The 72,089-nt window shown below is 43.4% G+C and overlaps 3 protein-coding genes, 2 long non-coding RNA genes and 1 other non-coding gene across 12 annotated transcripts; 5 read left to right on the forward strand and 1 right to left on the reverse strand.

Annotated features, from left to right (window-relative positions):
• The first annotated feature begins 24,503 nt into the window (after positions 1-24,503).
• LOC141042470 (uncharacterized) lies at positions 24,504-28,255 on the forward strand. Of its 6 annotated transcripts, XR_012205410.1 has the most exons (4): positions 24,536-25,119; positions 25,232-25,291; positions 25,708-26,767; positions 27,408-27,737. It is a non-coding gene; the product is annotated as an uncharacterized lncRNA (long non-coding RNA). The 6 variants fall into 6 exon arrangements; XR_012205407.1 differs by having other exon boundaries at positions 24,504-25,291; XR_012205408.1 differs by adding an exon at positions 28,127-28,252 and having other exon boundaries at positions 24,532-26,767; positions 27,408-27,646.
• Positions 28,256-30,631: 2,376 nt separating this feature from the next.
• On the forward strand, positions 30,632-31,977 carry LOC109751113 (acidic endochitinase). The gene is made up of 2 exons (XM_020310021.4): positions 30,632-31,222; positions 31,320-31,977. Exons 1-2 carry the CDS (start codon positions 30,732-30,734, stop codon positions 31,720-31,722), a joined length of 894 nt encoding a protein of 297 aa, XP_020165610.1. The 5' UTR covers positions 30,632-30,731; the 3' UTR covers positions 31,723-31,977.
• Positions 31,978-35,907: 3,930 nt separating this feature from the next.
• Positions 35,908-37,107, forward strand: LOC109751117 (acidic endochitinase). The gene has a single exon (XM_020310025.4). The coding sequence runs from the start codon at positions 36,073-36,075 to the stop codon at positions 36,991-36,993; it is 921 nt and encodes a 306-aa protein (XP_020165614.1). The 5' UTR covers positions 35,908-36,072; the 3' UTR covers positions 36,994-37,107.
• Positions 37,108-39,941: 2,834 nt separating this feature from the next.
• Positions 39,942-43,354, reverse strand: LOC109751119 (uncharacterized). 2 transcript variants are annotated; one of them, XR_002230038.4, is made up of 3 exons: positions 42,685-43,354; positions 41,008-41,066; positions 39,942-40,245 (listed from the first exon to the last, which is right to left on the reverse strand). It is a non-coding gene; the product is annotated as an uncharacterized lncRNA (long non-coding RNA). The 2 variants fall into 2 exon arrangements; XR_006672431.2 differs by having other exon boundaries at positions 39,942-41,066; positions 42,685-42,976; positions 43,062-43,350.
• Positions 43,355-43,474: 120 nt separating this feature from the next.
• LOC109751114 (ferredoxin, root R-B1) lies at positions 43,475-44,379 on the forward strand. Its single transcript, XM_020310022.3, has one exon. It carries the CDS (start codon positions 43,745-43,747, stop codon positions 44,207-44,209), a length of 465 nt encoding a protein of 154 aa, XP_020165611.1. The 5' UTR covers positions 43,475-43,744; the 3' UTR covers positions 44,210-44,379.
• Positions 44,380-44,459, forward strand: TRNAL-UAG (transfer RNA leucine (anticodon UAG)). Its single transcript has one exon. It is a non-coding gene; the product is annotated as a tRNA-Leu (tRNA).
• The last annotated feature ends 27,630 nt before the right edge of the window (positions 44,460-72,089 follow it).

The raw sequence follows: 72,089 nt of genomic DNA on the forward strand, positions 1-72,089 counted from the left end.
ACCATCTGTCAACGTGTGATGAAGAATCACTCCAAAGTTTCGATCTAGCGGAGAATAAAAGAAGAAATCGTTTGTAGGGTACGAAACGACCTCGAAGCTATTCTTTCTGATCGATCTATCCAAGAGTTCATACTAAAATAACACCAAATAATTTTAGATTCATAATACTCAATCTAACACAAAGAACCTCAAAGAGTGCCCCAAGATTTCTACCGGAGAAACAAAGACAAGAACGTGCATCAACCCCTATGCGTAGATTACCCCAATGTCACCTCGGGAATCCACGAGTTGAGTGACAAAACATACATCAAGTGAATCAATATGATACCCCATTGTCACCACGAGTATTCATTTGCAAGACATATGTCAAGTGCTCTCAACTCCATAAAAGTATTCAATCTAATAAAACGAAATCTCAAAGGGAAAACTCCATTCATCACAAGATAGAGAGGGGAAAACACCATATGATCCGACTATATTAACAAAGCCCGCGATACATCAAGATCGTGACATCTCAAGAACACGAGAGAGAGAGAGAGAGAGAGAGAGAGAGAGAGATTAAACACATAGTTACTGGTACGATCGAAGCAAAGGAAAGATCAAGCCGAAGAGGATACCTGGGGCCATCTAAGACGGCTGGAGATCACATTGGTGGGGATATAGGCCGATACGTCTCCAGCTTGTGTTTCAATCACGGGTAACGCCCTCAACCCCGAGGGTGGACTACTCCCTCCTCATCATGGTGGCCGCCGGGATGATGAAGATGGCAACCGGAGATGATCTTGATCCCCCTCCGACAGGGAGCCGGAACGGAGTCTAGATTGGTTTTTGTGGATACAGAGGCTTGCGACGGCGGAACTTCCGGGGTTACCCCGAGGGTTTTTGGAATATTTGGTGATTTATAGGGCAAAGAGGGGGTCCGGGAGGCCACCGAGGTGGGCACAATCCACCTAGGCACGCCTGCGCCCCCAGGCGCGCCCTGGTGGGTTGTGCCCCCTTCGGGGCACCCCCTAGATGCTTCTCTGGCCCACTGGATGTCTTCTGGTCCAAACAAAATCTCCAAAAAGTTTCGTTGCATTTGGACTCCGTTTGATATTGATTTTTTGCTATGTAAAAAACAAGCAAAAAACATCAACTGGCACTGGGCACTATGTCAATAGGTTAGTCCCAAAAAATGATAAAAGTTGCTACAAAATGATTGTAAAACATCCAAGAATGATAATATAACAGCATGAATACTTCATAAATTATAGATACGGTGGAGACGTATCAGCATCCCCAAGCTTAATTCCTACTCGTCCTCGAGTAGGTAAATGATAAAAGAAATAATTTATGAAGTGTGAATGCTAGCACAAGTGCATAAGTTTGATCCATGATAATTTCAATCACTTTCCCTAGCATCATAACAGCAACTCTTTCTCATAAAACTCATCATGACAAAGTAGCAACCAATTCACATGTTAAGGTTCAAACAATGAATTCTCTTGAAACTCAACAACCTATATTCTTAGTCACCAAACAATTGCAATTCAACTTATTCAAAAGAGTCTAAGTGAGAGCTTCACATACTCAACCATCATATAGTCTTCTATGATTGCTAGCACTCACCGCATACACATGAGCAAAATGTTTCAACTGAACACATAGAAAGATAGGGGCTTATAGTTTCGCCTCCCAACGTATTCACCTCAACGGTGATGTCAACAATAATAACTCATGCTACCCATATCCAACTAGATATATGTGCCTAGATCTTTCCTCACCACATGATGCTTGCCAAAAGAGAAAATAAAAAGGAATAGAGAGAAAAACTTTGACTCTTGCATGAAAGAAAATACATAAATGTAAAAGGTAGGCCCTTCGCAAAGGTAAGCAGAGGTTGCCATGCGCTTTTTGTTTGTATGCTCAATCCCTTAGTGCAAAAGAACGTCATGTTATATTGCCCCTTACGATGGCAACTTTTATTATGCAGTCTACCGCTCTTATTCTTTGCCATCACAAGTTCGTACAACGCTCAATTTTCTCTTACACTAAATGATCTAACACTTTTAGAAGCAATTTTTATTGCCTTATTGCACTGATGACAACTTACTTGAAGGATCTTACTCAATCCTTAGGTAGGTATGGTGGACTCTTGAAAATAAGATTTGGGTTTAAGGGTTTTTGGATGCACAAGTAGTATCTCTACTTGGTGCGGAATTTTTGGGTAGCAAAGATGGGGGGCAAGCACCACATGTTGAAGGATCTATGACAATATAACTTCTATGTGAATATGAACAAACATAAATCATTACGTTGTCTTCCTTGTCATCGTCAACAATTTTTGCATATAATATTTTGATGGGGGCTCAAAATCACAAAATATGTTCAACATAGTGTATTTGCATGTGAAATTTCTCTTCCTTATAGTAATCATTCAGGAATTGCTTGTATGACCAATATTGTGATTGTCAAGCTTCAAAAGATTTCACTTTGTAAACCCAATGTGAAGCTACCACTAGGAATGATATGAACATATAATTTCAACTTCATGATATACAATTCATTCAACAATTTACTCGTAGGATATAAGTGAAGCACAAGAGTAAATGACAAACTACTCCGAAAAAGATATAAGTGAAGATCAAGTGAGTAGTTATGTAAATGGGTAGCTATTTGAGGACTCTCTTTTATTTAAAACTCTCAGATCTAAGTATTTTATTAAAACAGCAAGCAAAACAAAACAAAATGACATTCCAAGAATAACACAACTCATGTGAAGAAGCAAAAACTTAGGCTCAGCCGATACTAACCGATAATTGTTGATGAAGAAAGGTGGGATGCCTATAGGGGCATCCCCAAGCTTAGATGCTTAAGACTTCTTGGAATATTAACTTGGGATGCCTTGAGCATCCCCAAGCTTGAGCTTTTGTGTCTCCTTAATTCCTCTCATATCATGGTTTCCCTAAATCTCAAAAACTTCATCCACACAAAACTCAACAAGAACTCGTGAGATAAGTCAGTATAAATCAATGCAAAACCTTATCATTCTCTACTGTAGAAAATCACTAAAATTATTATTTGACATTGCATACTAAATGCCTCTGCATATTTAATACTCCTGTCCCCAAATAGAATCATTAAATAAGCAAACATATGCAAACAATGCAACCATAACAGCAATCTGCCAAAACAGTACAGTCTGTAAAGAATGTGGGAGTATCAATACTTCTTTAACTCCAAAAATTATGAAATTTACCACACTGTGAAAATTTATCAGAGATTATTGTGCAAAAAGTTTCAACATTTTATCACATTCAGACTTTTCTCGGGAATTTTTGCAACAGCGATAAACTTTCTGTTTTGAAACAGCAACTCATATACTTGCAAAATAAGCATGGCAAAGGCTATCCTTGACATTTTTATTGAAAAGAAATATGCAAAACATTATTCTAAATAACATCAAGCAAATACAAACAAAATAAAATGATGCTCCAAGCAAAACTGATATCATGTGACGAATAAAAATATAGCCTCAAGTAAGGTTACCGATAATGTTGGAGACGAAAAAGGGGATGCCTTCCGGGGCATCCCCAAGCTTGGTTGCTTGGATCTTCCTTGGATATTAACTTGGGGTGCCTTGTGCATCCCCAATCTTAGGGTATTGTCACTCCTTATTCTCCTCATATCAATGTCTCACCCAAAACTTGAAAACTTCAATCACACAAAACTTAACGGAACTTCGTGTGATAGGTTAGTATGATAAAGAGGAAACCATTTACTTTGGTACTATCGAAGACAAGATTCATAATTGTTTCCACACAATGCCTACTGTAGCATATCATTTCCACAATTTATATTGAGCAATATAAGCCATAGAAACTAGGAAACAAGCAAACTATGCATTGAAAACAGAATCTGTCAAAAACAGAACAATCTGTAGTAATCTGCACTCCAGCCATACTTCTGCTACTCCAAAACTTCGGAAAAATTAGGAAAACATAGATAATTTGTATATCTATGACCTGTAAAAAATTCAGCTCAAAATCACATTCCAGTGAATTTTCAAAATTCCTGGACTGAGCGCAAAAGTTTCTATTTTTGCACAGAATCAAGTCAACTATCATCCACACTATCCCAAAGGCTTTACTTGGAACTTCATTAAAACAAAAGCAATAAAACATGATTACTACAATAGCATAATAATGTGAACACACAAAAACAGTAGGTAAAAGTGTTGTGTTGTCTCCCAGCAAGCGCTTTTCTTTAATGCCTTTTAGCTTGGCATGAAGATTTCAATGATGCTCGCATAAAAGATAAGAATTGAAACATAACAAGAGCATCATGAAACACATGGCAAGCACATTTAAGCCTAACCCACTTCCTATGCATAGTGATTTTGTCAGCAAATAATTTATGGGAGCAAGAATCAACTAGCGTAGGAAGGCAAAACAAACATAACTTCAAGATTTTCAACACATAGAGAGGAAACTTGATATTATTGCAATTCCTACAAGCATATGTTCCTCCATCATAGTAATTTTCAGTGGCATCATGAATGAATTCAACAATATAACTATCACATAAATCATTCTTTTCATGATCCACGAGCATAGAAATTTTATTACTCCCCACATAAGCAAATTTCTTCTCATCAATAGTGGTGGGAGCAAACTCAACAAAATAACTATCATGGGATTGAAAATTAAAATCATGATGACAAGTTTCATGGTAATAATTATTCTTTATAGCATACATGTCATCACCATAATCATCATAGGTAGCAACTTTGTTATCATAGTCAATTGAAGCCTCATCCAAAATGGTGGATTCATCACTAAATAAAGTCATGACCTCTCCAAATCCACTTTCATCATTATAATCATCATAAATAGGAGGCATGCAATCATTATAACAAATTTGCACATCAAATCTTGGGGGACTAAAAATATCATCTTCATCAAACATAGCATCCCCAAGCTTATGGCTTTGCATATCATTAGCATCATGGATATTTGAAGAATTCATACTAACAACATTGCAATCATGCTCATCATTTATGCCAACATCCTATTGAATTCTTCTTCTATCAATTGAGCACAATTTTCCTTTCCATTATTTTCACGAAATACATTATAAAGGTGAATAATATGAGACCACCTCAATTCCATTTTTGTAATTTTCTTTTTATAAACCAAACTAGTGATAAAACAAGAAACTAAAAGATTCAATTGCAACATCTAAAGATATACCTTCATGCACTCACCTCCCCGGCAATGGCGCCAGAAAAGAGCTTGATGTCTACTACGCAACTTTATTCTTGTAGACACGTGTTGGGCCTCCAAGCGCTGAGTTTTGTAGGACAGTAGCAATTTTCCCTCAAGTGGATGACCTAAGGTTTATCAATCCGTGGGAGGCGTAGGATGAAGGTGGTCTCTCTCAAACAACCCTGCAACCAAATAATAAAAAGTCTCTTGTGACCCCAACACACCCAATACAATGGTAATTTGTATAGGTGCACTAGTTCGGCGAAGAGATGGTGATACAAGTGTAATATGGATAGTAGATATTGATTTTTGTAATAAGAACAATAAAAAACAGCAAGGTAACAATTGATAAAACGGAGCGGAAACGGTATTGAGATGCTTGAAAATGAGGCCTAGGGTTCGTACTTTCGCTAGTGCAATCTCTCAACAATGCTAATATAATTGGATCATATAACCATCCCTCAACGTGTGATGAAGAATCACTCCAAAGTTCCTATCTAGCGGAGAACAAAAGAAGAAATTGTTTGTAGGGTACGAAACCACCTCGAAGCTATTCTTTCCGTTCGATCTATCCAAGAGTTCGTACTAAAATAACACCAAATAATTTCAGATTCATAATACTCAATCCAACACAAAGAACCTCAAAGAGTGCCCCAAGATTTCTACCGGAGAAAAAAAGACAAGAACGTGCATCAACCCCTATGTGTAGATTACTCCAATGTCACCTCGGAATCCGCGAGTTGAGTGCCAAAACATACATCAAGTGAATCAATATGATACCCCATTGTCACCACGAGTACTCATTTGCAAGACATATGTCAAGTGCTCTCAAATCCATAAAAGTATTGAATCCGATAAAACGAAATCTCAAAGGGAAACTTAATTCATCACAAGATAGAGAGGTGAAAACACCATATAATCCGACTATATTAACAAAGCCCGCGATCGTGACATCTCAAGAACACGAGAGAGAGAGAGAGAGAGATTAAACACATAGCTACTGGTACAAATCCTCATCCCCGAGGGTGGACTACTCCCTCATCATCATGGTGGTCGCCGGGATGATGAAGATGGCCACCGGAGATGATCTCCCCCTCCGGCAGGGTGCCGGAACGGGGTCTAGATTTGTTTTCGTGGATACAGAGGCTTGCGTCGGCGGAACTTCCTATCTAGGGTTACCCCAAGTTTTTAGAATATTTGGTGATTTATAGGGCAAAGAGGGGGTGCGGGAGGCCACTGAGGTGGGCACAACCCACCTGGGCGGGCCTGGGCCCCCAGGCCTGCCCTGGTGGGTTGTGCTCCCCTCGGGGCACCCCCAGGTGCTTCTCTGGCCCACTGGATGTCTTCTGGTCCAAAAAAATCTCCAAAAAGTTTCGTTGCATTTGGACTCCATTTGATATTGATTTCCGTGATGTAAAAAACAAGCAAAAACGGCAACTGGCACTGGGCACTATTGTAGGGTAACGCAGCAGAAAACAAAAAATTTCCGACCTACGCACCAGCCCAGGACCACTATGGAGACTGCATACATGGTTTGATCTTTTTCATTACCGACTCGTAGCGCAGCGGGAAGTAGAGTCGATGACGATCGGCGGTGCAGATCCCCGCAGCTAGGATTTACAACCTCCCAACCGCGAGGATGTATACCCTCATCTGCTCCTCAGACAGCCCTCCGGGAGGCGGTCCAACAGCCCCCCCGGACGGTGTCGCGGACAGCCCTTCGGGAGGACCTTCGAAACTCGAACGGTCACTCGGACAGCCCTTCGGGAGGACCTTCGAAACTCGGACGGTCACATGGACAACCCTTCGGGAGGCACTCACGAACTAAGACCGAAACTACGATCTCTCTACAGAGTTGCACACATACGGTGTCATCTATCCGGCAGGGCTTCGCCGTCCAGAACTAGTTCCTGCCGGAACCCAGACAGCCTTTCGGCTCTACGAAACTATTTCGCGGGGAGGGAGAGAGAAGCCAGATCATTGCATGGCACTTGTATGTGAGAAGGGATGATCCTTTAGGCAGCCCCCTCCACCCCTATTTATAGGCCAAGCCCAAGGGTGGCTTCTCCAAGAAGCCAAGGGGGGAAATACCAAAAAGGCCCTCAAGGTGGCTTCTCCAAGAAGCCAAGCAAAAAAAGCACTTTCACTATTCATGACGACATTTTTCAGCGTCCGTTCGAACTGAAAATATTTATGTGGGCTTAGAACATTTCCAGTACCCACTAAAATAATTTTCAACGCGTTCCGAAACAATTTCGGTTTAGTGATTTTCATCTGCGAAAAGCAAACAAGAATGTGTTTTCACTATTCATGAAGACAATTTTTCGCGTCCACTAAATCCGAAAATATTTCTGTGGGTCTTAGAATAATTCTAGTACCCACTAAAATGATTTTGGATTCGTTCTGAAACAATTTCAGATTAGTGAATTTCATCTGCGAAAAACAGCCAAAGCGGTACCGGCAGCTCCGAAACATTTTCGGTTTTTATTTCTGAAAATTCCAAAAAGTTTCCAGAATGATTCTAGCACCCTCCAAGAATTATCAGGCATGTGCCGAAACCATTTTGACTTAATGGCATACCCCGAAACAACTTTTTCGGTTTCACCGAAACTCATCCGGTGACCTCCCTCTGCGGTACGATTCCGCTGTCCGAAACTTTTCGGTGTCCGAAACTTTTTCGGTGATTTTCTCTCAGACTCCCTGTCTAGTATTCAGCAGATAGATGACCCTTAAGCGTGTGACCCTATAGGTTCGGTGAAGTATAGACATGACCTGGAACCCCTTCCGATCAATGATCAACATCGGAGCCGTGGACACCCATATTGACCCCTATACCCACACGAATGAATATTCGAGTGAACCTCCAGTTGCCGTGTGCTATTCCTGTTGCTTCGCGATATGTTACAAATACCCGAGGTGAGACATGTTGGCATTCTCGTGGATCAACAACTTGTCCACTATGCTAGTTACCTCGTTACCGGTTTTGTTCTCTTTTCTCGTTTTCGTGTTCCGGCATCCCAGTGATCAAATCACACTGTGTCTGGCCAGACGATGATGGATACCGTAATACCGAGAGGGCCCGAGAATATCTCTCCATCGTCGGAGGAGCAAATCCCAATCTTGAGCTATCAAGTTACTTGACACACTTTTCCATGAACCCGTAAGCCGCCGTAATAGCCACCCATTTACGGATGACGTTTAACAAACCCCAAAGTTCATGAAGCAAGCATGAAGAAACTTGATACTGTCATGGTCTAAGGAATCATGCAAATGTTAACCATCTCTGTGTTATGCACCATTAACTTGTGACGAATGAATCTCTTAGCATAACAACAATCCGGGTCGATTCAACACAAATGTTCTCTTAACATTGTGCCCTCAAAATTGCTGGCATAGACATGCCCATGATCAGGAAAACAGAACCATCATGCAACACTTGAGCTAGTCTTAGAGGCCAGACTAGGAATACTTCTTACCGTTTATTATTCCACACGTGCATATGAGTCTTCCTCCGAGCCTCGTGGATATTGCAGACTCGAGAATCATTGCAGTTATAGCATGGAACATAAACATAATTATGAACTCGGAGATAAATAATATCATTTATTATTGCCTCTAGGGCATATCTCCTACAGACTCCCACTTGCACTAGAGTCAATAATCTAGCTTATGCTAATGCACTTCACACCTGTGGCACACCGGTGTAAATATGCTTCGCTTGTGGTATAGCCTGATGTCCAACGGATTTGACGACTTCAGTTTCGTGTGTATCTATGCATGTCCTCGCGTTTTCACGTTTTCACAAAATTCATATTTTGTGTGGACTTGGCTTTGTATGTATGTGAATCACAGGTCGAACCTGGATTCCTCAGACTGAGTTATGGAGCAACTACCCGCAGTAGTGTCCCATTGTCAAAAGCCATCTTGGAACTATACTAAGTTCATGAATGAACTATATGATTCAACATCTTCTTTCTCACTTCTAAAGCGTCAACATACTTAGCCCTTGTTATAGAATTCGCCACAGTAACTAGTTTGAACAAATTCCAACTAACTGTGCCACCACATTGTGTGTTACACAAAACCCTTAATTTAAATCAAAAATCGCATGGAGAAAAGATGAAGACTGTATCGATGTAACATTTTACAACGAACTCTTCATGATCTCTGCTTGCGAGAAAACCATGTCATCAGTACTTACTCTAGTACCCCGTGACATCTTTCACTGTTGTCCCATGATCAGTAATTTGATCACTTTGGTATCCATACTCGCAACACCTTGGGAGTATCGGACATATCTGGTTGTTTTACATACCATGGAATACATGATTAATCCAAACACAAAAGTGTGTGGAATCTGCATCATGTATTTTACTCATCAGTGTTTGGGACACCGAGTCTTGCAAAAACTCTTTCCATGTGACTTTGGCAAGAATCACTCCTTGGCGTTTTAAATGCTAAAAGGTTTTAGCATCTTGTCAATATGTATTCATTGCTTAGCCCCATTAGGTAAATCTATCTCCATAGATCATCATGCCTAATATTGAGGCTATTTAGCCTAAGTACTTCATCGAAAAACTATTTTCAAATGAAGTCCTAATTTGTGTCAAGAAATTTATTTCCAATTACCAATGTGCCAAGCACATAAGGTTTTTAGAAATATTATTACGCTCCCACTTACTTTCTTGAATTACAAGCATCTTCGTTACCCATTGATGAAGTCAAAACCCCTTTGACCATTTCATCAAAACACGAAGATTCCAACTCCATTTTGCTCTCTTCTGTCCATTGCTGGAACTCTGAAGTTTGCATACCTACTAGCATCCTCTGGATCGACAAATTACTTTGGACTGTATCATATACAAGTCCTAGCTTTCATTTCCATCAGATGGAAATCCTTTTATCATCCATGTTTCATATCTCATGATTGAAATATGTATTAATTGCTAGTTCAACCCGAACCGACTTTAAGCATCGCTACGATGAAAACAACCTCATCGTAGTCAACTCTTGAGCTTGTTATTTCAACAAGTCGAGCTTTATGGATAAAACATTTTATCCCTATCGGTTTTAAGTTCCATAAATATTCGTTACACTCTAAGTCTTCCGAAAGGTGTATCAAGGTTTTAATCTTGAATCACTTATATGGAAACTAACTCGGGTTGTATTGGCATTTAGCCAATTCCGGAGTCAGGGTCCATCAAACGCTTCCTTGTGTATCGTAGGTATAATGTTTTCTAACAATAATATCTCGTTTGCGCACCTGAGAGGTTTGCACGAGCCTTGCCTACGTGGTTCAGCTGCAAGTTCGACCCAAGTTCATACATTTTATTGTAGAGACTTCAGTATCAGACGCAGTAGGAAACTCTGGAATTACTTCCAAGGTCTCTTTCCTTTGATCTGATGACGTAGATACTGTTTATCTCGTCGAGTTTCACTATTCTCCCACTCACCTTTTTGAAAGAACCATTCTCTTTAAAAGCACACCGTTTCGCGGCAAAACTATTTGCCTCGGTATAGTGAGGGAGGAATACCCAACATTTTGGTATAACATACAAAGTAGCACTTGTCTGATTTGGAATAGGTTTGTAACCTTTTACACAAGCCCCATATTCCAAATGTTAAGAAAAGATATAACATGGTTGGGCGTACCATACCATGGCTTCATTTCAACAGACCCGATGTAGCTCTTTTCAGTGTAAAAGCCGCAGTCTCTAAAGCATCACTTTAAAAGGGATAATGGCAAATTTATTTATGTCATCTTTGACCTTACCATGTCATAAATGGTTTGATTACATCTCCACGGACTTTCCACTTGCAGTGGTGTTCCGGGAGGTGCAAGTTTATGAAACCCCTTTCACAACTCATCAGACATTCGCTAAACATGTAACTCAAATATTCCTTTGTGCAATCAAATTGCAGAAACATAATTTTCTTGTTACAATAACTTCTACTTCATTTTTGAGAACCTTTCGAATGATTTCAAAAGATCCAGACTTACGTCTCATCAAGTAAATATCCATATATCTACTTGAGTCATTTTGAAGATAAATAAATCCACCACTAACAACACTTATCGGACTACACACATCAAATGTATGATCACTAATAAGTTTGTTGTTCGTTCCTTATGGCCTGTGAACGGTATTTTAGTCACTTCACTTTTCGGAGGAAAGTTGCAAGTGTCAGATGATTCAAAATCAAAAAGACTTCAAAATCCATCATAATGGAATTTTCCATGCGGGTTTCTCCAATGTGACCAAATGTAGTGCCACACTTGTGTGGTATTCTTTTAGTCTTGCGACATTTAGCGTCAGTGTTATGGATGTATCATATTACCCTCAATATTCATAACATACGTCCCATCGATGATGGAAGTATGGCCCTTATGTTATTCATAATACTTAACAACAATTGTTGTTTTTATGAACAACTCTTTTGCAACAAACATTGTGCAATGGGCTAGAGTGTATGAAACTCTAAAATGAATTATGAAAGTAAACCCAGAGGTATTGTATTATTATCAATATTCATAACATATATCTCATTCATAATGAAAGTATGGCCCTTGTGTTATTCATAACATCGAACATAAAAAGTTCTCTTATGAACAACCTTCTTGCAAGATACCTTATGCAATGGGATAGAGTTTGTAAAACTCTAAATGAATAATGAAAATAAATACAGACGGCAATACACCGATGGAAGGTATAGTAACATTTACTATGTTCCCTGTGTATACCTTAACCTCATTTCTAGCTAGTCTTTCAGGCCATAGTAGTTCTTACATCGAGTTGCAACAGAATGCAATCGAGCGGGCATTTTTGTGATGAACTCACAATACCCAAGAATTAGTGATTAACATGTTTAACCATAATTCGCAAGAACTATATCTTTGACCAGCCTTCTATACATCAAAAACTTGTATGACATTCATACATGAGCTGGATATTCCAGTCTTCTTTCCTTTTGCCTTTATACTTCTAGCAGTTTAACTTTTAGTATTTCTCCTACTCTCAGAAGAAGCACCCAACTTAAGAGTGGCATTAGCCCCGGACTTCCTAGGCGTGTAAGTCATACTAACACCCTTTGGACACTTCCTTTCTCTTTAAGTTGTTGTTTTATTCACCTTTCATTATATGACAGGCGTTCTTCTGGATCCCTTTCCCAACAGTCAAATGCATAGTAAACACTTTTACTAATACTTGCAAACAAACATTGCTTTGTTTGTATCTGAAAATAATTTTCTGTTCCATGAATATCATATAACTATCCCAACTTTCGAAGTTTGGGTTTCATGGAAGCAAACATATTCCACTTGACCGTAACAGAATTCTAGCTTTTGGATCGAAGGACGAGAGTCACATGATCCATAGCATTAGCGGGAGGATACGGAAAGCATGCGATAGGACAAAGTCCTTCTCGGCACTTTTGAGGACAATCCTCATATTACGTTACCAATCGTAAAGTTTTAACCAGATATTTAACAGCTATTCAATTTTAATAGGGAAGGTGGAAATGCGAGCCATTATTCTACAACTATTATGCAAGAAACACTTAGACAGTGTTCATAATTAATTGCACTGAGAATTAAACATGTTAATTCAACAGTGCGCTCCCACTCAAATCAATATCCCTCATAATTGATTTAGAGTGATTCAAGATCCATATTTCTATTCGATGCCATTGACGGGTTCATCACTGATGACACGAATTTCAATCGGTAGGCCAACTTGCTGATCACATCTCTATGTGATTCTTGTTCATCTTTCGATGGGCGTGTTCCGAGCTCAGGACTCTCCTGCCTGAACGTCAAAGACAACCAAGTGATCTTGCTGCGAGGTCTGGCCTCACCCGCCTCATTCCTCTCAATTCGTTCGTGCTCATGTGTACATGGCGCACCCCGAAAAGATACGAATTTCAGACGGTGCTACACTTGGGTGAACACTAACTACTTTGATATTTTAAGTGAGAGATCACCCTAATAAAAAGCAACTACCGCGCAATCAAGAAGGGTGCATCATAAGGGATAAACATCTCAGGCAATTCATAATAGCATGATATGGTATAGCCCTTTCTGACGGAGAAGTATTTCATTTCTTCGTCTTCGGCATTCGCGTCGGTGTTCACCTTCGCGAAGATTGCCACCACCTTGTCGATGCACCAGATAATATTGCTATCTCTATAGCTAACAAAATAATGCATTACAACAAGGTTGACACGCAGGTCATTAAAGTGCAATCATATGGCTCCAGCCATCATGCCGAATCATGACACGCAGGTCATGTTAATCAAATTACATCATATAGTCATCTCATACATAATCGAATTAGTATGAGCACTGCTATACCACATCACATGCACATCCTGCAAAACCAAGTTAGACGCCTCTAATCGGTTTATGCAAAATTTATTTTACGTGGCTTCTAAGGTTTTGACTTAAACCGCAGCTACCAACATTTTATCATCAAGTATGATTATTCAGGTTGCTAGATTAACATCTCGGGGTGTATGAAACACGGGATAATTAAATCTCGAGCCCCATACTAAACTTCATCATACGCATGACCCCCGTGCAAATCATATCTGCAATGCCCTTTCATCTGCAAATTTCATCTTTCTTTTGACTACGGCAGAACCCAAAGAACTGATAGCACTTCCATGATCAATCAGGATCACGGATTGCCAGAACTTTGTCAAATTCCACCATGCTGTCTCGAGATTGAGCAAACGCAAATTCTAGGGAAGCAACAAGAACCTCGGGTAACAGATTTCATCTTTCACCCGCATAAATAATTTTTAGCAATAGATCTCATCTACTACCTAATTATATTATGCAATACCCATACATCTCTATGTATTCTAGATCGCAACCTGCATCTACGCATAGCACGGCTCATGATGCCACTGTAGGGTAACGCAGCAGAAAACAAAAAATTCCGACCTACGCACCAGCCCAGGACCACTATGGAGACTGCATACATGGTTTGATCTTTTTCGTTACTGACTCGTAGCGCAGCAGGAAGTAGAGTCGATGACGATCGGCGGTGCAGATCCCCGCAGCTAGGATTTACAACCTCCCAACCGCGAGGATGTATACCCTCATATGCTCCTCAGACAGCCCTCCGGGAGGCGGTCGAACAGCCCCCCCGGACGGTGTCGCGGACAGCCCTTCGGGAGGACCTTCGAAACTCGAACGGTCACTCGGACAGCCCTTCGGGAGGACCTTCGAAACTCGGACGGTCACATGGACAACCCTTCGGGAGGCACTCACGAACTAAGACCGAAACTACGATCTCTCTACAGAGTTGCACACATACGGTGTCATCTATCCAGTAGGGCCTCGCCGTCCAGAACTAGTTCCTGCCGGAACCCAGACAGCCTTTCGGCTCTACGAAACTATTTCGCGGGGAGGGAGAGAGAAGCCAGATCATTGCATGGCATTTGTATGTGAGAAGGGATGATCCTTTAGGCAGCCCCCTCCACCCCTATTTATAGGCCAAGCCCAAGGGTGGCTTCTCCAAGAAGCCAAGGGGGGAAATACCAAAAAGGCCCTCAAGGTGGCTTCTCCAAGAAGCCAAGCAAAAAAAGCACTTTCACTATTCATGACGACATTTTTCAGCGTCCGTTCGAACTGAAAATATTTATGTGGGCTCAGAACATTTCCAGTACCCACTAAAATAATTTTCAACACGTTCCGAAACAATTTCGGTTTAGTGATTTTCATCTGCGAAAAGCAAACAAGAATGCGTTTTCACTATTCATGAAGACAATTTTTCGCGTCCACTAAATCCGAAAATATTTCTGTGGGTCTTAGAATAATTCTAGTACCCACTAAAATGATTTTGGATTCGTTCTGAAACAATTTCAGATTAGTGAATTTCATCTGCGAAAAACAGCCAAAGCGGTACCGGCAGCTCCGAAACATTTTTGGTTTTTATTTCTGAAAATTCCAAAAAGTTTCCAGAATGATTCTGGCACCCTCCAAGAATTATCAGGCATGTGCCGAAACCATTTTGACTTAATGGCATACCCCGAAACAACTTTTTCGGTTTCACCGAAACTCATCCGGTGACCTCTCTCTGCGGTACGATTCCGCTGTCCGAAACTTTTCGGTGTCCGAAACTTTTTCGGTGATTTTCTCTCAGACTCCATGTCTAGTATTCAGCAGATAGATGACCCTTAAGCGTGTGACCCTATAGGTTCGGTGAAGTATAGACATGACCTGGAACCCCTTCCGATCAATGATCAACATCGGAGCCATGGACACCCATATTGACCCCTATACCCACACGAATGAATATTCGAGTGAACCTCCAGTTGCCGTGTGCTATTCCTGTTGCTTCGCGATATGTTACAAATACCCAAGGTGAGACATGTTGGCATTCTCGTGGATCAACAACTTGTCCACTATGCTAGTTACCTCGTTACCGGTTTTGTTCTCTTTTCTCGTTTCCGTGTTCCGGCATCCCAGTGATCAAATCACACTGTGTCTGGCCAGACGATGATGGATACCGTAATACCGAGAGGGCCCGAGAATATCTCTCCATCATCGGAGGAGCAAATCCCAATCTTGAGCTATCAAGTTACTTGACACACTTTTCCATGAACCCGTAAGCCGCCGTAATAGCCACCCATTTACGGATGATGTTTAACAAACCCCAAAGTTCATGAAGCAAGCATGAAGAAACTCGATACTCTCATGGTCTAAGGAATCATGCAAACGTTAACCATCTCTGTGTTGTGCACCATTAACTTGTGATGAATGAATCTCTTAGCATAACATCAATCCGGGTCGATTCAACACAAATGTTCTCTTAACATTGTGCCCTCAAAATTGCTGGCATAGACATGCCCATGATCAGGAAAACAGAACCATCATGCGACACTTGAGCTAGTCTTAGAGGCCAGACTAGGAATACTTCTTACCGTTTATTATTCCACATGTGCATATGAGTCTTCCTCCGAGCCTCGTGGATATTGCAGACTCAAGAATCATTGCAGTTATAGCATGGAACATAAACATAATTATGAACTCGGAGATAAATAATATCATTTATTATTGCCTCTAGGGCATATCTCCTACAACTATGTCAATAGGTTAGTCCCAAAAAAGATACAAAGTTGCTATAAAATGATTGTAAAACATCCAAGAATGATAATATAACAGCATGAATACTTCATAAATTATAGATACGTTGGAGATGTATCAACGTGGTCATGTAAGGTTGGTCTGGGCCGCTTCATCCAACAATACCGCCGAATCAAAATAAGACGGTGGTGATAAGCAGTATGACTATCACCGACCACAACTCTTTGTGTTCTACTCGTGCATATCATCTACGCATAGACCTGGCTCGGATGCCACTGTTGGGAAACGTAGCACGCAATTTATAAAAAAATCATGTGCTCACGCAGGATCTATCTAGGAGATGCATAGCAACGAGAGGGGGAGAGTGTGTCTACGTACCCTCGTATACCGAAAGCGGAAGTGTTTGACAACGTGGTTGATGTAGTCGAACTTCTTCTCGTTCCGACCGATCAAGTATCGAACGTACGGCACCTCCGAGTTCTGCACACGTTCAGCTCGATGACGTCCCTCGAACTCTTGATCCAGCAAAGTGTCGAGGAAGTAGAAGAGTTCTGTCAGCACGATGGCGTGGTGACGGTGATGGTGAAGTGATCCGCGCAGGGCTTTGCCTAGGCACCGCGAGAATATGACAGAGGGTGTATTCTGTGGAGGGGGGCGCCGCACATGGCTAACAGATGTTGTTGTGTGTTCTAGGCGCCCCCTCCCCACGTATATATAGGTGGGAGGGGGAGGGGAGCTGTCATGGGGCGCCCCAAGTAGGAGGAATCCTACTTGGGGCCCTAGTCCAATTCGGCCCCCACTTTCCTTATTACCGGAAGGGGAAAAGGGGAGAGACGGGGGAGGAAGGAAAGGGGGGGCCGAACCCCCTCCTCCTTCTCCTATTCAGCTTCCTTCCTTAGGGGGGCGCCACCCCTTGTGGGCTGGTGTGCTCCCCTCCTATGGCCCATAAGGCCCATTATCCCTCGGGGGGTTGCGGTAACCCCCCCCTCCCGGTACTCCGATATGTACCCGGTACCCTCCGGAACACTTCCGGTGTCCAAATACTATAGTCCTATATAGCAATCTTTACCTCTCGACCATTTCAAGACTCCTTGTCATGTCCGTGATCTCATCCGGGACTCCGAACAACATTCGGTCACCAAATCACATAACTCATATAATACTAAATCGTCATCGAACGTTAAGCGTGCGGACCCTACGGGTTCGAGAACTATGTAGAAATGACCGAGACACCTCTCCGGTCAATAACCAATAGCAGAACCTGGATGCTCATATTGGCTCCTACATATTCTATGAAGATCTTTATCGGTCGAACCGTAATGACAACATACGTTATTCCCTTTGTCATCGGTATGTTACTTGCCCGAGATTCGATCGTCGGTATCTTCATACCTAGTTCAATCTCGTTACCGACAAGTCTCTTTACTCGTTCTGTAATACATCATCCTGTAACTAACTCATTAGTCACTTTGCTTGCAAGGCTTCTTATGATGTGTATTACCGAGAGGGCCCAGAGATACCTCTCCGATACTCGGGGTGACAAATCCTAATCTCGATCTATGCCAACCCAACAAACACCTTCGAAGATACCTGTAGAGCATCTTTATAATCACCCAGTTACGTTGTGACGTTTGATAGCACACAAGGCATTCCTCCGGTATACGGGAGTTGCATAATCTCATAGTCGAAGGAATAAGTATTTGACATGAAGAAAGCAATAGCAATAAACTGAACAATCATTATGCTAAGCTAACGCCTGTGTCTTGTCCATCACATCATTCTCCTAATGATGTGATCCCGTTATCAAATGACAACTCATGTCCATGGTTAGGAAACCTTAACCATCTTTGATCAACGAGCTAGTCAAGTAGAGGCTCACTAGGGACACAATGGTTGTCTATGTATTCACACATGTATTTAGGTTTCCGATCAATACAATTCTAGCATGAATAATAAACATTTATCATGATATAAGGAAATATAAAATAACAACTTTATTATTGCCTCCAGGGCATATTTTTGTCCGCCACCGCGTTCGGACGCCGGACGACCCTCACCGCCTCCGATGAGGCAGCGACTGTTGGGAAACGTGGTAGAAAAAAAATCGCCCTACGAACACCCAAGAGCAATATGAAGATGCATAATGCGTTGTGACCAACGATCGTTACCGACTCCGGGAGTGCAGCAGAAGTAGACAAGTCGGTGTAGTTCGTACTTGAAGTCCCTCGAACGTTGATGACGATCCCGCGAACCACCCACAAATGATCCCTCGAAGGAAGACCGTAAACGCGGCCTCTCTATGTGGTTGCAAGCATACGGTCTTCACGATCCGGCAGCGCTTCACCGTCTAGAGCTAATCGTCGTCGGAGAATTAGAGGGAGAAGATTAGAACCATAGGGAGCTTCTAATTATGATGATTAGAGGTGGTTAGGGCTCGCTCTAATTAGTCAACTAGGACCAACTAGAACATGCACTAGATCAACTAGAGGTGGCTCCAAAACTTGTATTGCATAGGGTGGAAATCCTCTAGTATATACTAGTAGAGTGCCCGTGCGTTGCCACGGGCTCTTGAAAAAGTTTACAATAGTTACATGTTAAATTTCACATGCATAAACAATATAACACAAACACAATTACTGAATAATTGAAGTCCATTTTGCAATGAAAATTGATAATAAAAAGAAAGACTAACGTCATGTCCATGTAACAAACTGAGCGATGTTCCAGCTAAACATCTATTACAAAATTATCAATATCTAGATGATCCGCTTAAGAAATTCTTTAACAATATCAGGAAAGTTTTCTTTAGCTTCATTTCCACGGTGTTTTAGCAGGTATAATAAAAACTGCTTCCTCAACTCATACTCATTCTGCACAAACAATATATGTAGTTAGTATGCAAATTTCACGCCGAAGGTCTTAAAACATGTAACGGACAATACTTACCATGCAAACTGGCTTGACCAATTCTATACCGTTCCACCAGAGCATAAAATGAAAAACAAAATAGCTAGACACATTCCTGCAATATTTTAAATTAATAATGTAAAGAATATAGTGATAACAAAAATAAATATTTATTTTATTATGAATTCATTGCCCGTCTATACTCGTTGGAATACCAAACGGAAATAAACGTTGCCATTTAGAAATATCGGAATTCCAACCAGGCAGCTTTATTTCGAGTGCTTCTTTGAAATCCCTTGCAAAAGTTTTTAATTTCAGTGCATGTCTCAAAATTTTACCCTCTAACGATTGTGATGTTTGAATAGGGTCCATAATATATATCCGATGTGCCTCTTTGTCGATCACGTACAAGATGTATCGGCCGATGGATGCATAGGGAAGATAAATCTACAAGTGGAGCTATTAGAAACAATAATAAACCATGATAACAATAGACAGAATACTTTACTTACCATGTTGCACGATGAGATGTTGTTGTCCATCCCAGGCCAGCTATCAAATAATATTGCCAACGTCTGGATAGTTTCTTCTCGCAAAACTTCTGACTCTTGTTGACTCTAGCATCATGGACTAAGTAAAAAATAAATATTGCTTCAGCATGTTAATACTAATGCCACATAGAATGCAGAGTTACAATAACTTACACAAAATCTTAGATCCATGTAGTGTATAGGAGGGTCTGTGAACAATACTCCCTCGTCACATGCCAGTATATGCACGACGGTGTTGAAGCAATCATTGTCCATAGCTTGCTCCATGTTAAGTATGCAATGAAGTTTCTTAAGACTTAAGCCCATTGGATCGGGTGTTGCTACGGGCTACAATGCATATAAATAAGTCAAATAAATAATTAAGATCGTCTTCAAAGTAAAAGTTCATTTTAGTATGTTAGATGCCCGTCCATTACCACAGGCCTTTTAGTGTATTGTTGTATAAAACTCGAAGAATTTTTAGCCCCTTTCAAAGACATTGCCTAAGGACCCTTGTCGATGGATTCTTTTTTAACATCAAAATAATCTATTTCCATTTCTCTCATACTCTGTAAAAACAAACATATATAAAAATACACATTTTGCATTATCACGGGTAGTCCCTCTAGACCTCTCACGCCCTCTCAATAAAACAAGTTAAAATGTCCCTTTGTGGTACATTTCACTTCATGGTGAATACAAGAACAAATGTGCAAATCCTTAGTGTTTTTTCAACAACCGAAGATCCTTATTGTTTTTTTACTTTGGCTACTTTGTTTGAATTATTACCATATTCTTTACAAGAACTGGAACCAGTAAATAAGGGGGATGATCCCACAAGACCTCCTAGGCCTTCTCAATAAAAAGACGAGCAAGTTCATGGAAGCTACATTTGCTTTTCGCCCACACTACATGCATAATCCTCGCCCTGCCAAAGTTTGTCATCAAATTCCGGCAATAAGTGACAACCGCCCCTGAACTGTGGTACTCTGATGGGTTCTTCATGGCTTGCATAATTTTCATTGAGTCTCTCCATCGCAAGGAAGTGGATGTCCAATTCTTTTTTACTTCTACCTGCATGAAGCAACAACGAAGCCCCCAAATGAGTCACGAAGAATAGCCCACAGGGCCTCGTTGCCTCCGTCAATATGAAACGAAGTGTCCTTGTTGAGGTTCACACTGCTGGACGCAGGTCAAGTCCAGTTATGAACTTGGCGCCGGTGCTTGATCCTCCCCAAGGAAATGGAGTTTGCAACTATAGTCATCATGCTCATCGATGAGTCTGCAAGGCGGTCCCTTTTTTATCATGAAAATGCTTCCACACTCCCACCAGGTAAACCAACAGGAAACCATTACAAGATCTTTGTTGTTGATTAGAGCCCCTGCTTTTACCAGCTGTACCAACAGAAATAAAATACAATGATATTTGCTTTGTTGGAAACGGCTTGGGGTTAAGATATAAATGTTTCTAAATAAATAAATAAATATGGTAATTAGGGGTCCTATTGAGATGAACAAGTTTTGCTTTTGTGGATGCATTGCTAATTAGTCAGTAGTTTGTTACTTGAGATGATCAAGTGGATTATTATAGTTTCTAAGCATAGCTTCGGCCTAGATTTTGTATTCGAGAAATTATTAAGAATAAATTTCAAAGAATTGTATATATATCCAAACAGACAGTTAGGCAAGCACAAGATAAACTATTTAAAAATTGGGAAGGATTAAATAGAATTGACAAATAACAGCAACCAATAGTTGTTTCTAAAATTTAATTCCTTTGCACTATATTTCCGTAAGGGAATGACATTTAATAAAATGTAGATGAAATGCCGCATAAGACCATGACAGCACCTCGCAAGCTATATGGATTTAAATCAGCGAGCTGAAAACTCATCAAGAAGCGAATCAGTTACATTCCTACAAAAGTGAAGACTCAAGTTGAACCTGCAATAGTAGAAGCATTTACAGTGCCCTCAATATGTGATCAGAAACTGGAGGTACCTAAGACCATTTTCAATGCATAGGAATATAAGGTTACTACTTAAGTTTGCTCACATGATTTTTTTCATAGCATATAGTACAAAGTAGTGATTGACTGGTTATATGTAGATGTAAGACATTTTTGCATGCATAGTACTCTAAATATGTGAATGCACACAATGGAACAAATCTATTAATTCAATGGAAATAGATTTATCCAACAATGTTTTGACCATTATCAATCCGTACAGTAACTTGAAATTGATAACGAACACATATCTATGAGATTACCTCCAAATAAGTCACTTGCTTTCCTTCTAACATAAAAAGAGCAAAGAGGCCTGACTGACATATGAACCTTCAAGAATATTAGAGTATATGGATTCATTTCTTATTGTGCTTGCTTGATATGCCATAGTAAAAGTAAAATGATCGTGTACATTGTGATTAAATTATATAATTTTCTTCCCTCAAAAAATAAATCAATATACTCTCCCACATATCGTTTCACAGGCATTATGAACTTAAATTAGTGATTTTTACTAATGCTTCCCGTTCTAGACCACAAGAAATTCCTACATTGTTGAAGCAATCGTTGAACCTTGCAACACCAGCGTCAAAACATAAATAAATGACAAATAAAAATGAAGAGGCAATATTTCACGGAAAAGAGGAGTATCGAATCTGAATCTAGTTCACCATCTTGCTGGCACGTATGCTACAAAAGGGAATATTTCAGAACTGTAACTTGGCAAGTTGTCATTTTTTTCATATGCTATTACGATGAACTTCAAAAGGTGAAACAAATGGCTATCCTTATTTTTAGATAAAGTATATAGGGAATATCCAGATAATCATACATCTAACTGATCTTCAGGGATGCATAAGCAGCAGTAAGAGACAACCTGGCGAATTGAAACATCTTAGTAGCCATCAAGTGTGTCAACCTCACGATCCCCATGTCTCTTAAAGTAATAAATTTTAAGGAAGCGCCCTAGTGGGGAAAAGATGACAAATCCAAAATGGCTGGCAATTTAGTGTCATTATTCTTTGTCAAACTCAAGGTAGCAGTACTATCTTTATCAACTTACTATGCAAAATCACTACAGTCGGTACCCTTGACATAGGTTGTAGGGAAAGTGCGTATGTGAAATCATTATTTTACCTCCTTTTTTGTTCATACATTCATATATGGCAATGTCCTTTTTTCACGAATATGCAAAAGCCTTGCATATCATTGCATTGATAGGAGAGTGTGAAAATACAGGGTTTAGTTGTTACAGGATATATGCCGCAACAACAAAAGGCCGCCTACAAGCATGTGCGCATGGATGGCATGAGTAAGCTGCCTCGATACATGGATCTCTGTGGAAGCGCCTCCCACGATGGACCAGGACTGCGTCTCCGGGATGATGATCGCGAGGCCTTTGGCGCCGGCGCATGCTCACAAGCGGGCCTCCTCCTGAATTGTTTGTATGGCGCGTGTGACGGATGGTTGGTCACCATCGAATAGGCAACTATGCTTAAAGAAAAGTGCCTAGGCTATAAATCAGATTACATGAATTAGTAGCTGGAAGAACTCTGCCCTGTATTATACAGCCTAAGTGCCAGATTGACACCTAAGAAATGGATATCCAGCGTCCACATTTCCCTATTTGTAGTAGAACATAAAACTGAATCAAATCGAAGGTCCCCGTGCATTGCAACGGGATGACAAAATAAACACATGGATATACTTTGATAGAAGAGAGAATCATGCATAATGTAGCATATACATTTTGCACACAACTTTATTGTAAACAAAACATACTCGTGGAAATTGCTAAGCTACTGGCTATGTCCTTAATATACTGAAATTGACTTCACTGGATTTATGACTTCAAGGTGGGTAGGATCAGCATGTTGATCCAGCACAGGAAAATTCATTACCCCTAATATTTGATAGAGACAAAGGCACCGACACATGATCATGGAAAAGCAAAATCCAGTTTTATCACCAAAAAGAAATGAAAAAACAAGTTATTGGTGCTTTCTTTCTCTGTAGTCCTGAACCACTACTTGGATTGTGTGGATAATAGGAAACTTACATATAACAAGAACTCTTTATAATTTGAAAGTATACGATATAACGTGGACAACAGTGTTCTCTCAAAATCTGTAGCAATCAATGGAAAAAAGTAAAAGCTAATCACCTAACACTACAATATTCTCAGGTATGTATTCTTAAGAATAGGGGTCATCTTACTTTGCCAGGTACAAAATTGACAAATACAATGGTACTGCTAGTAGCCTATTAACGATTTTGAAGATGTGGCAACAAGACAAGTTGTGCCATTTGAAAATGAGTGTAACCATGGACAATTAGGTAAACATGTTCTAGTGGTAATAAAACCAGGGACACCTGAATTAGTACTACAATTATGTTAATGTCAAATTCTTCAGTTTGTTCCTATAAAAAACACCCACTGTAACTATGTTTCAGTTCTTCATCACTCCTTCCACTTTCGTAAAAAAGGGAAAAGGAATAGGGCAGTATTAACGAAGGGGGATATCTTACTAGAGAAATAACGATGAATATCTTAGACTTTTCTCTGTAATTCTGAACCACTACTTGTATTCTGTGGATAATAGTTAACTTACATATAACAAGAACGCTTTATCTCTACTCCTAATGTCTCAGTTGGTAGTCTCCGTTCCGAGTTTATTTTCGTTCCACCATTTTCGTCCGGTTTTTTTCGTCACATCCCCACCCCGCACGCACGCACCCGATAAACCCACCCGACACCAAACGCGGCTCCTCTCGATCCCCTCGAGAGTAAACGCCGCCGCCGTCCTCTTCCTGACGCAACCGCAGGTCACAGCGCCGCCGCCAACATCCGAGAGTAGCCGCCGCGCCTGAGGACCGAGAGGAGCCGCCACCGAGATCCGAGACTAGCCGCTGCGGCTGAGGAACGAGAGGAGCCGCCGCCTCCAGGTTGCGACTGTGACACACCGCCGCCTCCAGGTCGCCGCCGAGGTCCGCAATCGCCGAAGCCGGCCGGCCCTCACCTCCATCGACCTCCTCTCGGATGGATCCTGCACGTCGCTAGATCGACGGAAGGGGACCTCCACCACCGCCATTCTTCTCCGTCCCCGACCTCCCGTCACCGTGCTCCCCGGATCTGGCCGTGGCCACAACCGGCGGAGCTTCCCGGCCACCGCCGACGACGCCAGCGAGGTAGCCACAGTCGTTGTTGCCAGATCCATGGAGGAGCATACCCCGGCCTTCTCCTCGTTTTCCTCTTGTTGTATGCCTTTATGCATATTGCTATGCGTTATCACTAACACATTGGCAATGCAACACCTTCTGGAGATAGCATTGATGGTAGTACACATGTTTTGTACTGTAAGCCATTGCATTTACCTATAGGAATACGCAACTCACAGTTCTAGCTCTCTGTATGTTTTCGGTACATGTTCGGAATATCTGCTACTAGGTGCATACAAGATGAATCTTCAAGACATGCTATCTTGCTTCGTAAGTACTGCTATTTAAGGTGAGCCTTGCAGAACTATCTTTTAGTGTTTCCAGTTTATCCTAAAGTATTTTAGCCTAAATTTCCTGTCATTTATATAGATGTGGGTTATGCTAATCTGACTTGGTAAGTTATGGTATTGTAGCTACTGCACATGTCCCTCGATTTCCCAGTTCCATGTGTCAGGATGCTAATGTGGGTGTTACTATATTGCCTTCCAGTTTATCCTAAAGTATTTTAGCCTAAATTTCTTGTCATTTAGATAGATGTGGGTTATGCTAATCTGACTGGTGGGTTATGCTAATCTGACTGGTAAGTATGGTATTGTAGCTACTGTACATGTCCCTCAATTTCCCAGTTCCATATGTCAGGATGCTAATATGGGTGTTACTATATTGCCTTCCATTTTGTAATATGTTATGTTTGCAATTTCTCAGGGCCGCCGCCGCCGTCCGTAGCAACGCATAGGCCGCTTGCCCAGCTCCCTCATTCCGAGCACGACACCACGCGTTGGAGCTTGTCGGGAGGCACGGAAGGACGAACAGAGTTCTACCGGTGATCCGTGTTGTCGCCGACGGTGTCATAGGATCTGCGGTGACAAGGCGATGGGGCTGCCAACCTACCTCCTCTTCACCACAGCGCATGTGGATTCTTGGGCTACCTCAACTTGGATCAGCTTTTTCAAGAGGGGATGCTTGCCATTCAGAGGTAAATGGTGCTCTTCAATTTTGTTGTTGTTTGATCTGGCTTGCAGTTTCTACAAATGATGTGAGGATTGGCTTTGGGTAGTACATCATCTGCTCCAGTGTCTAATTGCACGCATAACAATCACTTGATTTATGCGCTTCAACCTTCAAATAGTTTGTAATTTATAGAATTCACTACGGCACTTGTTCATTCATGTATATGTGGCTGGATCTGATGGAGAAGATAAAGACAACTAATACGCTGAAAATGATTTTACATCCTGGTTCGAAAAGTAAAAGGGAAATCTTCGAGTAAATGTATGTTCTACTGCAAAGGAACTTCCCGAGGGATCCCATTGAAATTGAAAGTATGTTTCTTTTTTTATTCCTATGCATACTAAATGTGCATCTTGGCCTGGCTCTTGGCACACGCACAATCCATCAGATGAACAGAGCACTCTTGGAGCGTGTTCTGTAAATGTATTCCTGGTCTGTCTACAACCTTATTTTATGGTCACATACTAACACACCTTTTCAAATTTTCTCTAATAGATCCTACTCTGTTTTAGGACTTCTAATTGTTTCTCACTGCCATGACCAATGCAGGATGATGGTGGCTTCTTCAAATATGTGCAAGATATGTCCTGTTTAGCATCACTGGATTTTTGAAAACGTTATATCTGAATTTAGAGTGCACTTCTGCAAAAAAGGTTTTGTCCTGATTACTATTCCGATTTTATTTCTGCAGGCACTGTGAAATGACCGAATGCCGCTAATCATTTTGGAGGTTTGTTGTAGGGTGCTCTACCAGGTATTTTGTTCAGATATGCTCTTTCTCTGCCTGCCATTTTAGCCATCAGTTGAGAATTATATTCAGGTTAGCAAACAAGTTTCTTGATACTTATAAGGCGAACATACTTATAAGGTGAACATACAAAGAAATAAAATCTTGATGACTTGTGAGCTTTGCCTATTAACTTAAAATTAACGCTGACAAGTTTCTTGTTCTGTACCATGGTAAGTCATGAGTCTGCTGTCTTGATACAAGGAAATAAGGAAATATTAGTTTTCTGCTTATTTGTTCATATCTTATTACTGAAAGGATTTCCAGTGTATTAGTAATTCAAGTTTCACCTTTCGCAGTGTAGTCTGGAATATTTGTAATTAGCAAGATGAACTCCTATCAACTACTCCCAAGGTTTTCTGAAATTGTACGAACATTTGCTAACAGAAACTTAAGTTAGCAAGTTAGCATAGTTGCTTAGCTACCAAGTTGCTCTGCAGTTAATAACTTAATATACACCTATGTTAAATACATATACTTGTTGAAAGGTTTTTGTGTACTGCTCCTTGTCCTTTATGTGACATTTACTTTCGTAGTCAGTCATAAATGGATCCAAGTAGATGTATGGCTATCTATATGGTGGATGATCCGTGTCATTCTTTTACAGGTCATAATATGCACCCACACAATTCAAGTTCATATTCTGGAAGGACATTGACCAACGAACCTTGTAGTAATGTTACAGGTCATAAAATTGTGTATTCCTACTAACCATCATTGCATGTGTGCAGTGGTTAGAGATTTTGTAATGGATAATCAATTATCTTTATCTGCTTCTAACTCAAGGAATCATACTGCAACATTTCCTCCAGTGCAGGCAAACTCGAATGATAGTTAGTAAACTTGGTTAGTAATATTTTTTGTTTTCTTACCTTGCATTTGTGATACGTCACTGAACATGTTTATTAGTTTGTCACGTCACTCCTGCTTGACATGCCAATTCACAAAGGGCAGCCCGGTGCACATCGCTCCCACTTGCACAGGGTCCGGGGAACGGTCCGACCACTTGACATGCCAATTCACAAAAATGAAAGAAATCCAGATGACCTGTGAACCTCCCTGTTGACATAAAATTAATGTTGTTTTATGTCTAAGCCTCATCTATTATATACATGTACAGTTACGGTGGTGGATTTCAATTCCTGTAACTTAGTTTTCTTACGAGATGTAACTCATCTACTAATATATAGTAGTATGTATAAAGTTTCTTAATCAAGCCAGCCTAATGGACGGCACCATACTTAGCAAAGCTAATAGACGGCCCATGCCCAGTACGATTTTTTCAACTGCTGTATAATGGTATTATGATTCCGTGCTCTTTTTCAGAAAATCTGGGTGATGAAGCTGACTCAATAGATCCAGATTTTGGCCGCTAAAGCTGGTAGTGCATCCTTGTCTATGGTGTGGACAGAGGGAGAAAGGAGGCAATTAACTACGGTCTGAATGTAAAAAAAATCGTCTGAATTAAAATAGAATCTGATAAAACAAAACAAAGGAGGTCATTAGGAGTAGAGATAGGTTAAAGGGGAGAGAGAGGGAAGCCACCAAAGGGGAAGGAGCCCCTTTGGTGCGCCAGCCTTGGGGGGAGTCCTACTCCCTCCCCAAGTAGGATCCCCCCCCCCCCCCGGGTGCGCCAGCCTTGGGGGGAGTCATACTCCCTCCCCAAGTAGGATCCCCCCCCCCCCACAACTTGGAAAGGGGGAAAGGGGGAGCGCCACTTCCACTTGGGCCCTTGTGGCCCAAGTTGCCTTCTACCTCTTGGCCTTATTAGGCCCATTGATATTAAATTAAATATATATTTGTTCTAAATATTTTAGAGCATTATTTATATAATTTAACTACCAGAAACATTTACACCTATATATATTAATCGGTAATACCCGGTATTACCTGATATTCACCGAAACCCTTCCGGTGACCCCGAAACGCTTTCGGAACCTCTCGAAACTATTCCGGATATTAATAAAACAATTCTACAAATATATTATCATCACTCCTGTCCTACTAACACTCAGCAGATCATGATTACCTTAAGCTTGTGACCCCGTAGGTTCGGTAACCAGACAACGAAACCCCTTCGTTCATTGACCGATAGCGGAACCGTGGACATCCATATCGGTCCTTATGATTACACGAATGATATTCAAGTGAGCATTTGGTTATCGTGTGATGTTTCCTTCACTTCACGATACTTCACAAAACCTGGTGTGCATCGGTATCCTCCAGAGTCATCACCATGCTCACTATACCGTTGCTCCCGTTACCGGTTTTCTTATTCTTTCTCGTTGACGTGTTCTGGCATCCCCGTGACGTAGTCACCTGTGTCTGGCCAGACGATGATGGATGAAGTCACACCGAGAGGGCCCTAAGAATATCTCTCCATCGTCGGAGGAGCAAATCTCACTCTCAAGCTGTCCGGTCACTTGTCAAACTTTCCGGTGAGCCTGAAAGTTGTCGTTATGACCACCTTGTTACAGATGACATTTGAGCAACCTCAAAGCCCACCGTCCGGTAGGAAGTGAGCAAGACACTCTCATGGTCTGAGGAACTAAAACACATGCTAACACTCTGTGTTATAACAAATGATTTTAGACGATATGATCACATAGTATAATAGACAAGTATTGGTCGATTCAATATGATCGTTCTTCTAACGTCATACCCTCAATGTTGTTTTAGGACTATCGTTGCACCTAACGATATCCTAAGATCCGGAAAACGTGATCACCAACAACACTTGAGTCGGTCTTAGAGGCGAGACCGGAAACCTATTGTTTACCGTTTATCATTCCACACGTGCATATGAGTTTTCCACTGAATCGCATATTCCAGAATCATAGCAGTTATAGCATGGAATATAAATTCTCAACTATGAATAATGAAAATATAATAATACAATATTATTGTCTCCAGGGCATATTTCCAACAGCGACGACACACGTAGCGCGGGACCCATGCGTCATTTGGGTGGACGCGATGGATTCCGGACGGCCATCTCCTCCTCGGGACAACGTGGGATGAGCCCGGAGTCGACAGGTCTGGAGGTGAAGGACTCGGATCCGCTGTCAGCCATGCCGGAGATCGCCGAACAGGAGTTTGGGTGGCGGAAGGGCGCGAAGGTTAGTGGAGTGAAGTGGCTAGGGTTTGGTCCGGCGAGCAGATGGGAAGGAACATATGTGGGGTTGGATGGTCAGCATGGGTCGAGTCCGACGAGGCGGACGCGCCCGGGCGCCCGCATATCCTCCCCATACTTGTGCTGGATATGAGGGGTGTCAGTCAGCCCGGGCGTGGCTCGTTTGAGGCGCCCGTCTGCGTTGAATTTTTATAAACAGTTAATGACTAGACCGTTCACCGGACGTTTGAGGCGGGTTTTGGGCATCCAACTGTAGATGCTCTAATTACTTGGCTTCGTTGAGGCTCTAATTACTTGGCTTCGTTGAGGTTGATTTGAGTTGTCCATAAACTAAAGCGCCGTCTATAAAGGCTTTGAATATGCGTGCGCTCTGTCTGGTACGTTGCTGGGACAGAAAATAGAGATGCCGCAGTTTTTGTCGCACGCATTGTTGAGTTTCGGTTGAGTACGGTGGAGCGTTTGTGACTTGGGCGCGCTCTCATTCACTACTCTTTGATGAACACTCCAAGTAAATTAATATAAGCATCGAAACATATCGGCCGCAACGAAATGTTTCTGCATATCAGCTTTACTTAACCGCGGGCACTCTCGGTAAATTCAGACATGGCAGGAGCGGACGTGCGACGGCACGGAAGCCACTATAAAATATCCATGACGCTCCATCAAGGCCTCTATAAAACCCAAACACCATACGCAATAGCCATCACAACTCAAGATACAGAGCTAGCTCCTCGCTACCTCGCCAGTCTCCACTGGTTTCTGTACCATCTAAGCTGCTAGGCACGCTTGAACCCAGCCATGGCAAGCCGACCTCTCACTACCTTCCAGCTCACTGCCACTCTCCTCGTGGCGCTTCTCGCTACGTGCCATGCCGGCAGCATCGCCGTGTACTGGGGCCAGAACGACGGCGAGGCGTCACTGGCCGAGACATGCGCGTCAGGGAACTACGAGTTCGTCATCCTCGCTTTCCTCCCCAAGTTCGGCAAGGGCCAGACGCCGGAGCTGAACCTGGCCAGCCACTGCGACCCTTCGTCGGGTGGTTGTAGAAGCCAGAGCAAGGACATCAAAGCGTGCCAGCGACGCGGCGTCAAAGTCCTGCTCTCCATCGGCGGTGGCGACGGGAGCTACGGCCTCTCGTCCCAAGGAGACGCCCGGCAGGTTGCCATGTACCTCTGGAACAACTACCTCGGCGGCGCGTCGTCGTCCGGTCCCCTCGGCAACGTCGCGCTCGACGGCATCGACTTCGACATCGAGCTCGGCAGTGCCAAGTTCTGGAACAACCTGGCCAGGTAAGCTGGAGCAACTAGCTCACACCCGCGCGCCGTTCGAACTAGTCGTCGTGTATCGACGTGTACGTGCTCATGTATATTGGCGCCATGTGCACAGGGACCTCAAGGACTTGGGCAAAAACGGCGGCAAGACGGTGCTCTTGAGCGCGGCGCCGCAGTGCCCGTTCCCCGACGAGTGGGACGGCGGTGCGATCAGCACGGGGCTGTTCGACTTCGTATGGGTGCAGTTCTACAACAACGAGGAATGCCAGTTCAGTGCGGGGCGTAAGGCATTCATGGACGCGTGGAAGAAGTGGGAGTCGGTGCCGGCGGGGAAGATCTTCCTGGGGCTGCCGGCCTCCAAGGACGCGGCGGGCACCGGGTTCGTCCCTGCCAGCGAGCTCACTTCACGTGTGTTGCCGCTCATCAAGGGCTCTCCAAAGTACGGTGGTGTCATGCTGTGGTCCAAGTTCTATGACGACCGCACGGGCTACAGCTCCGCCATCAAGAGCGACGTGTGATTCTCGTGGCTATATATGTTCGTCCCGGCGATGTTGCATGTGGGCATTTGTGTACTATGTCGTTTGTCCTTTCCATGTTTGTGTTGTATTCTTTTTATGTGCATATTCTTTGTTGATGTCTCGGCATTGTTATTGGAGAGCCCAGTGTAGTTGGCACTAGATGGTAGCGGTGTGTACCAGTATTTCAGCACAATAAAAATCACGCAACAGTTTGTAAATTGTTGTTTTATGTTCTCTCCTAAACTATTATGGCTGGCTCTTCTTTCTTTCTTCCTTTTTGCGAAAAGAGAAAACTCGTTGGCCCCTCTATGGATTGATGCACACACATCCATCTCTATTGTGAATACTACTTTAAGAGTGTGTTTGGTTGGATCCCTCCCCGGGACAGGGATAGCCATTTTTACAGTGGCCGCCACCCGTTTGGTTCAAGGGTGAGGAGGGACATGGGCAGCTAGATGCTCCGAATATTCCGTGAAAACCAGGCTATTCCCAATCGCGAAAATGTGGTGGACGGCGCCAACCACCCCTATGCCCGCGTCGCGGGCAAAACGTTTTTTTTTTTGTTTATAGGTGCACCTAGCCGATCCCCTAAACTTAGTGGGGTAAAAAACTGCAAAGGTTTTGTGTCCTACTTGCATGAACTTCAAACACTTTACAATATATACCATAAAACATTCAAATTAAAACATGCATAACATAACCGTTAACAAGCATATATATCATCACGAGTTTCAAATTGATGTCACCTCCACGGAGTTGTTGTAGTAGTCCGCAATTCTCTTCCAAAACATAGCCTTAGTTTGATCCGTTTCAATTGTTGCAGCCATGAAGATGTTCATCCAAGCATAGCATAGAGTAACATCCTCAGCTTGATTATAGTTGTGAGTTCGTGACCTTGACAACCTCGTACTTGCTCCGAATGATCCCAAATTGAATCGTAACTGAGACCATCTAGCCCATCGTAGTCGATGACTCCAAAGACGCTAAAAATTCGGCCGTGTTGATCTCCACACTACGACAACAAAACGAATGAGCCATCGGTTGGAGCCGGTGCTTGTGGCCGATGGAGCTTTTTCATCCCCAACCTTTTTTTCGACGCGGACGACGGTGCGGGGTGGTTTTCGGCGGCAACAAGCTGGCGGCGGTGGCCGGTGGGGTGGCATAAGCGTCTTGACAATCCATTCCGGCGATTGGGCTGATCATCAGTGGCGAGGCGACACATGGGGGCGGCAACGACGGAAATGGCAGAGTCGCGAGGGCGGGAGATAAAGGTGGGCAACTTTTACTCGGCCGAGCAAAAGCTGAGTATATTTAGGCGGCTTGGAGGGGATTTTCAGCGGGGTAGTAAAAAGTTGTCCTCCATTATAGGTTTTAGGAGTTCGGCTAGGTGTGACATAGAGGAGCAAAACCTAAATTTTACTCCTCTATAGCCAGATAGTGGATCAGCTAGAGTTGGCCTAAGGGCTAATCTTACCCACCCAACCAAACAAAAAAGGCTATCCCCACCCAGCTGGTTGGGGATACCCATAACCAGCCTAGCCCGTCCCTTGAACCAAACACAACCTGGCTGGATAGCAGCACCGCCACAATAAAAGTGTTCCGCTTTCTCGTTTAGGTGTGTGGCTGTTGCGTTTGATATCGGGACTATGTGGTGTTTGGTCTCATGGATCAACACTCCCAGCCCGGTGGATTGTCTTACAACGCTGCAATCTACTCTTCGATCACGGTGTCCATCTTATGGTGGAGTCGAGTTTGTGTTGGTCGGTGGTTCTCCCGTCTCATCCTTTCGTGCTTTCAGCCATCTTCCTTGGCAATCCAACGATGGAAGCACTATACCTTGCAAAGGGTGAGTCCCATGGCATAATGCCTTTAGAAGAATTAGTTTCGCACATCTTGAGGTAAGGGATTCATATGGATCATCAAAACCCTTGAGAAAGTCATTCCATTTAATTTTGAATCAATTTCTTACAATCTCTTCACATGAGAGTTGAAGGAATATGAGATGCAGATGGCGGAGTATGGGGGACGACGATTTTGGAGTATTTGTTTCATCAAAGGCTCTATTGCTTTGTGCAAGTTTTGTATGCTTGGCCAATCATAGATTCCTATTTGATTAATAAACCCAGCTATTTACAAAAAAAATGCCTTTTCTTATAACTCCTACCTTACCTTCTTTATAATCTCATTAGTTTCTTCCAATTTTCCTGAACAACTGTACGTGAAGCTCTGAACTTTATTTTATTTTCTATGGGTACTCTTACTACCTAATCTCTTTTCGTGCAAGTAGCACTCTGAAATTGATTATGAATTAGTATTGTGCGTTGATCACATGTCCAAATGACATATTCCGGTGGGGCTCCTTTTAGCACTAAATATTATCAGTGCGGCCCTTCCTTGTTCTTACTAAATAATTTTCAGTATGTGGTGTTTGGTCTCGTGGCTCGGTTACTCCCAACATTGTCTTCATACGATTTCATTCTACTTGGTGATTGTGGTGTCCATCTTATGGTGGCGCCGAGTTTGTGTTGGTCAGTGGTCCCCCCGGGTCTCGTCCTTTCGTGCTTTTAGCCATCTTCCTCGGCAATCCAACGATGAAAGTACTATACCTTGCAAAGGGTGAGTCCCATGGCATAATGCCTTTAGCAGAACTAGGTTCGCACCTCTTGAGATAAGGTTCATGTGGATCATGAAAACACTTGAGAAAGTCATTTCATCTAATGTAGAATCAATTTCTCACATTCTCTTCACACGAGACTTTAAGGAATATTGAGATGTGGATGGCGGAGCATGAGGTGACGACTGTTTTCGAGTATTTTATTGCAACATTTGTTTCATCAAAGGCTCTATTGCTTGTGCTTGTTTTGTATGCTTGGTCCATCATAGCGTTCCTATTCAATCAATAAATCCAGCTATTTGCAAAAAAAAATGCCTTTTTCTTATAATTCCTGCTTTTTAACAATCTCATTAGTTTCTTCCAATTTTCCTGAACAGCTGCATGTGAAGCTCTGAACTTTGTTTTAGTTTCCTATGGGTACTCTTTTCGTGCAAGTAGCACTCTGAAATTAATTATGAATTAGTAGTAGTATTGTGCGTTGATCACATGTGCAAATGACATATTCCAGTGGGGCTCTCTTTGGCACTAATTATCAGTGCGGCCGTTCCTTGTTCATACATATATAATGCCCAAAACTTCCAATCATGTCCTTTATGATATCAACCTTTTCCCTCCAATTTTTCAGTGGCCGGTGCACTTACATTATCCAATATAGAGTTATTGTCAGGTTGGGGATTCGGATGAGTACACAGAACCACCCAATCCATTCGGCACATTGTCCATTTCACAGTCCATTGGTGTTACTAAAATGTTCTATCAGTCATCTAGCTAGGGCCATCCCTGAAAGTTGTTCATCGTCGTGTTTAGCCGTAAAGTTTGGGGGATTTCGGCCTACCCTCCGGAGCAGTTCGAAGATGTGCGAGTCACATGCCGTTGTTTTGTTCAACGAACAGTCCCGGACTTGTCCACTATACACTACAGGTTGAATGCCTTGAATTGATAATGCAGACACTTTGAGGGCCATTGAGTTGTTTTTCTTGAGCTCATTGGGTTCCACCACATTGAATTGATAAATATAGACATTTATGCGTCACAATGCACAACTGACAAGGACTGAAGGAGATAGGCACGATCCAGACGAAATGATAGGGGTATCCACTCAGTTCCACCATCTTACCCGTGATGCAGGAGAGCACTGTTCGTTGTATTATCAGCGAGCCGCCTCTGGAACTTCAGACTTGCAAGCAGATAAGTACTCCGTACGTAGCAAATTTGGTCATACTCGCGCGTATTGTGGAAAGATGCAGATGCAGCGGCATTGCGGCAGTATTACAGCGCTCTCACGCACCGAACGATCCAGCGAGGACAGGAAGAATGGTCGTCGCGCTCGCGCCGCGAGAGATTGGGCGCGAGATGTGGACGATGCTCTCAAAACGACGACCAGCTCACACGGGTCAAAGGTCAACCACTGCCGACAGCGATCAGCCTGCACCGTCATGCCCGAATATCATACTACTCGTACCGCCAACGGCCCTGATTGCGACGATAATTAAGCCCGGGATGCCCGCGCCACTCATTCTCCTAGAGCTATCTTCATCCAGAGGTGCATGCCGGGTCAACTTGCGACGGCGTTGAGCAGACCTAACAAATGGTGAGCCGTGGAACGAATCAACGAAGCCACGGCGCCGCTGCCTCCGCACACATCGCCGGGTTCTGCTGGCTATATATACACGGACCAAGAACCTTCTCCAGCATAGTAGCTCCATTCCAAGTTTCCAACTTCCAACAGAACAAAGATGGCGAGCAGACAGTTTCCGGCAATGCTGCTGCTCACCGCGGTGACAATGGCCGGACTGGCCGCCGGAGCGCGCGCGGGCGGCATCGCGATCTACTGGGGCCAGAACGGCAACGAGGGCACGCTGGCGCAGGCGTGCGCGACGGGAAACTACAAGTTCGTCAACGTGGCCTTCCTCTTCACCTTCGGCAAGGGCCAGAAGCCGCTGCTGAACCTGGCCGGGCACTGCGACCCGGCGACCAGCGGCTCGTGCACCTTCGTGGGCGCCGACGTCAAGTCCTGCCAGAGCCGCGGCATCAAGGTCCTGCTCTCCATCGGCGGCGGCGTCGGCAGCTACGGCCTCTCGTCCGCCGCCGACGCCAAGCAGGTCGCGGAGTACCTCTGGGAGAACTACCTCGGCGGCACGTCGACGACGAGGCCCCTCGGCGACGCGGTCCTCGACGGCGTCGACTTCGACATCGAGAGCGGCGGGAGCGCGCACTGGGACGACCTGGCGCGGGAGCTCAAGAAGTACTCGGGGAAGGGAAGCGCCTACAAGCCGGTGTACCTGGCGGCGGCGCCGCAGTGCCCGTTCCCGGACGCGATGCTCGGCGGGCTCGGCGGCGCGCTCGGCACGGGGCTGTTCGACTACGTGTGGGTGCAGTTCTACAACAACCCGCCGTGCCAGTACACCAAGGCCGGCGGGGCGGGCAACCTGGCGAGCGCGTGGCAGAAGTGGGCGTCGATACCGGCGCGGCAGGTGTTCCTGGGGCTCCCGGCGGCGCCCGCGGCCGCCGGCAGCGGGTTCGTGGAGCCGAGCGACCTGCTGTCTGAGGTGCTGCCGGTGGTGCAGAAGTCGCCGAAGTACGGCGGGATCATGCTGTGGTCGAGGTTCTTCGATGGGCAAACGGGGTTCAGCGATAAGGTCAAGTCCAGCGTGTGAGCTGATATTGTTAACTGCGTCAGTCAGGGGCACGTCCGATCAACATGCCGACGTGCGAATACTGCGTGTAAAATTGTATCTTATCCAGAAACACAATAAGATGGCAGAATTGTATGACATGATTTGAGATTGTATTTTGTGTATCCCAGATCACTCTGTCTATGCTTTTGCGTGTTCAGCACTACTATTCCGGAATGATTGTGCTATAGCCAACCGGTTGAATACTTCAATCAATGTATAATACTCTTTCTGTAAACTAATATAAGAGCGTTTAGATTATTAAAGTAGTGATCTAAACGCTTTTATATTAGTTTACGGAGGGAGTACTATTTGTGAAGGCAACCGTCTTCCCCGATGGTTGTGCTTACAACTTACTACTGCTTACCCGGACATAGCAGGTCAATGAGCGATGTGGCTGCAGTAGAACACCAGTTGCCGTTTCAGAACCATCAAGAGGCAATCAAGTCCAGTTCGAGGCCAGTAACACAATTTCTTTCTCAGGGTTATTTTGTGTAAACAAGCTCCATTTGAACTTTGTAATTGACATTTCGAATCGTTTATATCTAAGCAGCTAGTCCTCAATAATTGATTTATTTCAACATGTAAATATGCCACCTCAGCATGTAACATGCATAAGAAGAGACACATCTCAACATACAGTCATGGTTTTAACTTGCAAACATGTCTGAGAATTTCCATTTTATTATGCTATTTTTATTTATTAGATATTTTGTAACTACACAGTAATAATCAAACACAATAAATCATATGTATTTTAAATTTAGTTCTCATATTATTACTTCAAAATATTCATGAACATATAACCAAATTTCATTCAAATATATCGCAAAACATTGTCACAACAACATGCTAGGTATCGAGTTTAAATAGTACTGTGGCCAAGCAAATGTGCCATATAGTGTGGGTGTGGGTCGGCCACATGCACGGTCCAATAATGTTCATTTATATATTTGATTATTACCTTTTCCTTCAAATTTTGATTGGGTCTCGCTGATCTTTGCCCGCATTTTCTTTTATTCTCTTTTTTCTTTAGTATTTTTTATTTCTTTTACTTTTACATTTTTGTCTTTTGTTTTAATTTTTGTATGCATGATTATTTATAAAAATACATGATGGTGTTCTTTAGTTTAGTGAACCTTTTAAACTTCACGAAGATTTTTCTAAATTCATGTACTCGCTCCGATCGCTCAAATGGATGTATCTAGATGTATTTCAGGGCTAGATACATCCATTTGAGCGACAAGTAATATGGATCAAAGGGGCTATAATTTTTTTTCTAAAAATTCTTTACATTCGCGAAAATTCTTTGAATTTACGATTTTTTATTTTAGAACATTTTTAAAATTCAATAATAATTTTCAATATATGATATATTTAAAATACATAAAATGTATTAAAAATATCAATAAATATGGAACATGGAACAAAGGATAAAATGAAAATGAAAATGGAGGAATGAAAATGAAAAGAACCCATCAAGAGCCAAAAATAACTTTTTTTACAACAAAAAATGGCTACTAGGCCTAGTCCATGGATCACAACCCATTGTGAATTATTTTCCATTTGTCACAATGAGCAAGAAATTGAATTCACCAGCAAAGAAGAAAGTTTATAATAGTATAACATGAAGATAAAAAATATGGAAATCAAAAATCACATGCATGATTGTTTTGAATGCCAACGGCATTTGAAATATGATCTATTTTTTATAATAAATTTTGCAAAATTTAGAAAGAGATTGTGAATTTTAAAACATATTTATGAATTTAAGGTCCATAAATAATATGTCCATGATTTTTAAAATATATATTCATGAATTGTTTGAATATCCTCATGTATTTTGCAAATACTTATGAATATTTAGGAAAATAGGAATTAAATAGGAAAGGAAAAGGAGGCAAGACATGAAAACCGGACATTACATGGCGCGCGAAAAATCAAAGAATGAAATCAACCTCTAAATCCATAAAAAAAAATGGAAAAGGCGAACGACGCACGAGGCTTGCCCAAGAGCGTCGTAGTGGGTTCATGTGTAGTCACTATTTCCTGGTATTTGCCTTGCGAGAGATAAGCCGCACTCGCCTCTCGTGCCCCCAAAATGGGTTGTGGCCCAGTAACCTTTTTATTGTTTACTCATGTTTATCCAGAAGAATTATTAATATTTTCATTTTTTATTTACTTTTATGTTTTTGAAATTTTGGATTATTTTCAGGGGAAATGACACACTGCTAAAATTCGTGAACATTTTTATAAATTAGTGAACTTTTCGAATGTCATAGGCATTCGATTAATTTTCTTCAGGTTTTTAGTTTGCTTTCTGGGGTTTTATTTTCTATTGGGAACAATTATTTGCCGTTTTTCCTGTTTTTTATTTCCCTTTCCTTTTCTGTTTTTAGGTTTTGAATTATTTTCTACGGTTTCCCCACTTTTATAATGTATTACATGTATTTATTTAAAATATGTGACCTGTTGTGATATTAGTTTTTAGATGTGTGAATAGTATTCCTACACTTACATGTAAAATATTATCATTTTACCAAAAAATCGTCAATATGTTTTTTGAAGGGACTATCTGTTTTACATCCGGATGAAAACGAATTCGTTTTCAGTCAGATTTTCCCACCTATTACAGAATGACAAGTGTCTCCCTGTCCCGTGTCTCATGTCCTCTGTTAGTTCCTACTTGCCCCCGGTTTTAAGCACACCAGCATCACGAGCTTAAACGGGTCCACACACCAACTCTTAAACACCACCAGCATCATGATCTTAACGGGTCCACAACCCAACTTTTCCCGCTCGGACAGAGAAGCAAAGTTACAGGCAAGCTTTACCATGTACATGTGCACTAAGCTAAAGCAATATGAAAAGAAAAGGAAAGGATCAGGATGATGTCATCTAAGCACACACACCTAAAATGACATGACAAATTAAGCTCTGGAGCACTAAAAATTACATTGAAAAGCTATAAAATTACAATAATAATTCCACTATTATTTTCAGTGTAATATCCACTACAAAAATGCACTGCAGAGGGGAAGAACATGGAGGGGGGAGAATAGCTAGAGGAAACGGGAATAAGCGCCAACCAAGAGGGCGATTCCTCCATGATCTGGGACAGAAACCTGAAGATGATCCACTCTGCTGAAGATGACTAAACACAGGTAAACAGCCCCAACTTTGCAATCACCACATACTAAGTATGATTTAGACAGATCTCTCTCCCCTGCCTGTCTACATCAGAAATCAAATAAAGGGCGGCTGTGAACCATTATATATACATGCTGCAGAGACAAATAAACTAAAAAAAAGGAATTCTGGAAGTTTACACTAGAACCAAGAATTAAACTAGATCCAGGAAGAACCCTAGGATCCTATGAGTCTAGGGGTGCACGAGCAGAAAGGTTAGGAAACAAAAAATCCATGTTAAAATCGTGAATTTCAGAACTACTAGGAAGTTCCTGAATTGAAAACAACAGTTACAGCACATGGAAATGAGTATAAAAAAGATAGGGATCACATGTTCTGGGAGATAAAATACAAAAAGTTAGGAAAATCCTTGAACAAACAGGTTAGAAATGCTATTTTTATAAAGCTAGGACTGTAATTCAGAAACTTTGGCACACACAAACTATACACTAATCAGAAGCTTAGATCATGATTACAAAATAACTCATTTACAAGAAAGTAAAGAAACTAGGACTGAATTTTATAAACTTTGGAACTACATAGAAAGACCTTTCTTTCCTACTTGAAGTTCAAATTGCTACAAACTACTATTTGTAAATACAAATGAGTACACATAGGAAGTAATAAAATGATCAATTTCATATCAATTAAGCCTATCAACTGACAAAAAGGGGCAAACACATGTACAAGCAGACAGTACATGTTTCAAGATTAACAGAACAATGCTTATATACATTTTTACATTTACAGGTGCCTGCAATGGAATCAAATGGGATGGAAACAAGCATGAAGGGCCAGAACTTGTACCTCGAACATGATGAAGCTAAGTTCCTCAATGTATGTCTCTCTTATAGCATTAACAAATCCTGTGAAAAGAAAACAGATTCAATCATGTTTTTCGAAATTGGTTATTGACAACAAAACAGAGTGGAGCATACTTGTTTACTCAACAAAACAGTGCAAGTCCACTGAGAGTTACAGTGTAAATCCAATAAGAATTACACTTTAAAATCCTGGAATTACACTGTAAAACCCACTAAAAATTACGGTGTAAGTCCACTGAGAGATACAGTGTAAATCCAATAAGAATTCCACTAAATATAATACAAATATAATCCAACCCCTACTCAAATGCAGATTACAAAAGGGTAAAATACCGTCCCTACCCAAAAGCACTAAGGATTACAGTGTAAATCCACTGAAATTACACTGAAAAATATCAAGAGTTACAGTGTAAATAACACTGAAAATCACAGTGTAAATCCACTAAAAACTACGGAGTAAATCCACTAAAAATTACACTGAAATAATCAAGAGTTACAGTGCAAATTCCACTAAAAAATTACAGTCTAAATCGGTAAATCCACTAAAAACTACATTGTAAATCCACTGAAAATTACACTGTAAAAATCAAGAGTTACAATGCAAGTCCACTGGAAATTACAGTGCAAATCCACTAAAAACTACAGTGTAAACCCACTTAAGCTTACATTGTAAATCCACTGAAAATTACACTGTAAAAATCAAGAGTTAAGATGCAAGTCCATTGGAAATTACAGTGCAAATCCACTAAAAACTACAGTGTAAATCCACTTAAGCTTACATTGTAAATCCACTGAAAATCACACTGTAAAAATCAAGAGTTAAGATGCAAGTCCATTGGAAATTATAGTGCAAATCCACTAAAAACTACAGTGTAAATCCACTAAGAATCCTCTGAACCCACTAAAGAATTACATTACAAAATGCACTAAGGATACATTGAAAATGCACTGAGAATTACACTACAAAAAAATCACCTAAAGTACTAAAGAAATTACACTGTAAATCCACTGAGAATTACAGTGTAAAACCACTAGGAACACACACTAAAATCTTCACTGTAATTGCACCAAAATCACCACTGTAATTACGATTCAAAAGCACTGTAATTCCAGTGAAAATGCCCACAATAATTACACTGAAACATACACTGTACTTACAATGCAAATTTCAGTGAAATTACACTGGATTTCTAATAAATACACATGAGGAGACTTGAACACAGTGTAATCACATTAAATTAGCTGTGATTACACTGATTTTATATATTCATACAAACTATGAGCTAGATTCAGCATCTACATCCAAACTGGAGGGGTCCGTAGCGACAACTACAGGAGGGATGGTACACACCTAGGAGTTCAGCACCTACAACCAACCAGGAGGGATCCACAGCGACAACTACAAGAGGGATCCACTAAAGAAATTGAACACAACTAGGAGCTACTCTTCACAATGGCAACTAGAGCGCAATCTGGAAGCACAAAAAATCAACAATACACAGGAAGGATCCACCACTACATACACATCGGACCACACACCTGCAACATCCAAAACATCTAGGAACCACGGCAACACAGGGGAACATACAGGATTCGCCGGATCTAGCAAAAATCGAACAGAAAAAGCTGGGGGAGGAACACAGGGGGCAAGGATACTTACAAAACCAACCATGGATGGAGGATGAGGAGGGGTACACAGGGTTCGCAGATCCACACGAGGAAGATGAGGAGTGGCGCGAAGTCAAGCGAAGCAGAGAAGACAACGCAGCCGGATCACCATGGCATCGATTTCGCCTCTCCCTCTGCGTGCGTTTGAGGACAAGGAAGCAGGGGATGGGAGGGGGGAGGGGGGAGGAGGACCGGATGCCTAGCCACCGGCTCGCCCTCGAGAGATCGGCGACTGAGATCTCTTGCCAAAATTCGCCATGAATCAATGCATCAAGCTCGCGCCGCTGGAAATGGGGAAGAAAACGGACAAAGTCAGCAGAGGAGAAAAAAAAGGAAATTCGAGGGAAAAACCCGTCTGCGACACGCTACCCGCCCCGATTAACGGGTCTCCAGGAGAAGGTTGCGGGCCCGATAACAAACAAAACACCCCGAGGTAGGGAAAAAAAAAAGAGAGGAAATCACGAATCATGACACAAGGATCGAACGAGCAGAAAAACGGATGAACGCGAAAAGATTTCAGCCGGATGAAAATTAGCATTTCCGTTTTTGAAACTTATATGAAAAGTATTGGCATATTTGACCCAAAACACACTAATATGTATGCAGAGAAAAATGGACAAAATGTGATATAAATGGAAAAGAAAGAAAAGTGTGGAAGCATTCTTGGGGCCAGCCCAGGTGAGGCGGGCGCGTGGGCGACGCTGCTTTATATAGACCACCCCACATCGCACGGAGAGCACGCGAAGCAATCTTGCTGTCTACACCAGCACGACTGTACCCCTCTGGGATCTGCTTCTCTCTTTCTCTCGATGAAGCAGGATATGTTCTGATGCTTCTACTTTGCACTAGCACCTTCGTGTCGTCACTCGTCACCTTCGATGGCCATTTCCCAAGGACACCAGCCACGTACGCTCCTGGCGAGGTTGCTACTGGTGCAGCTCAACATCTCACGCACGCCTATTAATACCGCGCGCGTGTGCTCTGCGATTCTCAAGTTGTGATCGCCGACCGCACGGTACTCACAAGCGAAGTTCTCTGCTTTCTTTTGAGCTATGGCAGCTCTGGGCGCAGCACCAGCGTGCGTCCCTGCCTCCGGCGTCAGGTGCGTGCCGGCGTTTGCTGCCGCGCCGGCGCCGATCAGGACCGCCCCGCGTCCCGCCGCCCCCCTGAAGCGACCGACGACGGGCGGCGCGAGGCTGTCGGCGAGGTTCAGGACGGCGGCGGCGACGCACAAGGTGAAGCTCGTCGGGCCCGACGGCGCGGAGACGGAGCTGGAGGTGGCGGAGGACGCCTACATCCTGGACGCGGCGGAGGAGGCCGGCGTGGAGCTGCCCTACTCGTGCCGGGCCGGGTCGTGCTCGACGTGCGCGGGGAAGCTGGCGTCCGGCGAGGTGGACCAGTCGGACGGGTCGTTCCTGGACGACGCGCAGATGGCCGACGGGTACGTGCTCACCTGCGTCGCCTACCCCCGGGCGGACTGCGTCATCTACACCCACAAGGAAGAGGAGGTGCATTAGGTAGACCAAATCGTGGCAGAGCTTTCGTGTCGTGTCCGAAAGTTTGTGTCTTGCACATGCATGGTGCTGTGTAGTGGAGTAGTATCGTTCTGAACGCTGTGTAATTTGTTTGCTCAAAGTGAGTAGCTTTTCCGAACTATCAAGCTGAATACTTCATCCTTAAACAAAAAGACAGTTTGGCCGAGTGGTCTAAGGCGCCAGATTTAGGCTCTGGTCCGAAAGGGCGTGGGTTCAAATCCCACAGCTGTCACATTTTTGGATGTTTTGCCTGGGAAATACCATGATGAGCTCTGCTTCTATTACCTCTGCGCTCAACAGCCAATACTCCCCTGCTCTTTTCCAGATCATGTTCTCACGAAACCACTCTCATGCACTCATATTTCCATGTCAAAATCCAATGTACAGTTGCATGTTTTCCTCAAAATGTTATTACTACAGCAACTAGTTTTTTTTTATGTCCTCTTAAAAAACATTTTTTTCAGGTCAAATATCACAATACTAGTATTTCTGTAAAATATTCTTTACATCAGCAATTGTTAACATAATAACCATGGATCAATCGTATGTTAGTTTTTTCCCCAAACCCTAAACCCTCTTGCGGCGACAGAGGCGATCTAGGGTTTTGACGTGGAACTTGACGTTCGGCCGGAGACTCGTCGCCGGCGCGAGGGAAGATCGAAGGCGAGGGCATCAGTGATGGCTGCTCCTCGCGCGGCAGCAGCAGGGGGCAGCTCCCAGGCGGGTAGCGACATCAGGAAGAAGTTGGAGGAGGCCTTGGGAAAACTTGATATATCCGAGGAGGAGGCGACTCCGCTCGGACCGAGGGAGGACCGGTGAAGTGGCTGGTGGCGGGTAAAGTACTCCATCGAAATCCTTTTCATATCCAAACCATCACCAACGCGCTTCGTCCGGCATGGGGTAATCCACGAGGTCTGCAGTTCCGCTCAGCGGGGCTAAACCCGTTTGTGGCAGAATTTGAGAACCAACGAGAGAGAGAGACCGAGTTTGGGGACGATCGCCATGGCACATCAACAAGCATGCTGTGATACTGGCAGAGTTTGATGATTGCATGAGGCCTGATGAGGTAAAGTTTGACAGGTTGCATATCTGGGTTAGGGTTATCAATCTACCCTACAATTTGAGGGATGAATTGTGGTGGGTGCCAATTGCTAAGCAGATGGATCTACACGCGCAACAAGTCAAGTTTGATCACAATGGGGGGTTCTTGCGTGCAAGGATCTCCATTGACGTTAACAAGCCACTTAAAAGGTGGATTTTGATAGATTCTGCAAGGAGGAAAAGGGTGGATATGTATGATATATCCGAGGAGGAGGCGACTCCGCTTGTGCTTGATGATCGGACCGAGGGAGGACCGTTGAAGTGGCTGGTAGCGGGTAAAGTACTCCATCGAAATCCTTTTCATATCCAAACCATCACCAACGCGCTTCGTCCGGCATGGGGTAATCCACGAGGTCTGCAGTTCCGCTCAGCGGGGCTAAACCCGTTTGTGGCAGAATTTGAGAACCAACGAGATAGAGACCGAGTTTGGGGACGATCGCCATGGCACATCAACAAGCATGCTGTGATACTGGCAGAGTTTGATGATTGCATGAGGCCTGATGAGGTAAAGTTTGACAGGCTGCATATCTGGGCTAGGGTTATCAATCTACCCTACAATTTGAGGGATGAATTGTGGTGGGTGCCAATTGCTAAGCAGATGGATCTACACGCGCAACAAGTCAAGTTTGATCACAATGGGGGGTTCTTGCGTGCAAGGATCTCCATTGACGTTAACAAGCCACTTAGAAGGTGGATTTTGATAGATTCTGCAAGGAGGAAAAAGGTGGATATGTATGATATATCCGAGGAGGAGTACCGTACTTTTGCTTCTCCTGCGACAGATTGGGACACTCTGAACTCTATTGTCCAACACCAGGATCTAGAGATGAGAAAGGGGAGCTTCCGTTTGGTCCTACGCTGCGTGCACCGGATGAATCAAGCTATAATGATGGATCTTCCAGGGAGCCGAAGTCTGGTGCGAATAGCAAACCAACCACGAGAAACTCTACCACCAACAAGGACACCGGAGACGAGGTGGTCTCCCCCCACAAGAACAAGCCACCGCCGAAACGTAAGGAGACCCCAAACCAGGTTTATAGGCCTGTGGCGAAGACCTTGCTTCTCACCGGGGGAGGATCGGATGCAGATGGAATTGGCACTAGTAAAACTGATGAAGATCCAACTTCAGCTAGCAATGATACTGGAATTTTGTTCGCGAGCAGAAAAAGAAGAAGCCCACTCCTGATAATTCGGCAGAGATCGCTCCGCGGTCCTGCCAGTCCCAATGAGTTGCTTGAGCTAGAACTGTCGGGGGCTTGGGAACCCCGAGGCAGTTCGAGAGCTTCGCAGTATTGTGAAGCTAGAAGGACCCACTCTTCTCTTTGTTATGGAAACTAAAATCAATGCAAAAAGAGTTGAGAATTTGAAATACACTCTTGGTTTTGGAGGTTGTTTTGCTGTAGACAGTGTCGGCCTTAGTGGCGGCATTGGTCTTTTCTGGTCTCGAGATGTTATCATCGAGCTAAAAAATTATAGTCAGTGCCATATCGATGTGGTTGTCCAAAGTAATGATCAAGTTTCCTCAATATGGCGGTTCACTGGCTTTTACGGGGCGCCTAGAGCTGAAGATCGTATACATAGCTGGCAGTCCCTTCGTACTCTCCTTGCACTACCACATGCGGCATGGTTGTGTATGGGAGACTTTAATGAAACTCTGTATGCTTCCGAACACTTCAGTAGAGCAGCGCGATCGGAGAGGCAGATGCGTGCTTTTAGGGAGATGGTGGATGAGGTTTCTCTTCAGGATCTCGGTTGGTCGGGTACTGCCTACACTTGGGACAATCGCCAAAGTGGCGAGTCAAATGTCAAGGCCAGACTGGACAGGGTTTTTGCGAACAAAGAGTTCAGGCAACACTTCCAGCACATCAGAGTTAGACACCTTCCGTCGGTGGTGTCTGATCATTGCTTTGTGGTGGCAGAAATAAAAATGCATATGCCTGGTAGGTCACGGGCAAAGAAGCAATTTCGGTATGAGAACATTTGGCAGACTCATGTGGATTATGACCGCATAGTTCAGGAAACATGGCGGGGCATACAACATACGCCAGGGCTTCAAGGGATTGCATCGGCCTTGGGAACATTACAAGCGACCCTTGAACCTTGGGGTTCTAGCGAATTTGGTAGTCTGTCGCGTACGGTTCAACAACTGCAGAAGAGGCTAGATCGAGTTCGATGCCGGTCAATTGGCTCGGGCCCAACGGAGGAAGAAAAGCGTATTGTTCAGAAGCTGAAGGAGGCTTTACACCAAGAAGAGGTGTGGCTCCGACAGCGCTCCAGGGTTCCCTGGCTTCGTGATGGCGACCGAAATACAGCCTATTTTTAGGCTCAAGCGGCACAGCGTAAACGGATCAATAAAATCTCGTGCCTTCGACAAGGGGATGGCTCGGTTTGTATGTCTGAAGAAGAGGATAAACTGGAAGTGCAAGCATTCTATCAAAACATGTACCAAACGCAAGGTTTTTCGGATGCTACTCACCTATTATCGCATGTGCCTGAGAAAGTAACCCAGGCCATGAACGATGATCTCATCAAGCCTTACACTGCTGAAGAGGTGAAGGTTGCGCTGTTCTAGATGGCGCCCTCCAAAGCCCCTGGAGTAGATGGTTTTACTGCAGGGTTTTATCAGCGCCATTGGGATTTGCTAGGCGCTGATGTGACACTGGCAGTTCTGGATTTTCTCAACGGAGGTGAGTTACCAGTGGGGCTGAACGATACTTCTATCACTCTAATCCCCGAGGTACGCCATCCGCAATTGATCTCACAGTATTGACCTATTGCTTTGTGTCCGGTCTTGTACAAGATTGCAGCCAAGGCTATTACAAATCGGTTGAGAAACATGATGGATCTAATCATCAGTGAAGAACAAAGTGCCTTCGTCCCGGGACGTCTTATTACAGATAACGTGCTAGTTTCTTATGAAAGTATACACACGATGAAAAGAAGGAAGAAGGGGCGGAATTTTTCTTGTGCGGTTAAGCTCGATATGATGAAGGCTTATGATCGTGTAGAGTGGCATTATCTTGAAGCAATACTGTCACGTCTCAGTTTCAGCATTAGCTTCATTAGACTAATCATGAAGTGTGTCTCCTCTGTACGGTTCTCAGTTCGTGTTAATGGAGAGCTACTACCATATTTCACACCAACGAGGGGTTTTCGACAAGGTGATCCTGTGTCACCATATTTATTTTTGTTGTGTGCTGAAGGCCTTTCCTCATTGTTGAAATACTACAATGGAGGAGTTGTTGACAGGGGGCTGCGGGTGAGCTATCGATCTCCGTGGGTCACCCATCTCTTATTTGCGGATGACAGCCTCACCTTCATCAAGGCAAACAATCTGAGTGCTATCCGTTTGAATGAAATTCTCAGAATTTATGGTGAAGCTTCGGGTCAGTGTGTCAATAGAGACAAAAGCTCAATATATTTCAACACCAACACACCATCAGATCTGCGGCAAGTCTTGAAGGCTACTCTGAACATTCAAGTAGAAGCTTTCAATGAAAAGTATCTGGGTCTACCCACAGCTGTTGGGCGGATCACGAGTGGGACTTTTGATCATATCAGCGAAAGGGTACGTTCAAAAATCCAGGGATGGTCAGAGAGGCTACTAGCTTGTGCGGGGCGTGACACTTTGTTAAAATCAATAGCTCAAGCTATTCCCACATATCCTATGAGTACCTTTCTGCTTACCAAGAAAGTTTGCAAGAGCTTAACTTCACCCATGGCTAAATACTTTTGGGGCAGTTCTCTTGACAAGAAGGCTATGCATTGGGTGTCCTCGAAAGAATTGGCGACACCCAAGTGCAAGGGGGGAATGGGATTCAGAGATCCTCATCTTTTCAATCTTGCTATGCTGGGTAAGCATGGCTGGCGGTTTTTGACAAATTCAAATTCCCTGTGTGCGAGAGTGGTGAAAGGACGCTACTTCCCCGATACAGATTTCATGCATGCCTCTGCACCCAAGTCAGCCTCGGCCACTTGGAAGGCGATCATAGCAGGAAGGGAAGCTTTACGACCGGGTTTGATCACTCGTGTTGGAGATGGCAGTTCTATATCGGTTTGGACAGATAAATGGATTCCGGGAACGATCAGCATGATACCTGTTTCACGACCGCCGAACACTAACATTCAGTTAGTCTCAGAGCTTATTGATTATGATAGCTGGTCTTGGAGACAGGATTTGATCAGAGACAACTTCATTGCTTCTGATGCTGCAGCCATTCTTAACATTCCTATCCGGTCGGGTGGAGGTAATGATTTCCCTGCTTGGGCATTCAAAAAATCAGGTAACTACACTGTGAAAACGGCGTACCGCTCTCTTGTGACTCATAACGAGCGTCTGGCTCTAGAGGAAGGGACGGCTACCGGGACCTCATTGAGTGATCAACAGCTGTGCAAAGCCCTGTGGAAGTTGAATGTTATTCCAAAAGTTAGAGTGTTCTGGTGGAGAGTGCTTCGTGGGATTCTTCCTGATGAAACAACACTCAATCATCGACATATAGCGGAGGCTCGCCAATGCAAAGTATGTCTAACGACGGATGAGGATCTGAAACATGCACTTTTACAATGTCCACACGCTCAAAGCTTCTGGGAAGAAGCCTGTGCGTGGTTTGGACTTCGGCTCCCCAACCTTCATCCTGAGTCATGGGCGCGGGATATCACCTGTGCTCCAAGTTTTTCTCCAGATGATCGAGCACTGATCACAACCAGCATGTGGTCCATTTGGCACTCCAGGAACCGCATGAAGCATGGTGAAGAGGGCAGAGACCCTGTGGCTACCACACGAGCCACTAAGGAGGCCATTGCACTCCTTCATCTACCACGCAAAGATGCACAGGTTTTGCTTGGCTTTGGATGGCGCCCGCTCGATGAGGGTTTTGTCAAAATTAACATGGATGGCGGGCTGAACCTGGCGCTCGGCCGGGGTGGTGCGGGAGGAGTTGCATGCTCTCCCTCTGCCCTACTTGGTGCGTGGTGCAAGCCTTATTCGGGGATCACGGATCCCCTAATTATGGAAGGTCTTTCCTTGCGTGATGGTGTTCGCTTTGCTTCTCTCCGAGGCTTCTCCCATGTGTTAATGGAAGTGGATTGCTCGGAGTTGGTGACACTCTGGAATTCTCGCCACAATTCTTGTTCTATTGTGGCCTACTTATTAGATGAGATAGGAGAGCTCAGTACTTACTTTACATCCTTTGAGATTTGTCATGTAAGTAGATCAGCTAATCTCCCTACGCATCTTTGTGCTAAACGTGCTTGTGCACTGGATGTTACGGATAGCTGGCTAGATGAAACTCCAAGCTTCTCGGTAACCAGCTTATTGGCTGATTGTTCCAAGAATGCTTTTATGTGAATAAACCTCTCCAATTTGCTTGCAAAAAAAACCATGGATCAATCAAAGTAATTGGAACATCATAAAAGCACAATGTTATCTTCAAAACAATCTTCAGCAACAACTCCATTTTCCCGAGCACATTGTTCAGGACAACAATCCAATTTATTATATTTCAAAGTCAAATTTCCCATGGTACACTTGTATGCTTTCTCCAAAATATTTTTTTCGACAAATGGTGGATTTTATTGGCTCAAACTGGAGTATTCAAAATGGAGTGTCAAGAGGTCCATAATATTCTTTACACCAACTAGTATTTTCTCTTCCAAACATATATACTTGAGAAAAAAATAAAATAATTTTCAAGACAAATATCCCAATCGTATGTGCTCTACAAATATTCTTACAACAACATTGTTTCAGTAATGATCTGTAGAACAATCAAAGTAATGATGAAAATCAAGAAATCTAAATGCTATCTTCAAAATATTATTTACAACAACAATTGTGTTTTTTCGTGTGAGTGAGGACAATTAGCTTTCCTTCTAATAAATAGTTCAAATCCCACAGCTGTCACATTTTTGGATGTTTTGCCTGGAAAATACCATGATGAGCTCTGCTTCTATTACCTCTGCGCTCAACAGCCAATACTCCCCTGCTCTTTTCCAGATCATGTTCTCACGAAACCACTCTCATGCATTCATATTTCCATGTCAAATCCAATGTACAGTTGCATGTTTTCCTCAAAATGTTATTACTACAACAACTAGTTTTTTTAATGTCCTCTTAAGAAACATTTTTTCAGGTCAAATATCACAATACTAGTATTTCTGTAAAATATTATTTACATCAGCAATTTTCATAATAACCATGGATCAATCAAAGTAATTGCAACATCATGAAAGCACCATGTTATCTTCAAAACAATCTTCAGCAACAACTCCATTTTCCCGAGCAAATTGTTCATGACAACAATCCAATTTATTATATTTCGAAGTCAAATTTCCCAAGGTACACTTGTATGTTTTCTTTAAAATATTTTTTTGACAAATGGTGGATTTTATTGGCTCAAACTGGAGTATTCAAAATGGAGTGTCAAGAGGTTCATAATATTCTTTACACCGACTAGTATTTTCTCTTCCAAACATATATACTTGAGAAAAAATAAAATAATTTTCAAGATAAATATCCCAATCGTATGTGCTCTACAAATATTCTTACAACAATTGTTTCAGTAATGATCTGTAGAACAATCAAAGTAATGATGAAAATCAAGAAATCTAAATGCTATCTTCAAAATATTATTTACAACAGCAATTGTGTTTTTTCGTGTGAGTGGGGACAATTAGCTTTCTTTCTAATAAATAGTTCTGAACAACAATCCAATTTATTATGTACTGCATTTACATACCCCAAGTTAAATTACCAAATGTTCTCTTCTCTTGTATGTTTTCTTCAAAATGTTCTTTGCACCAAAATATTCTCAAAGAACAAAACACAAATCGGCATATCCTCCTTCAGGCGACGTAGCGGTGACGAAATGCGCTCTTCCTTCATGCGGAGTCTGATCTGTACGCCACAGTTGCACGGGGGAGAGCAGGGAAGGAGGCTCCGCCTTCACGGTCGAGGAGGAGGCGAATGCGGCTCTGCCTTGACGCAACGGAGAAGCGGCTCTGGACCATGCTCATGGAGGAGGGAGCGTCGGGGTATCAGCTCCATCTGCGCTTCTTATTCCTTCGGAGTCACCATGGCCTCCGAGAGGAGGCGTGGCTGCTGTTGCTTCAACTCGTCCTCCTCATCGCTGGAGGAGGTGACGATCTCCTCCTTCGAGAAGGAGGTAGCCGCTGACGGAGTGAAATTCGGCAGATCTTGAGTAGGGGGTCCCGAGCTAGCAGTGTTGATATGATGGCAACATGGGCATTGGTTTTACCCATGTTCGTGTTGGGAATCGTTGCATGGAAAAAAAAATTGTACGCACACGCAATGATCTATCCATGGAGATGCATAGAAATGAGGGGGAGAGTGTGTCTACGTACCCTCGTAGACCGTAAGCGGAAGCGTTTAACAACGCAGTTGGTGTAGTCGAACTTCTTCTAGCTCTGACCGATCAAGTACCGAACGTATGGCACCTCCGAGTTCTACACACGTTCAGCTCGGTGACGTCCCTTGCCTTCTTGATCCAACAAGATGTTGAGGTAGTAGATGAGTTCCGTCAGCATGACGGCGTGGTGATGGTGATGGTGAAGTGATCTCCGCAGGGCTTCGCCTAAGCACTACGAAAATATGACCGGGGTTGTAAACGTTGGAGGGGGGCGCCGCACACGGCTAGGCAATTGTCTGGTGTGTGTGCTAGGGGTGCCCCCCCACATATATATAGGTGGGAGGGGGGAGGGTGCAGCCAGGAGGGCGCCCCAAGTAGGCCGAATTCTACTTGGGGTCCTCCCCAAGTGGCGCCCCCCTTTCCTTAATTGCCGGAGAAGAAAGGAAAGGGGGGAAGAGACAAGGAAGGGGAGGTCGAATCCTCCCCCCTTTCCTTCCCCACTTGGCCGGCTACCATGGGGGGGGCGCCAGCCCCTTGTGGCCTGGTGTGCTCCCCTCTTGTGGCTCAATATGCCCAATATACTCCCGGGGGTGACCGGTACCCCCTCCGGTACTCCGATGACTATTCGGTTTTCTTCGAAACACTTCCGGTGTCCGAATATCATCGTCCTATATATCAATCTTTACCTCTCGACCATTTCAAGACTCCTTGTCATGTCCGTGATCTCATCCGGGACTCCGAACAACATCCGGTCACCAAATCACATAACTCATATAATACAATATCGTCATCGAACGTTAAGCGTGCGGACCCTATGGGTTCGAGAACTATGTAGACATGACCGAGACACCTCTCCGGTCAATAACCAATAGTGGAACCTGGATGCCCATATTGGCTACTACAATTCTATGAATAGCTTTATCGGTTGAACCGTTATGACAACATACGTTATTTCCTTTGTCTATCGGTATGTTACTTGCCCGAGATTCGATCGTCGGTATCTTCATACCTAGTTCAATCTCGTTACCGGCTCGTTCCGTAATACATCACCTCGTGACTAACTCCTTAGTTGTTTGCTTGCAAGCTTATGATGTGTATTACCGAGAGGGCCCAGAGATACCTCTCCAATACTCGGAGTGACAAATCCTAATCTCGATCTATGCCAACTCAACAAACACCTTCGGAGATACCTGTAGAGCATCTTTATAATCACCCAGTTACATTGTGACGTTTGATAGCACACAAGGCATTCCTCCGGTATCCGGGAGTTGCATAATCTCATAGTCGAAGGAATGTGTATTTGACATGAAGAAAGCAATAGCAATAAAACTGAACGATCATAATGCTAAGCTAACAGATGGGTCTTGTCCATCACATCATTCTCCTAATGATGTGATCCCGGTATCAAATGACAACTCGTGTCCATGGTTAGGAAACCTTAACCATCTTTAATCAACGAGCTAGTCAAGTAGAGGCTCACTAGGGACATGGTGTTTGTTTATATATTCACACATGTATTTAGGTTTCCGATCCTAGCATGAATAATAAACCTTTATCGTGAATAAGGAAATATAAAATAAGAACTTTATTATTGCCTCTAGGGCATATTTCCTTCAGCCTCCCACTTGCGCTAGAGTCAGTAATCTAGATTACATTGTAATGAATCTAACACCCATGGAGTCTTGGTGTCGATCATGTTTTGCTCGTGGAAGAGGCTTAGTCAACGGTTCTGCTACATTCAGATCCGTATGTATTTTGTAAATTTCTCTGTCTCCCTCCTTGACTTGATGACGGATGGAGTTGAAGCGTCTCTTGATGTGTTTGGTTCTTTGTGAAATCTGGATTTCTTCGCCAAGGCAATTGCTCCAGTATTGTCACAAAAAAAAATCATTGGACCCGATGCACTAGGTATTACACCTAGATCGGATATGAACTCCTTCTTACAGACTCCTTCATTTGCTGCTTCCGAAGCAGCTATGTACTCCGCTTCACACGTAGATCCCGCTACGACGCTTTGCTTGGAACTGCACCAACTGACAGCTCCACCATTCAGTATAAATACGTATCCGGTCTGTGACTTAGAGTCATCCGGATCAGTGTCAAAGCTAGCATCGACGTAACCATTTACGACGAGCTCTTTGTCACCTCCATAAACAAGAAACATATCCTTGGTCCTTTTCAGGTACTTCAGGATGTTCTTGACCGCTGTCTAGTGATCCACTCTGGATTACTTTGGTACCTCCCTGCCAGACTTATAGCAAAGCACACATCAGGTCTGGTACACAGCATAGCATACATGATAGAACCTATGGATGAGGCATAGGGAATGACTTTCATTTTCTCTCTATCTTCTGTAGTGGTCGGGCTTTGTGTCTGACTCAATTTCACACCTTGCAACACAGGCAAGAACCCTTTCTTTGACTGGTCCATTTTGAACTTCTTCAAAACTTTGTTAAGGTATGTGCTTTGTGAAAGTCCTATTTAAGCGTCTTGATCTATCTCTATAGATCTTGATGCCCAATGTATAAGCAGCTTCACCGAGGTCTTTCATTGAAAAACTTTTATTCAAGTATCCTTTTGTGCTATCCAGAAATTCTACATCATTTCCAATCAACAATATGTCATCCACATATAATATTAGAAATGCTGCAGAGCTCCCACTCACTTTCTTGTAAATACAGTCTTGTCTGAAAGTCTGTATAAAACCATTTTCTTTGATCACCTCATCAAAGCGTATATTCCAACTCTGAGATGCTTGCACCAGTCCATAGATGGACCGCTAGAGCTTGCACACTTTGTTAGCACCTTTAGGATCGACAAAACCTTCTGGTTGCATCATATACAACTCTTCTTTAAGAAATCCATTAAGGAATGCAGTTTTGACGTCCATTTGCCAGATTTCATAATCATAAAATGCGGCAATTGATAACATGATTCGGACAGACTTAAGCATCGCTATGGGTGAGAAAGTCTCATCGTAGTCAACTCCTTGAACTTGTCAAAAACCTTTTGCGACAAGTCGAGCTTTGTAGACAGTAACATTACCATCAGCGCCAGTCTTCTTCTTGAAGATCCATTTATTCTTTATGGCTCGCCGATCATCGGGCAAGTCCTCCAAAGTCCACACTTTGTTCTCATACAAGGATCATATCTCAGATTTCACGGCCTCAAGCCATTTATCGGAATCTGGGCTCATCATAGCTTCTTCATAGTCCGTAGGTTCGCCATGGTCTAGTAACATAACTTCCAGAACGGGATTACCGTACCACTCTGGTGCGGAACATGCTCTGTTCGACCTACAAGGTCCAGTAGTAACTTGATCTGAAGTTTCATGATCATCATCATTAGCTTCCTCTCTAGTTGGTGTAGGCATCACGAGAACGGATTTCTCTGATGTGCTACTTTCCAAATTGAGAGAAGGTACAATTACCTCATCAAGTTCTACTTTCCTCCCACTCACTTCTTTTGAGAGAAACTCCTTCTCTAGAAATGTTCCATTCTTGGCAACAAAGATCTTGCCTTTGGATCTGTGGTAGAAGGTGTACGCAATTGTTTCCTTAGGGTATCCTATGAAGATGCACTTCTCTGATTTGGGTTCGAGCTTATCAGGCTGGAGCCTTTTGACATAAGTGTCGCAACCCCAAACTTTAAGAAACGACAGCTTAGGTTTCTTGCCAAACCATAGTTCATACGGTGTCGTCTCAACGGATTTAGACAGTGCCCTATTTAACGAGAATGCAGCTGTCTCTAATGCATAACCCCAACACGATAGTGGTAAATCGGTAAGAGACATCATAGATCGCACCATATCCAATAAAGTACGGTTACGACGCTCGGACACACCATTACGTTGTGGTGTTCCAGGTGGCGTGAGTTGTGAAACTATTCCACATTGTTTTAAATGAAGGCCAAACTCGTAACTCAAATATTCGCCTCCGCGATCAGATCGTAGAAACTTTATTTTCTTGTTACGATGATTCTCCACTTCACTCTGAAATTCTTTGAACTTTTCAAATGTTTCAGACTTGTGTTTCATTAAGTAGCTATACCCATATATGCTCAAATCATCTGTGAAGGTCCGAAAATAACGATACCTGCCGCGTGCTGATAAGTCTCCAACGTATCTATGATTTTTGATTGTTCCATGCTATTATATATTCTGTTTAGGATGTTTAATGGGCTTTATTATACACTTTTATATTATTTTTGGGACTAACCTATTAACCGGAGGCCCAGCCCGAATTGCTGTTTTTTTTGCCTATTTCAGTGTTTCGAAGGAAAAGGATATCAAACGGAGTCCAAACGGAATGAAACCTTCGGGAACGTGATTTTCGAAACAAACGTGATCCAGAGGACTTGGAGTGGACGTCAAGCAATCAACGAGGAAGCCACGAGGCAGGGGGCGCGCCTACCCCCTGGGCGCGCCCTCCGCCCTCATGGGCCCCACGTAGCACTCCTGACCGACCTCTTTCGCCTATATATACTCATATACCCTGGAAACATCATATACGGAGCCAAAACCATATTTCCACCACCGCAACCTTCTGTACCCGTGAGATCCCATCTTGGGGCCTTTTTCGGCGCTCCGCCGGAGGGGGCATTGATCACAGAGGGCTTCTACATCAACACCATAGCCTCTCCGATGATGTGTGAGTAGTTTACCTCAGACCTTTGGGTCCATAGTTATTAGCTAGATGGCTTCTTCTCTCTCTTTGGATCTCAATACAAAGTTCTCCTTGATTCTCTTGGAGATCTATTTGATGTAACTCTTCTTTTTGCGGTGTGTTTGTCGAGATCCGATGAATTGTGGGTTTATGATCAAGATTATCTATGAACAATATTTGAATCTCCTCTGAATTCTTTTATGTATGATTGGTTATCTTTGCAAGTCTCTTCGAATTATCAGTTTGGTTTGGCCTACTAGATTGATCTTTCTTGCAATGGGAGAAGTGCTTAGCTTTGGGTTCAATCTTGCGGTGCTCGGTCCCAGTGACAGTAGGGGAAACGACACGTATTGTATTGTTGTCATCGAGGATAAAAAGATGGGGTTTATATCATATCTCATCGTTCTTGATATAGATTGCAATCCTTCATGTCCTATTATTCTTGGTAGACCTTTCCTTAGAACGATTGGTGCAATTATTGATATGAAGGAAGGAAATATTAGATTCCAATTCCCGTTAAGGAAAGGCATGGAACACTTTCCTAGAAAGAAAATAAAATTACCTTATGAATCTATTATGAGAGCCACTTATGGATTGCCTACCAAAGATGGCAATACTTAGATCTATCCTTGCTTTTATGCCTAGCTAGGGGCGTTAAACGATAGCGCTTGTTGGGAGGCAACCCAATTTTATTTTAATTTTCTTGCTTTTTATTTATGTTTAGTAATAAATCTATGATCTATCCTCTGGTTAGATTTGTTTTATGCTTTAATTAGTGTTTGTGCCAAGTTAAACCTATAGGATCTTCTTGGATGATAGTTATTTGATCTTGCTGAAAATTCCAGAAACTTTCTATTCACGAAAACAATTGTTTAAAATCACCAAAACGTGATAAAATACTGATTCCAATTGCAGTACATCAAGAAACAAATTATCTTGGTCGTCCTATTTTGGTAGATTTTTCTGAGTTCCAGAAGTTTGCGTTTGATACAGATTACTACAGACTATTCTGTTTTTGACAGATTCTGTTTTCCGTGTGTTGTTTGCTTATTTTGATGAGTCTATGGCTAGTAAAGGAGTTTATAAACCATAGAGAAGTTGGAATACAGTAGGTTTAACACCAATATAAATAAAGAATGAGTTCAATACAGTACCTTGAAGTGGTGTTTTGTTTTCTTTCGCTAACGGAGCTCATGAGATTTTCTGTTGAGTTTTGTGTTGTGAAGTTTTTAAGTTTTGGGTAAAGATTTGATGGATTATGGAACAAGGAGTGCCAAGAGCCTAAGCTTGGGGATGCCCAAGGCACCCCAAGGTAAATCCAAGGACACCAAAAAGCCAAAGCTTGGGGATGCCCCGGAAGGCATCCCCTCTTTCGTCTTCGTCAATCGGTAACTTTACTTGGAGCTATATTTTTATTCACCATATGATATGTGTTTTGCTTGGAGCGTCTTGTACGATTTGAGTCTTTGCTTTTAGTTTACCACAATCATCCTCGCTGAATACGCTTTTGAGAGAGACACACATGATTCGGAATTTATTAGAATACTCTATGTGCTTCACTTATATCTTTTGAGCTATATAGTTTTTGCTCTAGTGCTTCACTTATATCTTTTAGAGCACGGTGGTGGTTTTGTTTTATAGAAACTATTGTCTCTCATGCTTCACTTATATTATTTTGAGAGTCCTACAAAACAGCACGGTAATTTTCTTAAATTGTGAAATTAGTCCTAATATGATAGGCATCCAAGATTAGTAAAAACTTTCTTATAAGTGCGTTGAATACTAAGAAAAGTTTGACGCTTGATGATTGTTTTGAGATATGGAGGTAGTGATATTAAAGTTGTGCTAGTTGAGTAATTGTGAATTTGAGAAATACTTGTGTTGAAGTTTGCAAGTCCCGTAGCATGCACGTATGGTAAACGTTGTGTAACAAATTTGAAACATGAGGTGTTCTTTGATTGTCCTCCTTATGAGTGGCGGTCGGGGACGAGCGATGGTCTTTTCCTACCAATCTATCCCCCTAGGAGCATGCGCGTAGTGCTTGGTTTTTGATGAATTGTAGATTTTTGCAATAAGTATGTGAGTTCTTTATGACTAGTGTTGAGTCCATGGATTATACGCACTCTCACCCTTCCATCATTGCTAGCCTCTTCGGTACCGTGCATTGCCCTTTCTCACCTTGAGAGTTGGTGCAAACTTCGCCGGTGCATCCAAACCCCGTGATACGATACGCTCTATCACACATAAACCTCCTTATATCTTCCTCAAAACAACCACCATACCTACCTATTATGGCATTTCCATAGCCATTCCGAGATATATTGCCATGCAACTTTCCACCGTTCCGTTTATCATGACACGCTTCATCATTGTCATATTGCCTTGCATGATCATGTAGTTGACATCGTATTTGTGGCAAATCCACCATGCATATTATTTCATACATGTCACTCTTGATTCATTGCCCATCCCGGTACACCGTCGGAGGCATTCAGATAGAGTCATACTTTGTTCTAGTATCGAGTTGTAATCATTGAGTTGTAAATAAATAGAAGTGTGATCATCATCATTCATAGAGCATTGTCCCAAATAAAAAAAAGAGAAAGGCCAAAAAAAGAAAGGCCCAAAAAAGGGGGACAATGGTACTATCCTTTTTTTTCACACTTGTGCTTCAAAGTAGCACCGTGATCTTTATGATAGAGAGTCTCTTGTTTTGTCACTTTCATATACTAGTGGGAATTTTTCATTATAGAACTTCGCTTGTATATTCCAACAATGGGCTTCCACAAATGCCCTAGATCTTCGTGAGCAAGCAAGTTGGGTGCACACCCACTTAGTTTCTTTTGTTGAGATTTCATACATTTATAGCTCTAGTGCATCCGTTGCATGGCAATCCCTACTCCTTGCATTGACATCAATCGATGGGCATCTCCCTAGCTCGTTGATTAGCCGCGTCAATGTGAGACTTTCTCCCTTTTTGTCTTCTCCTCATAACCCCCATCATCATATTCTATTCCACCCATAGTGCTATATCCATGGCTCACGCTCATATATTGCGTGAAAGTTGAAAAGTTTGAGATTACTAAAGTATGAAACAATTGCTTGGCTTGCCATCGGGGTTGTGCATGATGAGAGCATTCTTATGTGACGAAAATGGAGCATGACCAAACTATATGATTTTGTAGGGATGAACTTTCTTTTGCCATGTTATTTTGAGAAGACATAATTGCTTAGTTATTATACTTGAAGTATTATTACTTTTATGTCAATATTAAGCTTTTATCTTGAATCTTTCAGATCTGAATATTCATGCCACAAATAAGAGAATTACATTAAAAAATTTGCCAAGTAGCATTCCACATCAAAAATTCTGTTTTTATCATTTACCTACTCGAGGACGAGCAGGAATTAAGCTTGGGGATGCTTGATACATCTCCAACGTATCTATAATTTTTGATTGTTCCATGCTATTATATATTCTGTTTAGGATGTTTAATGGGCTTTATTATACACTTTTATATTATTTTTGGGACTAACCTATTAACCGGAGGCCTAGCCCGAATTGTAGTTTTTTTGTGCCTATTTCAGTGTTTCGAAGGAAAAGGATATCAAACGGAGTCCAAACGGAATGAAACCTTCGGGAACGTGATTTTTGGAACAAACGTGATCCAGAGGACTTGGAGTGGACGTCAAGCAATCAACGAGGAAGCCACGAGGCAGGGGGCGTGCCTACCCCCCTAGGCGCGCCCTCCACCCTCGTGGGCCCCTCGTCGCTCTCCTGACCGACCTCTTTCACCTATATATACTCATATACCCTAGAAACATCATATACGGAGCCAAAACCCTATTTCCACCGCCGCAACCTTCCGTACCCGTGAGATCCCATCTTGGGGCCTTTTCCGGCGCTCCGCCGGAGGGGGCATTGATCACGGAGGGCTTCTACATCAACACCATAGCCTCTTCGATGATGTGTGAGTAGTTTACGTCAGACCTTCGGGTCCATAGTTATTAGCTAGATGACTTCTTCTCTCTCTTTGGATCTCAATACAAAGTTCTCCTCGATTCCCTTGGAGATCTATTTGATGTAACTCTTCTTTTTGCAGTGTGTTTGTCGAGATCCAATGAATTGTGGGTTTATGATCAAGATTATCTATGAACAATATTTGAATCTCCTCTGAATTCTTTTATGTATGATTGGTTATCTTTGCAAGTCTCTTCGAATTATCAGTTTGGTTTGGCCTACTAGATTGATCTTTCTTGCAATGGGAGAAGTGCTTAGCTTTGTGTTCAATCTTGTGGTGCTCGATCCCAGTGACAGTAGGGGAAACGGCACGTATTGTATTGTTGCCATCGAGGATAAAAAGATGGGGTTTATATCATATTGCATGAGTTTATCCCTCTACATCATGTCATCTTGCTTAAAGCGTTACTCCGTTCTTATGAACTTAATACTCTAGATGCATGCTGGATAGCGGTCGATGTGTGGAGTAATAGTAGTAGATGCAGGCAGGAGTCGGTCCACTTGTCACGGACGTGATGCCTATATACATGATCATCCCTAGATATTCTCATAACTATGCTCAATTCTATCAATTGCTCGACAGTAATTCGTTTACCCACCGTAATACTTATGCTATCTTGAGAGAAGCCACTAGTGAAACCTATGGCCCCCGGGTCTATTCTCCATCATATTAATCTTTCGTCAACTAGCTATTTCTATCGCCGTTTATTTTGCTTTCTTTACTTTTATTCTTTATCATAAAAATACCAAGAATATTATCTTATCATCTCTACCAGATCTCACTTTTGCAAGTGGCCGTGAAGGGATTGACAACCCCTTTATTGCATTGGTTGCAATGTTCTTATTTGTTTGTGTAGGTGCGTGGGACTTGAGCGTAGCCTCCTACTGGATTGATACCTTGGTTCTCAAAAACTGAGGGAAATACTTACGCTACTTTGCTGCATCACCCTTTCCTCTTCAAGGAAAAACCAACGCAGTGCTCAAGAGGTAGCAAGAAGGATTTCTGGCGCCGTTGCCGGGGAGTCTACGCACAAGTCAAGACATACCAAGTACCCATCACAAACTCTTTTCCTTCGCATTACATTATTTGCCATTTGCCTCTCGTTTTCCTCTCCCCCCACTTCACCCTTGCCTTTTTATTCGCCTTCTCTTTTCGTTCGCCTCCTTTTTTTCTCTTGTTTCTTGTTGCTTGTTGCCCTTATGGCCCTGCCTAGATTTGGTGATCTTCACCTTAAAAGGTTGGAAGAGATTGAAAGCAATGTCAGAAGCTTTATGACTTTACTAGGGTTTCGATGACCAGGGAGCGAATTCGCTATGCCTGGTTCTCGAGTTGTTGTTTGTTGTCCCTAAACCGCCGCCAGGTCGTCCCCTTATATACCTGGGTTGACGCCCGTCGGTTTATGGGATCCCGAGGCGGGCTCATAAACATGTCCGACTCGGTCTCTACTCTTTCTATCTTACAACAGAAGTTTACATATCAATGTCGGTTTACGTCTACAGACCTTAAACCGTCTTTGGGCCCTGGGCCTTCATAAAGCGCCATCGTCTTGTCTTCATGGGCTTCAGATATAATAATCCATTATGGGGATAACCCGGCCTCTCCTGGCCGGTTTACGCCCAGCTGTAATATCTCCAACATTAGGCCCCAGATTGATTTGAACTGGTTCATGTCGATCTTCAATACTTAGGAAAATCTCTTCTTCAGCACCTTCATGTAAGCCTCATAAACCGCCATGACATCATCTTCCCGGACCATGATAAAACGCCATGACGTCACCTGTTTTTAAAGATTACGTATATCTCACCTTCATAAATGAACCTCCAACAATCGAGGCGACAGAGCTGTCACATATCCCATTTTTCGGGCTCCTCGATTCTCGCACCTGCCACTTATCCATTCACCTTATAAATAAGGCCGAGGGGTCCTTTTCACTTTTCCCCTTCGTGCCCCTTCACATCGTCCTCTTCCTCGCAACGCCCGACCATTGGAGTTCTGCCGCCACCGTCGTCCTTCGCTTCCGCCCCAACGACGGCTGCTGCATCAACCTGACTGCACCAGAGAAACGCGGCGCTCCTCCGCTGTTCCCTCAGCATCAGTAAGTTCTTCTTTTCCTCGCTCTAGATCCACCATTAGGGTTTCAGTGTTCATCGGAGTTTATTGAAGCTCCGGCGCCGTTCTTCCCTGTCCTTCTTATTAGCACAAACGACTAGCTTAGATCTGATACTTCTTGTGCGGCCGTAGCCATAATCCCCTTTTTCCTTATCGGATCTTCTCCTTTATATAAAACTCATCTGAACTTGCTGAACTATTCAAGCACTTGAAATTAGGTCTGAATATTTTCTAGTTTTCTGTCACGCTGCAGATCTGAAATTATCAAGCCAAACCGTGAAACTTGGTTTTCCTTCACTTATGCATCTTAGATCTGTATCTTCTATACCAGAGTAGACGGTTTAATCTTATAGAAAAATGATGATCCGGTAGGTACCATTAGTCCCCTGTTGAACCGCCAAGCCGCTTTACCTTTGTACCATCTCCTATGTCTGATTCCGGTTTAACAATGTGTATATGCTTCTGTCCTCTTCTGATCTTGCACCGCTTTATGCTTGTCCATTAAAAACCTTAAACCGGCAATAATCATGTTTTAGCTTTCCATTGAAATGGCCAAACAAGTCTATGAGTTCAACTGGGTTCCTTCCCGGGTCACTGAAGAACAATTAAACAGATGCGTCGCAACTGGCGCTTAGAAAGAGGTCATCCACTGGAGGGCCCCCGGTCCGGAAAATCCACCTGAACCCAAGGACGGAGAAGTAGTTGTTTTCGTTGACCATCTGGGTCGAAGTTTTAGCCCTCCCGGTTCAAAGTTTTTCCGAGATGTGCTTGCCAGTTTCCAGCTCCACCCTCAGGACATCGGCCCAAACTCTGTGTCCAACATCTGCCATTTCCAAGTCTTTTGCGAGGCTTATCTTCAAGAGGAGCCTACAGTTGAATTGTTTAGGGATTTCTTTTATTTGAACCGTCACACAGAGTTCACAGATGGACCCAATACTGAGCTCGATGGAATGGCGGTTCAAAAGAGGAAGGATGTTAGCTTCCCTCACGCCAAGCTTCACAGTCACCCCAAAGAGTGGAACCAGACTTGGTTTTATTGTAAAGAAACATCTCCAACTGATGAAAACCCTCTGCCGGGTTATCGCCCTCACCGTCTTAGCAATACACATCCCTTTCCTCAGAGATTGACTGCAAAGGAAAGGTCCAACTATGCTCCACAACTGTCCAAGCTCAGAGCCTTTATGGCGAACGGTTTAACAGGCGTTGATTTTGCTCGCTGTTGGATAAATTGGAGCATTCTGCCCTTAAGCCGGCACCCCGGTTTGATGTGTGAATACACAGGGAGTTTGACCGACCCTCAACGACATGTAAATATTCAACTTACAGAGGCTGAAGTTACTGAAGCTGTGAAGAAAATTTTGAATGAACCGGAGGCTGTCTGTGGCCAGACCGGATTAAATCCTTTCTGCATTTCCAACAAGCCGCCAACTGTAAGACTGATATAACCTTTTTGTTTTAACTCGCTTCTTTCAGATATTCTCTTAAAATCTTGTCCATCTTTGACAGGGCGATGATCCGTTCTGGAAGAAAAAACCACAAGATAAACCGGCAAAGCCACAGGATAAACCGGCAAAGCCACTTCGCCCGAAGACCAAGGTTGTTAAAAAACCTGCCAAGAAAAGGACCACTGCGTCTTTCGAGCCAAATGCTAATGCCGATTTGGCTAATCCGGATTCAGAGGTAGAACTTGACTCTCTTGGTTCATTTTTCATACACCTCATTGACAATGACTATTATCAGGACGACGCTGAAGGCAGTCAAGCTGATGACGTAGAGGTAATTATTCTTTCCTCCAATTCAGATCCTCTGCCAACATCGAAAATCCGTTGAGCAAACCGGAAAGTAAAATTTTCTCACCCCCTTGCTCATTTGGACCCAAACTTTCTTTTGAAGAGGCAGCAACACGAAGCTCGCGGCCAGGTAGTTACCTCCGCCGGTTTACCGAATACTCCGGTTCGGAAACGCCGATCAGAGGTCTCTTATACTCTTGACACTTCTTGCCCCAAGGAGGGTTGTTTCCGAAAGCCTCTTAATCCGTCTGATTCGTATTATCAGGGAACACCTCACTCATCTTCTGGCGAGTCAACAGCGACACAACTTCCAACCCTCAAGACAGTTCCAGGGTGAGTTATGCCTTAAATTGACTCTTAATACCTTATATTCACCTGATGTATTGACCTTTTATATTTGTTCTTTTCAGTGCCAAGCCTCGACCCAGCAAGAAGGCTCGGCTAAATAAACCGGCTGATGATAATGTGGTTATTGAACCGGAGAAAACTCCAGATCTGGAAGGAACAAATGCTGATGTTATTCATGATGATCCGCCACCTCAAGATTACGACTTCATTTTTGAACAAGTAGAAGTGGACACCACAGGCCACACTGAGAAACCGACAAGCCCGACCCGAACTGATGATAAACCGGCAAGTCCAGTGAAAACTGTTGATAAATTGTCGACTCTAGTGAAGGCTGCTGGTGATAAAGAAGATGACATCATGATTACTGGCTTTGGCCACACCACTCCTTGCAATCCGGTCGCTTTATCTAAACATAGCTCCAAAGATGAACTTTCTGCTATGAACAAGGGCAAATGGAACACCGATTTGTCAAGCTATGCCCATCTCAATGCCCAAGACATTCACTCTGGCTTCTTGAACCGTCTGTACACCAGGCGCGACTATGAAGCCGGTTTGGTAAACTTGATGAAAGAGCGATACGAGGTAACTAATGCTCAACTCTGCATAACTGTTTCTCTTTTTAATTCCAAATATCAACTCCAGTAGCCCCCAAGTGACAGCTTATGATATCAATCCAAACCGGGACTTAGTAATAACTTAACTTTGCATGCTTAGCCTCCAGGGACCGGGTTATCTCTTTAAGATGAACCGGTCCATTAAAATTGCAATATTGTATCTTTCACTGGTGTAGCCCCCAAGGGCCGGTTTAACTTTATAAAGATGAACCGGAACTGTAGAAGAATTCCCATATCAGTACTTTGAGCAAACATACATTAGCCCCCAAGTGGCAAGAGTAATACTTGTATTGTGCTTGGGACTTGTCGAAATTTCCGAGAACAAGCAAATATGCATTAGCCCCCAAGTATCAGGTGCATAACTTGTTATGTAATTGGTACTTCAAATATGTACCGTCAACTCATAATATGTCCATTTCTTATAGGCTGAGCTGAGCAAAAAGGAGTCTCAAACCGCCGATCGGCAAGAAAACATCAAGTCCCAGCAAGCCGAAACCTCCAAGGCAAAGGATGAGCTGACCAGCGCTTTAGCCGCTATGGAAAAGCTAAAGGAGAGTTTCAACAAGGAGCGGGCAGATTGGGACACAGAAAAATCCGCTTTGCAAAAAAGAGCCGAGGACACAGAAGCAGCTCTTAAACCGGTAGTAGATGAGCTGACTAGCGTAAAGCGGCAGATACATGCCATGACGGCTGCTGTGTTTGGTAAACATCCTTGCTTCACATTTTCAACATATCTTCCCATACATTGCCCGTTTACTGATGCTTGTAATTATGTAGGGACTCGCATTAGTCATCTGGGCTCTGACGTACAGAAGAAATTGAAGGCTGCCTATACTCTTATAGAGCAGTTATATACCGGTGTGCAACGGATCATCTGTTCCGCTTCACACAACAAGCCTCCCCCACTTTAATCAAGGAAACCTTAGAAAGGTTGTCTATGCTGCCTGCCTGGGTAGAAGAGCTAAAGAGGTCTGCTGCAAGGGCGGGTGCTCTGACCGCACTAACCCGGGCAAAAGCATGGGTACCTGACCTTGATCCGGTGGAAGTGGCTAAAGGCTATCCCAGTTTAAAGAAGACGGATCAGAATTTGGCAATGATGACCTCCGAACCATAAGCCGGGAAGTACGTCCACTGGCTTGTCAACTGGCTGAAGAAGCTGATCTCTCATATTACCAGGCGAGTTATGACGACAAAAACAAACGGGTTGCTGCACCAACTCCTGAAGCGCAAAATCTTATCCCGCCAATCCGTAAGCACACCTATGCCCCTGACATTGAACCGTCCACCCTTATAAGCGATGAAGCTGTATTCCAAGCCCTAACTGGGATCGACTGGGCTACCATTGACTTCCAGCCACTGGGTAGAGAGGAGGATGATGAACCGGTGCAAGGTGATCCACAACCGTCAAGTCAAGCTGGTGAGGAATCATGATCCGGAGGCTGGTTTAGTCTCCCACGTGCTGCAATGCTTGTCGAGAAACAATTATCCTTTTGGGCACTAAAATGCCTTGTAATAGGCTAGTTAAAACACTTGGCCTGATATGCCATATATTTATTTGTGCCTGACACTTGTTAATCCGCCATGCTTAAGACATATGATTCTCATAATCCGTAGCGATTTATTCAAGCTATTCCTGCATACAAGAAGTAGATAGTGTCCTGGCGGTTTATCGCCGGACGGGTCATGATGCCCAGATATATAGCCAGGGTTTATAACCAAGGCTTAATCAAATATGAAAATAATTGATACTTGTGACCTTGAGTCATAATGTTGGCTGACCAACTGTTGTAGTGAGGGTGATAACTCTAATCTGGAGTAATAATAACTCCTGTCATATTACACCAGTTTATGATAAAACCGTGTCGGGTTGTGATAAACACCGGCTTATCCATATTCAATTCTGGCGACTTATAGCCGAAACCAGACCGGGTTAGTAATCTCCAGATTATAACTGATCATGTACTGACAACTTGTAGTTGAAAGTCAAGCCGTGCTAATGAACGTCGGTCTATCAAAAAACTTTATAAATCTCATAAAAAGGAGGAAAATCTTTTCAAATAAAATCATATAAAAACTTGTAGTCGAGGCTTTTCACGGGCTGCCAGGCCCCAAATTCGAGGCTTTTCATGGGCTGCTAGGCCACTGAGTTAAACCATTTCACAAAGCCTTTTAAGATGGTCCTCAATCCTTAACCAATCGTCGATTTAACTTTGACAAGTTCAGGGTCTTATCAGATTGACTTGTCGAAGTTCGGCGGGTCATACCAGGTTTACCTGGACGGAGTGACTTACTTAAAAAGGCAGGCTAACCCGGGGTTTTAGGTGTATACACCAGGCTTCCAAGCCATGGCTTGATAGCCTATTAGATTCTTTGTTCATTGCGATAGCAAAGAATCCCCAAGCAATATTTTGAGCTGTGCTCAGTGGGTGCCTATGTTTGAGTTGTTCTTTTGCAACACTCTCTTTGGCCCCGAAGTATTGGCTTTGAGCCGATCAAGAGGTGTGACTATGGTTCGAATACGACCAAGCCCCCAAGTGATTTTTCTAATGGCTTTGCGCCGATCAAGAGGTGTAGTTATGGTTCAAATACAACCAAGCCCCCAAGTGATTTTTATATAAAGCTTTCTAAGCTGAATCAAGGTGTAAACCGGACGCCGCTTTATGAACAGAAGCCCCCATGTAACCACACATGATATAAGAAAACAACAGATACCCCGCTTTATCTGAGGCTCCGGTTATTATATTGATCATAATATATACATTGTCATAACTATGTACATAAGCAGAGCCTATGGTTCAGGTATAGTAAGGCCGAAGATGAGCGATATTCCACGGCCGGTGGGTCTCCTCCTCCGATTTACGTGAGTCTTTGCGCTCTCGAACATCAATAAGGTAGTATGACCCGTTATGCAGATTCTTGCTGACCACAAAAGGTCCTTCCCAAGGCGGGGATAACTTGTGCATATCAGTCTGATCCTGACTGAGCCGGAGCACCAGATCGCCCTCTTGAAAAGTTCTGGTTCTAACCCGGTGGCTGTGATAACGACGCAGATCTTGCTGATAAATCGCCGAACGGGCTGCTGCAATGTCGCTCTTCATCCAACAGGTCAAGTGCTTCCTGTCGTGCCTTCTCATTGTCAGTTTTGACATATGCCGCCACACGAGGCGAGTCATGACGGATGTCACTAGGGAGAACCGCCTCCACTCCATAAACCATGAAAAAAGGCGTGTAACCCGTGGATCTATTGGGTGTGGTGTTGATGCTCCACAATACGGAAGGTAACTCTTCCACCCAACAACCCGGCGTCCGCTGCAAAGGAACCATAAGCCGGGGTTTGATGCCTCTCAAGATTTCTTGATTGGCTCGCTCCGCTTGACCATTAGACTGGGGGTGAGCCACTGATGACACGTCAAGCCAGATGTGCTCACGTTGGCAGAACTCCTTCATAGCACCTTTGGACAGATTGGTACCATTATCAGTTATAATGTTGTGTGGAAAGCCAAACCGGAAAATCACCTTTTTGAGGAATTGAACCGCCGTAGCTGCATCACACTTACTGACTAGCTCCGCCTCCACCCACTTAGTGAACTTATCAACCGCCACCAAAAGGTGGGTCTTCTTATCCTTAGATCTCTTAAAAGGCCCAACCATATCTAGCCCCCAAGCCGCAAACGGCCAAGTAATTGGAATCATCCTCAACTCTTGAGCCGGTACATGAGCGCGTCGTGAGAATTTTTTGACATCCATCACACCTTTTGACCAAGTCCTCGGCATCAGCATGAGCCGTTAGCCAATAGAAACCGTGACGAAATGCCTTGGCCACCAGAGATTTTGAACCGGCGTGGTGACCACAATCTCCTTCGTGGATCTCACGCAAAATTTCACGGCCTTCTTCAGGAGATACACAATGCTGAAACGCCCCTGTCACACTGCAATGATGTAACTCTCCATTGATAATAGTCATGGACTTGGACCGTCGGATTATCTGCCTGGCCGAAGTTTCATCCTCTGGTAACTTGCCCCGGTTCATATACGCCAAATATGGAACCGTCCAATCCGGGATAACATGAAGAGCCGCCACCAACTTAGCCTCCGGATCAGGAACAGCCAAATCCTCTTCACCGGGGAGTTTGACGGACGGATTATGCAGCACATCCAGGGAGACATTGGGTGGAACCGGTTTACGTTGGGAACCCAAGCGGCATAAAGCGTCTGCCGCTTCATTCTTCCACCGGTCCACATGACCGACCTGTTAACCTTTGAAGTGACCTGAAACAATATCCACCTCTCGACGATAGGCTGCCATGAGTGAGGGAGTCCTGTATTAGGGGGTCCTCGGACAGCCGGACTATATCCTTTGGCCGGACTGTTGGACTATGAAGATACAAGATTGAAGACTTTGTCCCGTGTCCGGATGGGACTCTCCTTGGCGTGGAAGGCAAGCTTGGCGATATGGATATGTAGATCTCCTCCCTTGTAACTGACTCTGTGTAACCCTAGCCCCCTCCGGTGTCTATATAAACCGGAGGGTTTAGTCCGTCGGACAACAACAATCATACCATAGGCTAGCTTCTAGGGTTTAGCCTCTACGATCTCGTGGTAGATCAACTCTTGTAATACTCATATCATCAAGATCAATCAAGCAGGAAGTAGGGTATTACCTCCATCGAGAGGGCCCGAACCTGGGTAAACATTGTGTCCCCTGCCTCCTGTTACCATCCGCCTTAGACGCACAGTTCGGGACCCCCTACCCGAGATCCGCCGGTTTTGACACCGACATTGGTGCTTTCATTGAGAGTTCCACTATGCCGTCACCGTAAGGTGATGGCTCCTTCAATCACTGGCAACGATGCGATCCAAGGTGAGGTTTTCCTCCCCGGACAGATCTTCGTATTCGGCGGCTTCTTACTGCGGGCTAACTCGCTTGGCCATCTGGAGCAGATCGATAGCTACACCCCAGGCCATCAGGTCAGGTTTGGAAACTTGAACTGTACCGCCGACATCCGCGGAGACTTGATCTTCGACGGATTCGAGCCCATGTCAGGTGCGCCGCACAATCACGACGAGCATGATTTAGCTCTGTCGTCGGACTGTGTTCGGGAGGTCACACCTGCAACTACTCCGGCCCTCAATCCAGAACAAATTGCGCCCTCTGTGGACGGGTGGATGGACCCCGCCACGGAGGCCGCACACTCAGTGGCGATAGCGCCGAATACTGACCTTACCTCCTACAAGACCCGTGTTGCCGAATCGTTGGATTCGTCCCCGGCCACGGACTCCGAGCCGCTTGTGTCTGTGCCCATCAAATCCGATTGGGCACCGATCATGGAGTTTACCTCCGTGGATATCTTTCAGCACTCGCCTTTTGGCGACGTACTAAACTCGTTCAAGTCTCTCTCTCCGTCGGGAGACCCTTGGCCGAACTATGTCCGGCTAGAATGGGATGCGGACGACGAAGAAATTCGCGCCCCACCCACCACCCACTTAGTAGCCACTGTCGACGATTTAACCGACATGCTCGACTTCGGCTCCGAAGACATCGACGGTATGGACAACGATGCAGGAGATGATCAAGAACCACCGCCCATAGGGCGCCGGATGGCCACCTCATCGTATGACATATACATGGTGGACACCCCCAAAGAAGGGGATGGCGACAAAACAACGGAGGATAATCCCTCCAATAAGCAACCCAAGCGCCGACGTTAGCGGCGCCGCTCTCAGTCTCGCCACAGCAAAAGCAGCGATACCGGCACAAGAGAAAATAACGCTCTGGATAGTGCCGAAGACGACGATAATCCCCTCCAGCCAGACCTCGAGCGGGAGGATGAACAAGCTAGCCCTCCG

The sequence above is a fragment of the Aegilops tauschii genome, chromosome 3, assembly GCF_002575655.3.
Source record: "Aegilops tauschii subsp. strangulata cultivar AL8/78 chromosome 3, Aet v6.0, whole genome shotgun sequence".
NCBI lineage: Eukaryota > Viridiplantae > Streptophyta > Magnoliopsida > Poales > Poaceae > Aegilops > Aegilops tauschii.

What these genes read in the sequence shown, in the direction of transcription:
- LOC109751113 (XM_020310021.4), top strand. Translation starts at nt 30,732, where the DNA reads ATGGCAAGCCGACCTCTCACTACCTTCCAGCTCACTGCCACTCTCCTC. An exon ending in TTCTGGAACAACCTGGCCAG is followed by an intron (nt 31,223 to 31,319) that starts GTAAGCTGGAGC and finishes CCATGTGCACAG; the next exon opens with GGACCTCAAGGACTTGGGCA.
- LOC109751117 (XM_020310025.4), top strand. Translation starts at nt 36,073, where the DNA reads ATGGCGAGCAGACAGTTTCCGGCAATGCTGCTGCTCACCGCGGTGACA.
- LOC109751114 (XM_020310022.3), top strand. Translation starts at nt 43,745, where the DNA reads ATGGCAGCTCTGGGCGCAGCACCAGCGTGCGTCCCTGCCTCCGGCGTC.